Below are 72,089 nucleotides of genomic sequence, written 5' to 3' on the forward strand. Positions count from 1 at the left end.
TTAAATTACAAAATACAATACCAAACAAAATTAAAAGACTTTAGGTATCTTTGCGCGCCAAAATCTGAATGTCCATTACATATTTCTTCATGATGAATTGATAATGGCAGTTGGTTGCTCTTATTTTTAGTTTTCTTTGTTGCCTGGCTTCTTTTATAACTTAAAAAGATGCTTCTGGAGACCAAATATAATGAGGCAAAGCAATTGCTCCTAGGGTAATATTGGTAATAAGTGGGGTTTATTTAAATATCTCTTGGTCTATATAATTTATTTTTATTATTTTATATTTTCATTCAACTAATAAATTAATGGTAAATCAGTTTATATAAGAGTTTATAGTTGTATCATCACTCTTACACAAAAGATGGGGTGGAAATATCGCCATGATAAAAATTAAATATCTTAAGTCAAGTTAAAATATAATTAAATACCTATATGTTTAAACTATTATAAATATCCCATAACTTTAAAAAGGACATAAAACAATATAAAACCGTAAAAATAAATAATTTAAAAAATTAGTTAAATCCAAGGGGATAAAATTGTTATACCACTTGTAAAAAAATAACAAAATAAAAGATTATCATTTCTAGTCAAGACATTTTAAAATCATTCTACGTAAACTATTAAAATTTGTAAAGTAATATTACTCATTTTAACCCAATCCCTTCCACATTTATCTAGTTAAACTATAAATTAAAATTTATTAATTTAAAACAAAATAAATGTTTTATTAAAATTTAAAAAATATTGTTATTCATCTTAAACCAAGCTCTTGCATAATTCTATTCATTTTCTAGTTTTAGAAAAATAAATTCAATTAAATTAATTGTTTCAAGTTAAAAAATCTTATCATGTGATTTATCTATTTTTAGCTCTTTTTTAATAAGAAAAAATATTTTTAAATACAAATTAGTGCAGCTTGATTTAGATTAGAGGCAGAACAAGCCCACTTTAGCTAATAGCAGCCAAGACTTTTTCTTTAAAAGGGCCGAAGAGTATTAAAAAAATCAATACAAACTTCTAATTTAAATAAGCATTCATTAGCATAACCAAAAAAAAAGTTTTTTTGATAATATATTAATATTTCAATAAGATTTCACATTCTCTATCAAAACATATTGTTCAGTAAAGAATGAAAATTATAAAAAAAAATCTCAAATTTGAGCATTACTTCTTTCAAAGTACAAAAATATTCTTGACGATTTAGGGGCATGGCTCTTGGTTAAGGATTGAAAGTTCAACGTTAGTTGAACTCTTACTGAGAGAAATTAGACTTTTTAATACATATTTTTTCTTAAAGAATGTATCTCGCGTCTAAACAATAAAAATATTATTTTTATTTACAAAGGTCAGTAGGCGTTGGGCCCAGTAAGTGGACTATTTGGTTCGCTTTTTTGATCTTATACAGACTTCTTCTTAGTCTAAAAGATTATTCTTCTTTGTTTTATTTGTACAAATATTTTTATGTTGTATATTATTTTTTTTATAATTTTTCTTATAGGGGTAATAGCCCCTGCCTGTCTCTTCTAAATTCCAGCCCTGATTTAGATAATTATTTTATTATTTCAGTAATTTAGCAATATAAAAATTTTTATTTTTAGTCTAAAAAATTTAATTTAAAAAATGTTGAAAGATCTTGAGTTAATAACATGAATAGTTTTTAAAAAAAAAATGTTGAAAGGCTTCTGTAGAAGAAACATAGTATTAAAAATTTACAAGGAAGCACCACCTGATAGGTAAAGTAATTTTATTACAGATGAAAGTGTCAAATGTACAAAACTACAAATGTCACCGATTTAGAACTTGAATCTTTTAATAAATTTTGACTCCTTTATTTTTCACCTTTCAGGAATATGTGAGTTGAAAAATCTTTTTGAGCTGAATTTTGGAGGAAATAAGTTTGAAGGTCATCTTCCTCAGTGTCTCAACAATCTTACCCACCTCAAAGTTCTTGATGTTTCTTCCAATAAGTTAAGTGGAATTTTACCTTCAGTAATTGCAAACCTCACATCCCTTGAATATTTGGCTCTTTACGACAACAGATTTAAAGGGCGCTTGTTTTCATTCTATTCATTAGCTAACCTCTCGAAATTTGAGGCCTTCCAACTATCGATGGAAACCGATTTGTTACAAGTCGAAATAGAAAACTGCCTCCCTACGTTTCAACTGAAAGTCCTCAGTTTACCCAACTGCAACTTAGGTGCCATTCCTAATTTTCTTCTACTCCAATTTAACTTAAAATACCTTGATCTCTCTCACAATAAGTTGGCTGGCAATTTCCCAACTTGGTTGTTGGAAAACAACACAAAATTGGAACTTTTGTACTTGGTTAACAACTCATTCTCAGGGTTTCAACTGACCAGTGCCCAACATGGTTTGCTTAGTCTAGATATTTCTAGTAACAGTTTCACTGGTGAGCTCCCGCAGAATATGGATATTGTCCTTCCGAAATTGGTCTATATGAATGTATCAAAAAATAGTTTTGAAGGCAATATTCCTTCTTCTATTGGCAAGATGCAAGGGCTTCGTTTTCTGGACGTGTCTAATAACAATTTTGCAGGAGAATTATCCTAATCTCCAGTTACCAATTGCTTCTCGCTAGAATGAGTTGCCACTTACATGAACATGACTCAATTGTGGGCGTTATATCTGCACAATGATAATTTCAGTCGGAAGATTAAAGATGGATTGTTAAGGTCCACTGAATTAGAAGACTTAGATATATCCAACAACATCTTGTCTGGTCATATTCCTTCTTGGATGGGCAATTTCTCACATCTTCATACTCTGTCAATGTCCAACAATCATTTGGAAGGTAATATTCCAGTCCAATGCCAGAATCTTGCAGGTCTTTACATTCCAGATATCTCCGAAAATAATTTGTCCGGATCCATGATATCTACCCTGAATCTTTCATCAGTGGCGTGCCTTTATTTGCAAAATAATGCTCTTGGTGACAGATTTGTAAAACTGAACACTTCTTATTGATAAATCAACAACCGTATATAAATACATTATAAGATAATTGAAGATCTTATAAACTAGGGAAGTTACAAACTGAATCCTATATCTATGGGTGACAGCTAGATACATACAAACTGAAATGGAAGTCTAAGTTTATCAGTTTCAATTGATTATCATCTCTATTATGCCCCCTCAAGATGGAGCTCGGGAGAGAAGTCCAATCTTGTGTTTAAGTCGAAGAAAACGTTGTTTTGGAAGTGGCTTGGTAAGAGCGTCAGCAAGCTGATCGTCAGAAGAGACATGAACGACGCGAAGAGTACCATGTTGAACTTGATCCCGGATAAAATGGAAATCTATTGCAACATGCTTCATTCGGGAATGAAAAATTGGATTGGAACATAGCTGAGTTGCTCCAATATTATCATAGTAAATGACAGGGCAATTGGGAAGTGAAATGCCAAGATCAGTCAAGAGATAACAAATGAAATTAAGTTCAACAGCTGTATTTGCGACGGAACGATACTCTGCCTCAGTGGAGGATCTAGCAACAGTTCGTTGCTTTTTAGAACTTCAAGAGATAGGAGTTTTACCAAGATATACAACATAAGCACTGGTTGAGCAAAAAGTATCCTTGTCCCCTGCCCAATCAGCATCAGAAAAGGCATGTAAACTAAGAGAAGTGTCGGAGAAGGCATGCAAACTGAGAGTAGAGTCATTGTAGAGTTGTAGACCATCATCAATGGTGCCAACAAGATAACGTAGTAACCGTTTGACAAATGACCAATGTTCAGTTGTTGGGTAGTGCATATATTGGGAGAGTTTGTTGACAGCAAAAGCGATGTCTGGTCTTGTTATTAGCAAATATTGGAGACTCCCAACCACATGGCGATACTCGGTTGGATTCAACAGATGAGAACCGGAGGTTAACATGAGAGTTAGACTGGTTGGTATGGGAGTAAGAACAAGCTTGGCGTCTTGCATCTTGGTTTGAGTGAGGAGATCCATAATATATCTCCTTTGTGAAAGTAACAAACCATGTTTGTTTGGTACAACCTCTACACCCAGAAAGTAAGTCAGAAAGCCAAGGTCTTTGATGGAAAACCGTTGAGCAAGAATAGCAATGAAGTGATTAACTGTGGTTGTATTGTCTCCTGTGAGAATTAAATCATCAACATAAACAATGAGATACATAGTGTGGCCACCATTATGAAAGACAAAGAGGGATGTATTAGCATGGGAATTTTGAAAGCCAAATTATGGTACCACGCACGGGGGGCTTGTTTAAGGCCATATATTGCTTTGTTGAGTTTGCAGACATATGAGGGGCTATCTTTATCAACAAATCCCGGTGGCTGTGACATGTATACATTTTCTGATAAATGGCCTTGAAGAAAGGCATTGTTTACATCAAGTTGCCTTAAGGACCAACCACGGCTGACTGCGATACTAAGAACAATTCGGACAGTAGTCGGTTTTACAACTGGACTGAAAGTGTCTTGGTAATCTATTCCAGGGCGTTGGTGGAAACCTTTTGCAACCAATCGAGCCTTGAACCTGTCAACAGAGCCATCATATTTGCATTTAGTTCTAAAAATCCACTTACAGCCAACCAGATTTTGATTTCTATCCGGTGGGACTAGAACCCATGTGCCATTCTTTACTAAAGCGTCATACTCTTCAGACATGGCTGGACGCCATTTATGATCTTTGAGAGCTTTGGTTAATGTGGTGGGTTCATTATCATTGCCTATGGTTAATTGGGTGTGAAGATTCATTTTGGTGAGGGGTTTGCGAATATTATTTTTGGCTCTAGTAGTCATGGTGTGGGTGTTTTGTGGCTGAGGCTCGGGTGGGTTTATATGTTGTGATGGTTGTTGGGGATTGTTGGTATTTGAAGGTGCACATGATGGTGGTGGAACAGAAGTGACAGGCAGGGCTGATGATGGTGAAGCTTCTCTGGGGGTTTGCTGTTGAGCGTCCACTGTAGATGACGAATTGAGTGGTGGTACCAATGGCAAGGTGGGAATGCGAAGAGGTGGTGGAATCCAAGTAGCAATGAAGTCTGATTGTGGATAAGAGGATGGAACAGAGCGATGACTGAAGGGAAAAACTGACTCAACTAATTTAACATGCCTAGAGACATATATTTTGGAAGTGGATGGATTAAGGCAGTAGTAAGCACTCTGAGTTAAAGAGTATCCAAGGAAGACACATGGTTTGGATCGAGTGTCTAGTTTGTTAGTTGTATACGGTCTAAGCCAGGGATAGCATAAACAGCCAAAAGTTTTTAGTTTTTAGTAATTAGGGGCTAGTGTAAAAATTTTTTCATAAGGAGAGGAAAGGTTTAATGTGGGTGTGGGCATTCGATTTATTAAATAAACTGCTGTGGCTAAGGCATAAGGCCAATAATGTAAAGGAAGAGAGGCATGAGAGAGTAATGCTAATCCAGTCTCTACAATATGAAGATGTCTACGTTCAGAAAAACTATTGTGTTCAGGTGTGTGAGGTGGTGTAGTGAGATGAGAAATACCATTTGTTGAAAGAAAATGGGCAAGGGTAATATATTCACCACCGTTGTCAGTGTAAAGCATTTTGATGGGTTTATCAAAATGTTTTTCAACAATGGCTTTAAATCGGATAAAAATATCTTTGAGAGGATAGAACCAATTATATCTGGTGAAATGATCTACAAAAATGAAATAATATTTAAATCCATTATTTGATAGAATTGGAGAAGTCCAAACATCAGAAAAGATAGTTTCAAGGGGTTGAGAAGAGACAATTGTAGATTGAGAGAATGATAATTTGTGGCTTTTATTACTTAGACAAGCATTACATGAAAAGTTATTGGATAATGAAGAAGAGATATCGAGATTATTTTGGGAAACAATATGTTTCAGAATGTGAAAAGCTGGGTGTCCTAGTCTTTGATGCCACTCGGATAAGGTTGTTTTGATGCTGGAAAATGCAAGCAAGGGTGGAGATACCGGCCACTCATAAACGCCATCCTTAGTTTGGCCCTTCAGAAGTGTTGCCCCCGTGCGAATGTCCTTTACAAGAAAAGCAGTTGGTAAGAATTCAATAGAGACATTATTTGAGGTACAAAATTGAGAAATTGAAATGAGATTCTTTTTCATAGCAGGAACACAGAGGACATTATTCAATTGAAAATTGTTATAAGTTGTGGAGAGAGAAGTAGAACCGGTATGAGTAATGGAGAGACCCGAGCCATCACCGATCATAATGTCATCTAAGCCATTATATGGAGCATGCATGGAGAGATTGTTTAGATTGGCTGTAACATGGTGAGAGGCTCCACTGTCCAGGAGCCAAGATGTAGTATTAGGTGTATTGGAAGCATAATGAGCCCTTGGTTGCCATGGAGTTGCAGAGTGATTGGACAAAGCAGAAGAAGGACTTCCTGTATTACTGTTGGATGTGTTAACTGGGACTAGCCGAAATGAGGGACACCTTTTTGTTGTATGTCCTTGTATCCTGCAAATTTGGTAATAACCCAAGTATGGCTGAGATGGACGATTACCTTGAGTTGACAGTTGGCTGTTGTTTGGTGGAGTAGGATACTTGTTTTGGTGGTTGTGGGAGGGACGCCATGAATTATTGGTGGTCCTTGAAGGTGCAGGTGAGCGCCAGGGTGCTGGATTTTTGCTCGTGGAATTAGCAGTGGCAGGAAAGTGAAGGGGTTCTGGTTTGGTGGTGAGCATTGAAGCTTCAAAGTTGAGCAACTTTTCATGTAGTTCCTCAAAGGTTATAGGCATGTCTCTGGCTTGGACAGCACGTGTGAGTTCTCTGTATTCATCGCCAAGGCCATCAAGTATCTTTTCGGTGAGATCTTCCGCATCTAGTGGTGCTCCAAGAAGGGCAAGCTCATCAGCCTTTGCCTTGATGGATTGCAAAAACATTGTGACAGTGTCAGAGCCTTTAGTGATCATCTTGAGTTGGCTTTTGGCTTGTTTAATACGGCCACGAGAAGGCTTGGCGTATGTGGTGGCCAGGATAGTCCATGCTTCGTGAGCGGTCATGGCTCGGGCAATGAATGGTATGATGGTGTGGGAGAGGGAGCCAATGATTGCATTCAAGATTAACTGGTCCTGTCGGATCCAGAGAGTGTGAGCAGGGTTGGTTATGGTTGTTGCATTTTGTGTGAGAGTGGCTGGGGGACATGGCTTTGAGCCATCTATATAGCCTAAGAGGTCATAGCCAATGAAGAGGGTGTGAAATTGTAGTTTCCATGAGAGGTAGTTGGTGGAGGTGAGTTTTAGAGGGGTTTGGGCAGCAACATTTATGCTGATGAGGGCGTTTTGGGATTCATTGGTGTTGAGAATGGAGGGGGAAGAAGTAGCCATGGCTGTTCGAGAGTGAAGAAAGGAATGGGATGTGAGAAGAAAAGTAAAATGAATATTTGAGTTTGTCATCTCTGGTTGAGCTCTGATACCATGACAGATTTGTAAAACTGAACACTCCTTATTGATAAATCAACCGTATATAAATACATTAGAGGATAATTGAAGATCCTATAAACTAGGGAAGTTACAAACTGAATCCTATATCTATGGGTGACAGCTAGATACATACAAACTGAAATGGAAGCCTAAGTTTATCAGTTTCAATTGATTATCATCTCTATTACTTGGTGGGTCAATTCCAAATACATTTTTCAGAGACTCTGCATTGGAGATTTTAGATTTGAGGGATAATTATTTTTCTGGTAGAATTCCATATGGGATCAATGAGCATTCAAACCTGCGTGCTCTTCTTTTGAAAGGGAATTATCTACAAGGACCTATTCCTCATCAATTGTGTCAATTGCGAAAATTAAGTATCATGGATCTCTCACACAACAGGCTTAATGGTTCAATACCTTCATGTATTACTAATTTGTTGTTTTGGAAGGTAGGAAATGGAGATTTGTATGGGTTAGTTGAGCGAGGTAGGGATTTTGATCTTGAAGACATCTATAATTACTATAATTCTACTGTTCCACTGTCGCTGGATAGAAGCGATACTAGAACGTTAGATACACAAGTAGTGGTGAATTTTATGACAAAGAACAGATATGAATCTTACAAGGGTGTCATTCTTGAATACATGGCAGGACTAGATTTGTCGAGCAACGAGTTAACAGGTGACATTTCATCAGAAATTGGTGACCTTCGAAATATTCATGGATTGAATTTATCTCATAATTTCTTGTCGGGTTCTATACCTGAGAGCTTTTCCAATCTGAAAATGATAGAGAGCCTAGACCTTTCCCACAACAAATTAAATGGTCAAATTCCTCAGTTGACTGAACTTCACAGTTTATCTAAATTCGATGTGTCATACAACAATTTGTCCTGCCCAATCCCAGACAAAGAGCAATTTTCCACATTTGATGAAAGCAGCTATAGAGGAAATCTCAATCTTTGCTGTCCACCAATTAACAAGAGCTGTACCAATCTCCCAGAGTTGCTAGAAACATCATCCAAAGGACCAGAAGACGAATCTGCGGTTGATATGGTGGCATTATATTGGAGTTTCGTTGCGTCCTGCGTCACAGTGATGTTGGGGTTACTCGCGATCCTCTGGGTAAACCCATATTGGCGCAAACTATGGTTTTATTTCATTGAAGAATGTATTGACTTACGTTACTATTGGCTTTTCAAATATGTAATCTATTGGTGATCGTAGAGCACGATTATAATCGAAAGAATAAGGATGTGCCACTTGTTTTCTAGCACTACGTATTCTATTGGCTTTTCTGCAATCTGGTATATGTTTTTTCAGAAACTAGATTCAAGGTTTCTACTTACCTTTCGTCTGATTTTCTCGTGATTCAAATGAACTACTTCCCATAGCTTTTAAGCCTTGCAAGTTCTTTACAATTTATCAGAATTCGAGTGATCCTTCTAATCAAATTGCAGAAGAATTAAATTACCTATCAAATAAATCAGCTTAGAGCATGAGGAGACTAACAAAAGCACCAATTTTTATCTATACAAAAGCAATTAGGAGAAGAAAGCATTTATTAATTATAACGTTATTCACTTGAAATACAATTATAACTTAGGCTCCGTTTGGTACAGCTTATTAAATAGAGCTTATAACAGTAGAGCTTATAGCAGTAGAGCTTATACCAATAAAGCTTTTGCATAAAAAGTCATTGGGTGTTTGGTTGTCAATAAAAAAAGCACTTTTGAACCATTAAACTATGTGATATTTTTTATATTATCTATTTTTAGAAAAGCTCTATAACCTCTACTCCCAAAAGCTCAAATTTTGGACTTTTACTAATAGAGGTAAATTAGCTTATTTAAGCTAAAAAAACTCTACTAAAAAAATAACCAAACACCATAAAAAATTAAAAAAATTGCTTATACGATTAAATAAGCACTTATGGCTCTTAAATAAGTCATACCAAACAGGCACTTATTTTGTAATTCGCAAGAATCTACACACAAAAAAAATTAACCATGAAAGATGTAAAGACTGATAAGGAAAAAGGAGAAAAGGGATGATTGATGAAAACCACAGAGACATAATTCAAAGAGAGAGATCCGCCAAGTTGAAAGTTCTTTCAACAGCTCTGCACTGGGATTCTGCCTTTTTCTTCCTGAATTCCTCGTTTAAGAGGGGCTTGAAAGTGGTTGAAGTCTTAGTCCTTTCGCTGGAAGCAAAAATCTCTTCTTCTTTGAAAACCCCAATTGCTAATCCAGCTGCAAAGGCAGCTCCGAGAGCCGTTGACTCTATGTCAGCTGGTCTGAGGACTGGGCTTCCCAACAAGTCCGCCTGTAAATCATGATAAGAACAGTTTTATATGGCCTTCCAGGGCAGAAAGACAATAAAATATCAACAATGGATTCCAGAAAATGGAAGAGAGTGTGATGTCCGAATAAAGCTCAGATTCTTCAAAATGACCATTATTTCCATAGAGCTAATTCCAACCCAAAGTAAGACCCTTTGAAAGCATTTGAATCTAAACATTGCTTTAGCTTCTGATCAGCAAGCAGCCAGCTAAAAGTTTATTTGGAAAACATCTCTCAAGAATGTACCACACAAATCTTGCAGAAGTGTCAAATAAACATTTCTAGAGCCCTAGAAAGACCGACTGACCTGCATTCAAAGACAAGAAGCTCAAAAATGGGAAATTATAATATTTTTCAAAAGAAAGCAGAGTAGCTAAATTTGCGTTGATAGCTGCAAAACTATAACCAATAAGAAGAAACAATACCAAAAACAGGATACTTCAGGAAAAAATAAACAGCAGAACGATTGATGAGAAAATTGGAAATTGTTATCAGTCATGCATACAAATGAAGAGCTGTGTAGAACTGCAACAGAGCACTAGAAAAAGTGAGAAGTGCAAACCTGAATCTGCATTAAGAGGTTGTTAACCGTAGCACCTCCATCAACTCTAAGCACGAACTCCGGCTTTGCATCCTTTATGACACCCTTCTCCACTGCATCCTTTTGTTTTGAATCCAACACATCCTTCACTAGAAAACACATGCTTTCAAGCACAGCTCGAGCAAAGTGAGCCTTGCTTGTGAACCTAGTAATCCCAATGCAAACGCTGCGGGCGTCATCACGCCACCATGGAGCAAGCAATCCATTAAAAGCACGTACAAAGTAAATCCCACCAGTTGAGTTGACCCGCAATGCCAATTCCTCTATCTCACTTGCATTGCTGATTATGCCAAGACTGTCTCTGAGCCACTGAACTACAGCTCCAGCGAGGCAATTGAACCCTCCAGAGCGTAGTTTGTCGGTGCTTTAGGACCAAGCTTAAAGGCTAAAGTGCTCAAAAGTCCATGCTTTGACTTAACTACCTCTTCGCCTGTGTTCAGACGTATAAAAGCACCAGTACCGTAGGTGCTTTTAGCCTCACCTTTTTTACAAGCTTGTCCTAACATAGCCGCGTGTTGGTTACCAAGACATCCTGAAATTGGTATTCCAGTAATTGGACACCCTTTGCCAATTTTTCCAATAATCTCAGAATTACTAACAATTTTGGGCCGAATTTCGGCTGGTATCCCTAGTGTTTCTAGTGTAGGCTTATCCCAATCAAGAGTTTTCAGATTCATGAGCATCGTTCGTGATGCATTAGAGACATCAGTGACGTGCAAATCACCATTCACTCCACCAGTTAAACTCCATATTAGCCAAGTGTCTATAGTTCTAAAGAGAAATAGTACAAGCGTACTGGTAACATGGCCAGGTAATAGTTGAATTTTCGTGATGCTGTCTACCTATTTAAGAAATTCGGCATCGTGTAACATTATTTCTTCTCTCGGTGCAGGATTCCCTTAATTGAAACAATTGGAAGCATTGGATTTGAGCTTTAATAATATAAAAGGTTCTTTGGAAGGCGAAGGTAAACTTTAGAAACAATTAGCAGTTATTTTTCCACTAAAAACATGATAATTTTAATTTTAAGATAAGTTAAGTGCATTGTCATGATTTGTAGACAATTTATTACTTATGAAAAGAATTTCTCTGTATACATAATAATTTCCAATAGAATTATATATTAGAGAGAATCAATTTAAAATGAACATGTAACAATAAGAAAACTAAAACGCACATTTTCTTCTTATCATGAATTTTGACACTTTTATTTCCGCAGGAATATATGAATTGAAGAATCTTATTGATTTGGATCTCATTAGTAATAATTTTGAAGGTCAACTTCCTTCGTATATGAGCAACTTGACAATCACTAGAAAATCACTTGAATTATTGCTAACCTTCTGTTAAGTGAGAGCTTACATTAATGCAGTTTGTAAATTATTAATATTATAATTATTATGATTATTACAACAACAATTTTATAACATTAATGATGTAAGAAATAATTTTTTAAAGTTGTAAAAGTGAGAAATACTAAAGAGGTCTTTATTACGTCATTAATGTTCGATCAAGAGTTTCCCCCTCCGAGCTTGCGGTCTGTTGACGAGACCGTGTCAATTCTGGAATTCTCTGGACCGGCACCATTTTGTTGCTTCTCCACTGAACAGTACGATTTTCTACAACAAGGCGAAATCCAGCCCAGTGTTCTGATGGGCCCAACGGGAAAAAGATAAAACCCAAGTTTGTGTTAACTTTGGGACTGTCTAGATTCCATGTCCAACGGCGAGGCATTCATGCCCAAAACCCCAAGATTGTGACAGTATTTAAAATGTGTTGTTGTCGTCGTCTTTTCTTTTTTTCCCTTTTTCTTTTTTAAAATAAACCACTATGATTCTAATTTATAAATTAATTTAACTTAATTCGTCGACCAAGGGGAACTTAATTTCAGTTCAATCATCCACGGATTAATTCATAAATAACCAGCAGAACAGCTTGTAGACAAATATAAATAACAATGCTATGTATCATGAATTCATCTCTGATGGACACAAGCAAAGAAGCTCATACCAGTTAGCATCATTTCATAAAAAACTAGCAGAATTGCTTATAGAAAATCATCGTAGGGATGTGAATAAAATCAGTAGAAAGACATCAGATTCATAAAAGCTTAAACCCGATGATAAGGACATGCTGATCTGCCTCGTAAGTCGTGAGCTTTCTCAAAGGACATGAGAGTATGTATTGCGTAGACTGGGGCAATCCCTGTGGAATTCTACAACAACCATCCCGATTCTTGAATGGCCACGAAAATTCCACAAGCGATGAACCCTCTCCAACACGCCATGCATCCTCTGTGACAAGAATCAAAAGAAAGATGAGGACAAAGACTATTAATTGCTGAGAGTGATTGTTCCAATTTTGTCGGTCAATACTAAGATTCATGGCCAATTAATAAGATCAATTGACACAAAGATTGATTGTCCCCCTTTTTTTTCTGATAATATCAATACTTGAATGCATTATTGGAAATGTAAACCCAATCATACTCTTTAAGTCATTTATATAAATTTTTAATATCGGTCTCTGAACCATAATTTTATGAGTAATTTATTAAAATGTCTAAAGATATATGAAAATTAGTTGATTATTGATTTTCAAAAATTTCAATATATCAAACATCCTATCGAATTATTAGTTCCAAAGCACTTATTGAAGAATCAATAGTGGAAAAAATTATTTGATAATTTGAACTCAAAACTTACGCTTAAATTTGTTAAAGGGAAAAGAACAGTGAGCCTCCTAACGTTTGGGAAAAAGGACATAAAACTCCTTATTGTTTCAAAAAAGACATATAATCCTTTTTTTTAATTAAATTTCATTTGTTTTAATAGTAAAATTATTTTTAATTTACAATTATTATTATATCCCTATAATAAATAATTTAATATATTGACTTAAGACATATCATAGGTATAATGAAATTAATAATTTTTTATTTAAAACTTAAATATTAAGATGTAATTACTTTTTACCTAAATTATTCACTCTAAATTACGAACATACCCTTCCAAATGATAAATTTGATTTTAATTTTACCTATTATTCATCATTTTTTTATCATCCTATCATTGGAAAGGGCATATTAATAATTTATAGTGAATAATTTGGATAAAAGATAATTACAACTCAATTTTAAGTTTTAAATAAAAAGTTGTTGATTTCATTATACACATTATCAATGGCATTTCTTAAGTCAATATATTAAATTATTTATTATAGGGACATAATAATAATTGTAAATTAAAAATAAATTTATTATTAAAAAAATAGAATTTAATAATAAAAATGAGTTATAAATTTTTCTTTTTTTTTAAACGTTAAAGAATATTATGTCATTTTTTCTCAAACGTTAAGGGTTCATTGTCCTTTTCCTTTCTTTAAATTACCTCAATCAACTTTTATTTTATTAGTTGACTATTCCCATCACCTGTTGGAAAAAGTAGAATTAACGACAGTTTGTATGCTAGCTTAATTCGAAAGTCAGTCAACATTTATTTTCCATGGAGTACTAATGAAGCGTGTTTCCTCATTGGTTCAGGTCTTACAAGTCTTTCTTAGTCATTATAGAGGCCAAAACTCATTATCTTAACGTGTACCAATCACTGTAAAGATTGACTATCAATATTAAGATCGATTGTCCAGTAACATCAAGATTGATTGAATCAATCTTTGAAATTCAATCAAATTTCCAATTATGATAATTGTAACATTTTTTTCAAAAATTTTTAGTTTTTGTATAAATTGAGCTTTTATGCCCATGACGTTTATGCCCATGATTGGTGAATTAATAGAGTGAAAAAAAATTGATTTTGGTTAAAGTGTATAATACTTAAACAACCTTCAACTCTATAGTTAACTTTTAAATATGAGTTAGGTACATGTGTTATTCTACTCACCATTCCATTGGGAAATATTAATTCACCACACATAGGATTTTGATGGACTAATCATTCACAAGTTTCGGTGGTCACCGTGATTGATGCTTTAACTTAATGATTGAATGCTGCAATATATATGTATTTATATATAAAATTAGTTCCTATTTAAATTGCAGCTCTACATATGTCATACATCATATAAACTGTCATTTCAATGCAATCCACAAAATTTTATGAGTAAATTACCAAATATATATGGAAAATTACTTGATTAATAATTGATCATCTAATAAATGAACCAATTTACCAAAAATCTAATAAAATAATTTTTGAAACTCATTAAATATTTGAGAATATCAATGCATGCTTGAATAGATTTTTTGATAATTCAGTGCAACCCAATCATACAATTCAATAAAAACCCAATCATATTCTTAAATTACATAAATTCTTAGTCAACTTTTATTTTATTGTATTGACAGTCTCCACTATTTGTTAGAGGAAAAAGAATTGATAGCCACTTGTTTGTTGGCTTAATTTGAAAGTCAGTCAACTTTAATTTTTCTCCCAGTTGTAATAATATATGGAGCTAGGGTCATTTAAATTGAAGCCATACATCTGTCCCAATATCATATGAAATTTCTTTTTTTGTCGTTTCAAGTGATTGTAATAGTGAAGCTGCAGATTGAGAGCAATGGAAACTTTTCCTATTAAAGATTCTCAATATCTTTGATTTTAGCAGCTTTGATACAAATGCATGAACAAAAAGGGTCACAAGAGCTTCAAATAACATTTATTTGTTTTGCCATTTCAGAATACACCACACTTTTATGTATGAAAATTTAAGTTCATTACTTACTGATTTTCTAACAAATTTAAACTTATCAAACATACAATCAAATTCTTTTCAAAACACATTATTTAATAGATTAACTGATAATTCAATGCAAATCCAAACATACAGTTATATTGTTCAAATTCTCTTAGTAAACTTTTATTTTATTAGTTATGACTATCCCCGTCAAACTATTAGAAAAATTTGTAGTTTACAATCACTTTAATTATATAGTATTACCGAATTGGTTTTTCCCGTCGGTCGAATGTAGCAAAACGCGAAGTGCTTACAATTCTTGGAAGAAAGACTTCAAGATGGCGATGTATTGGCCGCTTAAGATATTGAATTGAGTGGTTGAGTAATCCTCAGCCAATCAAATTGCAAGGCCTATGATAAACTTTTAGTATAAATTAATATTGAACTTTCCCTCATTGCACATTTAATTTTAACCACATGAAAAGTTGCTCTGCAATGGAAAGTACTTCTTGTATTAAGTTCTCATTAACATCACTAATTTGGATTATTGTATTGATAAATGAAATGCATGGATACAAAGGATGCTTGGAAACAGAGAGGACTGCTCTGTTGGAAATCAAGAGCTTCTTCATATCAGTCGGTGATATTGGATATGATGACAAAATTCTTCCCTCATGGGTTGGTGAGGATGATGGAATGCCGTCTGATTGTTGTGATGATTGGGAGGGAGTTAAGTGCAACGCCACCACACGACGGGTGATGCAACTCTCACTCACTTATACAGAGAGATTGAATTATTATGATAGAACTTCGGCTTCGCTTCTGAATATGTCATTGTTTCATCCTTTTGAAGAATTGCAAAGCCTTAACTTGTCTGACAATTGGTTTAGAGGCTTCTATGAGAATAAAGGTACGCGCAAATGCATCTATTTCTCGTTCATAATTATGTTGTCAGTGACTAATTAATAATAACACTTCATATGCATTTGCAGCTTACGATAGCTTTGGGAGTTTGAAGCAGCTGAAGATCTTAGATCTTGGTTGTAATTTCTTCAACGACAGCATATTACCATATTTGAATACACTAACTTCACTTACCACTTTGATTCTTTATTCCAATTCCATTGAAGGTTCCGGAACCATGCAAGGTATACCTATACGTTTCAGGCTAGCAGATATACATGTTAGGCAACTTAATTAATTTCTTAATTAAAATATATATTTATATTGTCTTGATCAAAATTAATGTTTTCTGAGCAGGATTAGCAAATTTGAGATACTTGCAAGTGCTGGATCTAAGCTGGAACGAAAACATAACTAGTGGCTCTTTAACAAGGCTAGGTAGGCTACTGAGATAACTACCAAGTTAGCACACTAATCACAACCTTCTACAATAATTTTAAAAGTAATATTTTACTTTTCATTGGTGTAGGATTGGCAAATTTGACAAACCTGAAAGAATTGGATCTTCGTGGTTGTGGAATAACTACAAGTCAAGGTACACGGCAACAAATCACTACCCAAATTCCTTGTGATATTATTATGGCCTTAATTTTTACATATGTATAATGTTAAATTAAAACCAATTTTTGACTGCAAAACTTGACAAACTTGACTACAATTAGCAAGTGTTGGATTTAAGCTATAATGAAATTTTGACAACGCTAGGTAAGCCATGACGTCTGAAATAAGAAGCAAATTAAGAATTACTGTTTATCAAGTGCACGGATCACATACAATGCTTTGAAATGTAATGTTTTCATTTTTTATCGGTGCATGTAGGATTGGCAGATTTGCCAAACTTGAAAACATTGGATCTTCGTGATTGTGGAATAACTACAATTCAAGGTATACAACAATTCACTTCCTATTAATGTCGAATTTAGAAAACGTTTTCCACAGCCCTCACTTTTTAGTGTTTTTAAAATATTATTGATACATGTATATAACAACCCAAAGATTATAACCTTTTTTTAAAATTTACTGACTTAATTCTTCTATTCCTCTATTTTTTTTCCAAAATAAATAAATAAATTCTTCTATGCCTCTATTTTTTCCAAAATAAATCAAGCAGGATTAGCCAATTAGTCAAAATAGTATAAGCTTATCCGTAACATGGCCAAGTAATATTTGAATTTTCGTAAATAGTTTACCTATTTAAAAAATGCTGCATCCTTGACATCGTTTCTTCTTTCTTGGTGCAGGATTGGCTAAATTGAAAAACTTGGAAGCATTGGATTTGAGTTGGAATAATATAAACGGTTCTTTAGAAAGCCAAGGTAAAATTTTTAAATAAATGTCGACGGTTATTTTTCATTGAAACATGATAATTTCGAATGCTTACATTAATGATATATACCCCCAATTTCTAGCGACTTGTTTGTCGGTCAAACTTGCTACTTGAAAGACAAAATTATGAAGACCGTTTTTTTACCTTTGAAAAGCGAGTTCTTTATTTGTATTGGTAATAGTTACGAGAGGTAATATAAATTTTCGAGACAAATTAATGAACACGTACCTAATACGCAGTAGGCAATTATGACGAACAAGAAGTGCTGGACTCTTTTGAGATTATTGGAAATGACTTAGAAGTCAACATCACAATATATGAGAATAATACAAATTAATTTCTAGGTATAATTTAACAGGGATTTGATTTTTTTTTTCTTTTTTGATAGATTATAGGGGTTCTGACTAAATTATCTACTTTTAGAAAATTAGGAGGTCATTCTTTCTACGTTTTTTTTTTTTGATAGATTGTAGGGGCTTTTTAACAAATTTATGTTTTTGTAACAGGATTAGTAAATTTGACAAACCTGCAAATGCTGGATTTAAGCAATAACCAAAATTTAACAAAGTTAGGTAAGCCACTGAATATGAGATAAGAAGCAAATTAAGAATTAATGTTCATCAAACGCGTGGATCACATACAATGCCTTTCAATGTAATATTTTCATTTTTTATCTGCATGTAGGATTGGCAGATTTGCCAAACTTGAAAATATTGGATCTTCGTGATTGTGGGATGACGACAATTCAAGGTAAAATTTTTAAATAAATGTAGGCAGTTATTTTTCGTTGAAACGCAATCATAAGCTTTATTACTACAATTATTTAGAAGCGTTGTATTTGAGTTCTACTTATATACAAGGTTCTTTAGAAGGTAATTTTTTTAGTTAAACAATTTGCACAAATAATTTTCATTCAATATTTACTATATTATTTTAATTAAATAATTTAGACGAGTGTGACATAACTATTATTGACAAAATTTACGTTTTTTTAATACGATTAGCAAATTTGTCATTTGACAAACTTGCAAGTGTTGGATTTATGTGCAGGATTAGCTAAATCAACAAACTTGAAATCGTTGGATCTAAGTGACAATGATTTAAATGGCTCTCTTGAAAGCCAAGGTAATAATTTGCATGGCTATTTTTTCGACGCTTAGAATTGAATATCTATATTTGAAAGACAAGATTTTTTTAGGCTGCGTTTAATTTTTTTTAGGATGCGTTTGATATTATTTTTCAAATGACATACTAAATAAGTTTTCTTTATTTCTTGTCGTAACTCATAAATGAAGAATGACTGGTTGCAATTAATATCAAATACGTCCTTAATCTTTAACTGGTTTTATCAAAATATTAATAGACGTCGCAACAACAATAAATTAAAAATAACTTTTAGAAAAGCACGAGTATATAGAGAAGTCATCAAATGAGCGCATAATGAAGTGAACAAATCCTTCCCCAAACAAAATCATATTTTTCAGCACTTTATTAGTCACAAACAAGGCTTCTATAATCGATAAAGATGATAATGACCAAAACATATAGGCAATTTGATTCCAATTTTCATGGCAGTTTAAATAAGTGTTTGAGGTGCACCCTTAGTGGTTTAAATTTTAAAAAAATGAAACGCCATTCAATTATGATTGTAACAATGGTGGGACTGATTATACCCTAAAAACTATTTTGAACACCCATCTTTAAATAAAATTTTATATTATTAAGTTATCTATAGTTAATTTAATACTAAGTACAACCTTATACAATCGAATAAAAAATATATTATTCTTGACACTAATTTACTACGTCCATACCAAAAACCTGAATTTTAATTGGGGAAAAATCTCTTTTCATCCCTAGGGTTTAATGCAATAGCTCATTTCATTCCTACTTTTCAAACAATACCCAAAATATCCTTCTGTTAACTCACCGTTAGTGTAAAACTGTTAACTAGTAATTCATTAAGGCAAAATAGAATTTTTCATTAAAGTGATACAAACTATATTAAAATATTTTTTACACAATTAAATAACACTACAAAGTATACGAAATTCATAATTAAATGAAATCAACGATGATATAGTTTGATGTGCCCATTGAATAATTTCCATAAGGAACAAACTGTAATTAATACAATATCTTTAAATCATTGGAAAAAAACTCAAAAATACCACCAATTTTTATGTGCTTGCATATACTGAATATCTTCTTTATCTTTAACTCAATTCAAGCAATTTTACAGTGCAATTAGAGAGTATACTTATATGAATAAAAAAAATTGTGATATTTTTGGTACTTAGATCTAGGGTTTATAGGGTGTTTATGCCACTAAAATAGAAATAAGTGAAAAAAGAATTGCTTGAAATAGAGTTTTTCATCTTTTTCAGTATTTTCTATTTAGTGGGATTAGATAAAATCATTTTTAGTTATATGTCAACTTTTATTTATTTTTTTAATTTTCTCTTTGATGGAAAATCCTTTTTTACCCTTAATGAATTACTAACAAATGATATTCAACTAACGGTGAGTAAACGGAAAGATGTTTTGAGCTATTGTTTAAAAAATAATGATAAAATAGGCTATTGTATGAAACCCTAGGGATGAAAAAGATTTTTTCCCTTTTAATTGAGTTGGACTATTGGTACCCTTTCATTAATCTCATAAAACCCCTATTATATTACAATTACATCTAAGGACAAATATCAATAGAATTAAGCTATTTATATTTTCTTTCTCTCTTCAATTTTATTTTCCTTACAAAATATAAATTTTTTTATTATCATTAAGATAATTTGAATTTAAGAAGTAATCCTCTAAGCCAAAACAAAATTCTTGTAATTAAACATAACAACTTAATTAAGATACAACACATTGAAAAAATAAATTAAATAAAATTTTATCCCACTGCAAATGATTTTTTAAATATTCTCAAACTAATTGATGAATCCAAAATTTATAGGTAGGATAGAATTGTATTAGACCCATAAAATATTCATTATTTTCAAAGTAGAATGTTTTTCTTGCTTTTTTCTTTTAGATTTTTTTCTTTAGAAATTAAATATTAAAGAAAGCTTGAAGAGAGAATACAAATATTAAGAATGAAAGAGTGAGAAAATTATTAGAAACTGGAAAATTCATAAATGAAAAAGTGTTCATTTAAAAAAAAAATTTGGCATTAAATGGGATATAATTGAAAAAGGGGTTTCAATAGGATCTTGGAGGGGTGCTAATAGTCCGACTCATTTTAATTTCCTCAATACCGTCAATTTTGGTCTTGAATTTTCATTTTACATTAAATTTCTTGCATACTAGAGTTATATTATAAATTATGAAGAATTAGTGACTAATTAGTGACTATAAATTATGAAGAATTATATTATTGGTTGTATTTGTCTATGATTATCCAACTTTTACATTAGTAAGATCCAATACATTCATGATAATAAATTAGTGAGAATAAAATTTGTTCAATCAAATAATTCTCCAATATTCACATGGAATGAGATGGGATTTCCATTTATTCCTAACAAGTTTAGCTATTATTAAAAAAAGGGAAAAACTTCGTTCATTCCGAAGACAAGTTTAGAGATCATTTGAAATAAGTTCTTTGTTGTAAAAATGATTTTTAAAAGTGTAAAAATCAAAATATGTATAACAAAAGAGATTTAGGTCTTATTTGTGATTGTTTTTAAGAGGCTTAAAAGTGATTTTGAAAAGTTAAAAGCTAATTTTGGTATTTGGTAAATTTTTTTATAAATTATTTTTAGTAAAATTAACCCATTCGACAGTAGATTTTGAAAAGAAAGAAAGGAGTAACTCTTCAAAATCTGATTTTGAGAAACACTTTGATATTTAATATAATTCTATATATTTCCTCATATATATTATAAAAATCCAAAATTATCCTTATTAATTAGGAAATAAAATCATTAACATTAAAGAGATGATTATTATTACTAATTATTTTGAGATAACAAAATATAAAATGAAATTAATAATATAAAATATTTATTATAGTTATCAATTATTTTATTTACAAAATAAAAAAATATTTTATATACATGTTTATAAATGTTTAAATAAATTTGATTCAATATTATGTCCAATTCAACCATTTATATTCTTACAACCATTTAATATTAAGATTTACCAAACACATACAATTGTTTTTAAACTTTATAGTACTTTTAAAAATAAATTTTACTAAAAGTTTAATTGATTCTTTTCACATCTAATTATTTTTACAGGTAAAAGCTTGTTTAGTCCCTATATTATGAGGTTAGTGTCCATTTAGTCCCTATATTTTTAAAAACACCTCAAAACGTCCCTGCTACTAAATATTGACACTTATGCCATTATTTTTTATTATTTTTAACTTGCTTTTACAATATTACATTTTTACAATAATGTTTCTTTTTTGGATATTAATAAAAAATTAAATTATCAAATTAAACTCAAAAATAAAATAAAAACAAAAAAGGTATATATTAATTTTTGTGGAGGCTCACATATGTCTAAAAAATTAATATCGTAAAAAATTACATCAATTTTTTTAGAAAAATTAATATTTTAACTCAAGAGTGTGTTCCACAAAAATTAATATATATTTTTTATTTTATTTTATTTGTTGGTGTTAAACTGGTAATTTATTTTTTTCTTTTTAATAATGTCTAAAAAAATTATTATAATAGGGTTATTTTTTTCTTTTTAATAATGTCTAAAAAATTATTATAATAGGGCAATATTATAAAAATAAGTTAAAAGAAACAAAAGATAATGGCAAAAGTGTCAATAATTTAATGGTAGGGATGGTTTGAAGTATTTTTAAAAATATAGAGACTAAACAGACACTAACTTTAAAATATAGGGACTAAACGAGCTTTTACCCTTATTTTTACAGCACACCTAACACTAATTATTTTGAAGCAATGGCATTACCAAATTAGCCCTTATTTGAGGACAATTATAGATTTTGGTATTAAAATTTAAAAGGGTGTATTAATTAAAGTCTAAATGATAAAAATTATGCAAATTGGTTTCTGAGTAAATAGATCTTCAGAGTACTTGTTTGGGCGCAAATAGCTCCACTCTTATGACAAATACCCCCATAGAGAAAAAGACAAACACCCCTTAGACCTTAACCCAAATTGTGGTTATATATATTTTAAAGTTGGGTAGTGATATTCCCCGCACACCACGCAAACACCCCCACTAACATGAAAAATAAGCTACAAACTGAAGCAAACCATTTAATCAACACGTACTGGAATTTCAGTAATAAAAACCTTAAAAATTAGTACGATGATACCAAATTAAATTACAAAATACAATACCAAACAAAATCAAAAGATTTTAAGTATCTTTGCAAAATCTGAATGTCTATTACATATTTCTCCATCAGGGACGTAGCCAGGAATTAAATTGATCTGGGGCACACTAAAAATGTAGTATAATTTTGAAAATTTATATTACAACACATAAAATCACAATATAATATAAATTGATAATAAATTTTGAAAATTTAGATAACAATACATAGAATTGCAACTATAATATAAATTAATAATAAATTTACTTATTACAATTGTTCTAATCAAGAATTCCCCAACGAGATTTCATGCGTTGAAAATGCTGTAAAATAATTTCATTATCAATACAATCAAATACATCTTTTTCAATGTACACAACCAGATTATCATTCAACCATTCATCTTCCATTCAACTTCGTAGTCGATTCTTCACATAATTCATAACTGAAAAAACTCTTTCAACAGTGGTAGTGGCAACTGGTAAAACTAATGCTAATGTGACTAATAAATAGACCAATGAAAACACCTTGTGCTTATTAGTCTCAACCATTTTTTGTGTAAGATCACAAATCCTGTTTAATCCTGAAAACTCAATACTAGACTGCATATCCATTATGTAAACATCAAGTTAAGTATCTAGTGCCATGAGATCAATTGGAGAAAAATCTTTTAGATAAAATTGAGCAAGGCGCAATAACGTTTCTTTATTGAAAGCTGCAAATAAATCTTTTGGACATAAACAAGCCAAGCACAAAAGTAATTTAGTGTTTACCTCATTAAAATGACTGTTTAACTCTTGAAGTTGCATATCCAAAATAGTACAAAATAGGTCAATGCGATAATGATGCATATTTGTGATCTCTTGTGCTCTATGCCTTGATCTTCCAGGGGTTAGAAACATATTTTCCATGATAGGAACAATAATAAAATGCTTCTCACAAAATGAAGAAACTTGACTAAGCAAAGAATTTCATCCATGTTCCCTCATCCTTTGTAGACCTAGTTTGCAAATACTAACTAATTTCATGGAATTCACAATATCTTGATCTTTCCTTTGTAATGCTTGTGACAAATCATTTGCAAAACCAAGAATATTTTTCATCAAGTATAAAGTAAACACAAAATCAAATGTTTGCATGAACTTCAAATTTAAGCTATATAATAAAATTAGCAATTTTAAAATAGAAAAAATAATGAAATAAAAAATTAGAATTAAAAAACATCATGCGCATGGTGACGATCAGGGAGCACTACAAATCGCCTAATCTGCTATGGAGTCCACCCACCACACTTTATTTCATGGAACTATGGAAGAGACGAGAGAAAGCGGAAAGCTAAGATTTTACTTATTTTAATTAATTTTTTAATGAATTTCATTTGATAAAGGTTCTCTCATTTGTATTTATTGATTTTTATGATATTATAATAGTTAATCAAATTATTTAGAATTAGACATTTAAGTTAGGGGCAACGTGAAATGTTTTTAAAATTATATGGGCACTTTCAAAGTTTTAAAATTTATGTGGGGCATTTTGATAAATAATAAATAAAATATATTTTTTTAAGAAAACCATCAAAAAAAATTTTGAAAGCCAGCTGGGGCATGTGCCCCACCTGGTCCTATGCTGGCTCCACCACTGTTCTCCATGATGAATTGATAATGGTAGTCGGTTGCTATTATTTTTAGTTTTCTTTGGTGCTTGGCTGCTTTTATAATTCAATGTCAAATTAGTTTGTACAAGAGTTTGTTACTATATCATCACTCTTGTACAAAATATAGGGTGGAAATATCGCCACCCAAGGAGTGATAAAATTAGACATCTTAAGTCAAGTTAAAATATACTAAAATAGATTTATGTTTAAACTATTATAAATACCCCCCATGACTTTAAAAAAGACATAAAACAATATGAAACCATAAAACTAAATAATTTAAAAAATTTGTCAAATCCAAGGGGATAAAATTATTATACCACTTTTTTATAAAAAAATATCATTTCTACTCAAGACATTTTAAAATCATTTTACATAAACTATTAAATTTTGGAAAGTAATATTACTCATCTTAACCCAATCCCTTCCACATTTATCTAGTTAAACTAGTAATTAAATTTATTAATTTAAAAGAAAATAAATGTTTTATTAAAATTTTAAAAAATATTGTTATTCATCTTAAACCAAGCTCTTGCATAATTCTATTCGTTTTCTAGTTTAGAAAAATAAATTCAATTAAATAACTTGCTACAAATTAAAAACAAAATCTTATCATGTGATTTATCTATTTTTAGCTCTTTTTTAAATAAGAAATTTTTTTTTATATACAAATTAGTGCAGCTTCATTTAGATTAGAGGTAGAACAAGCCAACTTTAGCTATGGGAACCATGACTTTTTCTTTAAAAGGGCCGAAGAGTATTAAAAAAACAAATATAAACTTCTAATTTAAATAAGCATTCATTAGCATAACCAAAAAAAAATAAACTTTTTGATAAGTTATTTATATTTCAATAAAATTTCACATTCTCTATCAAAACATATAGTTAAGTAAAAACTGAAAATTACAAAAATTTCTCAAATTTGGGCACTACTTCTTTCAAAGTATAAAAATATTCTTGAAGATTTAAGGGCATGGCTCTTGATTAAGGATTGAAAGTTCAACATTAGTCGAACTCTTACTTAAAGAAATTAGACTTTTTTATACATATTTTCTCTTAAAAAATGCATTTCGAGTCTAAACAATAAAATAATTATTTTTATTTACAAAGGTCAGTGGGCCGTGGGCCGCTGAGAGTGGACTATTCGGTTCTTCTTCTTTTTGATCTTACACAGACTTCTTATTCTTCTTAATCTAAAAGATATTTCTTCTTTGTTTTATTTGTACAAATATTTTTATGTCGTATATTATTATTATTATTTTTTTCGTATAGGGGTAATGGCCCCTGCCTGTCTCTTCTAAATCTCGGCCCTGATTTAGATAATTATTTTATTATTTCAATAATTTATCAATATAAAATATTTTATTTTTAGTCTAAAAAAAGTAATTTAAAAAATGTTGAAAGATCTTGAGTTAAAACATGAATAGTTTTAAAAAATGTTGAAAGACTTCTGTTTTTGTGAAATCTTCCTCTTTGTAGCTATCAAATTCTCCCACGTTAGTCAAACTCCGGCACCTCAACATCTTTGTGTCCAAGAATACTTCTTCATGCATTGTCAGAACTAATAATATCAAATCAATCATGTTTTTTAAAGCTTAGTTTTATCGGGTGGGAAGTTTGGTATTAAGTAGATGTATTTTAAATTGGGGTATTATTGTGCAAATAGCATGGTGAAAATATCTCTATCCTTTTTTATTTTTGTTTTTGTCTTACAGTGAATTTTTTACATCCTGATAATGTACAAACTTCAGTGGACATTACTATTTAGAATTAGGGGCACTCGTGTGTTTTTTAAAATTTAAGGGCTATCTTTAACATTTAAAACTTGTATGATTAAAGGGTATTTTAGTATAACTTTAGGGCGTCTAATATAAATAAGGTAAAAGTTAAGATCAATGGTGGGAGCAGGGGTTTGGTTTGATGGGGCCATAAAGCAGAAATCATAAATTTGGTTGGACTATAATATAAAATCATTATAATTTAGAGGGCCAACGACAAATACCGTAATTGAGAGGCCATAAACTTGAATAGTTGTAATATAAAAGCTTCAAAATAGGATTAAACATAAAATATGCATAGAAAAATGTGAAATTTCAATTGAACCCCTTATTTTCCTCTTTTTTTTTTAACACAAATGGGAGGCCAGAGTCCAACCCGAACTTAATATTGTATGTATGTTTTTTGCCAACCCTAAAAGGGTAATGTCTTTACTCCTAGGTTCTATTACTATGCATATCTCAGGGTATAAGATTTGTTACGTCCCTCTAACTAAATGTTCTATGACAGAAGTGGCATCCTCTGCAGCACTTAATTCATTAATCACTTAAGAAGACTAGGTTCCTCGGATGGGAATGTTCTTTCTAATTAGTAAACTTTCCTCATACTATCGAAGTTTAAAACAATAACAAAAAGAGGCTAACTGAAGGAGAAATGTGACCTTTTAATATAAATTGATTATCCAACATGTATGTGCAAACTAAACCTAAACAATTTTTATACTAAAATGCAATTTTACCTTTCGACAATATGTTTTTTTCATAACGGCTTAAAACTATAGAAGAAACATGGTATTAAAAATTTACAAGAAACCTCCACCTAAAAGGTAAAGCAATTTCATGACAGATGAAAGTGTTGAATGGACAAAACTACAAATGTCACTAATTTAGAACTTGAATCTTTTTATAAATTTTGACCTTTTTATTTTCCACTTCTCAGGAATATGTAAGTTGAAGAATCTTTTTGAGCTGAATCTTAGAGGAAATAAGTTTGAAGGTCATCTTCCTCAGTGTTTCAACAACCTCACCCACCTCAAAGTTCTTGATATGTCTTCCAATCAGTTAAGTGGAATCTTACCTTCAGTAATTGCAAACCTCACATCCCTCGAGTATTTGGCTCTTTATGACAACAAATTTAAAGGGCGCTTGTTTTCATTTTGTTCATTAGCCAACCTTTCGAAACTTGAGGTCTTCCAACTATCGATGGAAGCCGATTTATTACAAGTCAAAATAGAAAACTGCCTCCCTACATTTCAACTGAAAGTCCTCAGTTTACCCAACTGCAACTTAGGTGTCATTCCTAATTTTCTTCTACACCAATTTAACTTAAAATACCTTGATCTCTCTCACAATAAGTTGGCTGGCAATTTCCCAACTTGGTTGTTGGAAAACAACACAAAATTGGAAGTTTTGTACTTGACTAACAACTCATTCTCAGGTTTTCAACTGACTAGTGCCCAACATGGTTTGATTAGTTTAGATATTTCTAGTAACAATTTCACCGGTAAGCTCCCGCAGAATATGGGTATTGTCCTTCCGAAATTGGACTGTATGAATATATCAAAAAATAGTTTTGAAGGCAATATTCCTTCTTCTATTGGCAAGATGCAAGGGCTTCGTTTACTGGACGTGTCTAGTAACAAGTTTGCAGGAGAATTATCCCAATCTCCAGTTACTAATTGCTTCTCGCTAGAATGGTTGCAATTGTCAAATAATAATTTTGACGGGCAGATTTTTCCCAATTACGTGAACTTGACTCGATTGTTGTTCTTATACTTGGACAACAATCATTTCAGTGGGAAGATTAAAGATGGATTGTTAAGGTCCAGTGAATTAATGGTCTTAGATATATCCAACAACCACTTGTCTGGTCATATTCCTTCTTGGATGGGCAATTTCTCAAATCTTTATATTTTGTCAATGTCCAAAAATCTTTTGGAAGGTAATATTCCAGTCCAATTCAACAATCTTGCAATTCTTCAAATTCTAGATATCTCCGAAAATAATTTGTCCGGATCCATGATATCTACCCTGAATCTTTCATCAGTGGAGCACCTTTATTTGCAAAGTAATGCTCTTGGTGGGTCAATTCCAAATACAATTTTCAGAGGCTCTGCATTGGAGACTTTAGATTTGAGGGATAATTATTTTTTTGGTAGAATTCCACATCAGATCAATGAGCATTCAAATCTGCGTGCTCTTCTTTTGAGAGGGAATTATCTACAAGGACCTATTCCCCATCAATTGTGTCAATTGCGAAAATTAAGTATCATGGATCTCTCACACAACAGGCTTAATGGTTCAATACCTGCATGTATTACTAATTTATTGTTTTGGAAGGTAGGAAGTAGATATTTGTCTGGGTTTGTTATGGTAGTTATGGATTTAGGCGTTGCAGACATCCGTAATTACTATAATTCTACTGTTCAACTGTCGCTGGATGGAATCGATGGTAGAAGTTTAGGTACACAAGTAGAGGTGAATTTTATGACAAAGAACAGATATGAATCTTACAAGGGTGTCATTCTTGATTACATGGCAGGACTAGATTTGTCGAGTAACAAGTTAACTGGTGACATTCCATCAGAAATTTGTGACCTTCAAAATATTCATGGATTGAATTTATCTCATAATTTCTTGTCGGGCTCTATACCTGAGAGCTTTTCCAATCTGAAAATGATAGAGAGCCTAGACCTTTCCCACAACAAATTAAATGGTCAAATTCCTCCTCAGTTGACAGAACTTCACAGTTTATCTAAATTCGATGTGTCATACAACGATTTGTCCGGCCCAATCCCAGACAAAGAGCAATTTTCCACATTTGATGAAAGCAGCTATAGAGGAAATCTCCATCTTTGCGGTCCACCAATTAACAAGAGCTGCACCAATCTCCTAGAGTTGCTAGAAACATCATCCAAAGGAGCAGAAGACGAATCTGCGGTTGATATGGTGGCATTCTATTGGAGTTTCGTTGCGTCCTGCGTCACAGTGATGTTGGGGTTACTCGCGATCCTCTGGGTAAACCCATATTGGCGCAGACTATGGTTTTATTTCATTGAAGAATGTATTGATTTATGTTACTATTGGCTTTTCAAATATGTATTCTATTGGTGATCGTAGAGCACGATTATAATCGAAAGAATAAGGATGTGCCACTTGTTTTCTAGCACTACGTATTCTATTGGCTTTTCTGCAATCTGGTATATGTTTTTTCAGAAACTAGATTCAAGGTTTCTACTTACCTTTCGTCTGATTTTCTCGTGATTCAAATGAACTACTTCCCATAGCTTTTAAGTCTTGCAAGTTCTTTACAATTTATCAGAATTCGAGAGACCTTTCTAATCAAATTGCAGAAGAATTGAATTACCTATCAAATAAATCAGCAGAGAGCATGAGGAGACTAATAAAAACACCAATTTTTATCTATACAAAAGCAATTAGGAGAAGAAAGCATTTATTAATTATAACGTTATTCACCTGAAATACAATTAAAATTTATGCCTGTAATTCACAAGAATCTATTAAAAAAAAAAATTTACCACGAAAGACGTAAAGACTGATAGGGAAAAGGAGAAAAGGGAAAACAACGGATGGTGGATGAAAACCACGGAGACGTCATTCAAAGAGAGAGATCGGCCAAGTTGAAAATTCTTTCAACAGCTCTGCACCACGATTCTGCCTTCTTCTTCCTGAATTCCTCGTTTAAGACGGGCTTGAAAGTGGTTGAAGTCTTAGTCCTTTCTCCAGAAGCAAAAATCTCTTCTTCTTTGAAAACCCCAATTGCTAACCCAGCTGCAAAGGCAGCTCCGAGAGCTGTTGTCTCTATGTCAGCTGGTCTGATGACTGGGCTTCCCAACAAGTCCGCCTTAAATCATGATAAGAGCAGTTTTATATGGCCTTCCAGAGCAGAAAGATAATAAAGTATCAACACTAGATTCCAGAAAATGGAAAAGAGTGTGATGTCTGAATAAAGCTCAGATTCTTCAAAATGACCATTATTTCCATGTGAGCTAATAGCTAATTAAGTGATTGCTAATTAAGACACCCACAGTACAGCAAAGAAATTGTAGAAAAAAGAACATGTCAGGCTATCTTACAAATCAACATAAAATGTCGGGAAAACAGTTGTGAAATTTTAATGCAGAAACAGTATGATTGCTTTAGCTTCAAAATGACCATTTTTCTTTCTTTTTTCCACCCACATAGTAAGACCCTTTGAAAGCATTTGAATCTAAACATTGCTTTAGCTTCTGATTAGCATGGCAGCCTGCTAAAAGTTTATTTGGAAAACATCTCTTACGAATGTACCACACAAATCGTGGAGAAGTGTCAAATAAACATTTCTAGAGCCCTAGAAAGACCAACTAACTGACCTGCATTCAAAATACGAGAAGCTCAAAAATGGGAAATAATAATATTTTTCAAAAGAAAGCAGAAGAGCTAAATTTGCATCGATAGCTGCAAAACTATCAATAATAAGAAGAAACAATACCAAAAACAAGATACTTCAGAAAAAAAGAAACAGCAGAAAGATTGATGAGAAAATTGGAAATTGTTCAGTCATGCATATGAATGAAAAGCTGTGTAGAACTGCATCAGAGCACTAAAAAAAGTGAGAAGTGTAAACCTGAATCTGCATTAAGAGGTTGTTAACCGTAGCACCTCCATCCACTCTAAGCAAGAACTTTGCATCCTTTATGACACCCTTCTCCACTGCATCCTTTTGCAATGAATCCAAGACATCCTTCACTTGAAAACACATGCTCTCAAGCACAGCTCGAGCAATGTGAAGTTGTGAACCTTGCTTGTGAACCTAGTAATCCCAATGCAAACACTGCGGACGTCATCACGCCACCATGGAGCAAACAATCCATTAAAAGCAGGTACAAAGTAAACCCACCAGTTGAGTTGACCTGCAATGCCAATTCCTCGATCTCACTCGCACTGCTGATTACGCCAAGACTGTCTCTGAGCCACTGAACTGCAGCTCCAGCGATGGCAACTGAACCCTCGAGAGCGTAGTTTGTCGGTGCTTTTGGACCAAGCTTAAAGGCTAAAGTGCTCAAAAGTTCATGCTTTGACTTAACTACCTCTTCACCTGTGTTCAGAAGTATAAAAGCACCGGTACCATAGGTGCTTTTAACCTCACCCTTTTTACAAGCTTGTCCTAACATAGCCGCATGGTGGTCCCCAAGACATCCTGAAATCGGTATTCCAGTAATTGGCCACCCTTTGCCAAGTTTTCCAATAATCTCAGAATTACTGAAAGTTTTGGGAAGAATTTCAGCCGGTATCCCTAGTGTTTCTAGAGTGGGCTTATCCCAATCAAGAGTTTTGAGATTCATAAGCATCGTTCGTGATGCATTAGAGACATCAGTGACATGCAAACCACCGTTCACTCCACCAGTTAAATTCCATATTAGCCAAGTGTCTATAGTTCCAAACAGGGCATCCCCTTTCTTAATAGCCTCTTTAACAACATCCACATTTTCCATCATCCATAGCAGTTTCACCGCAGTGAAACAAGTGCTGATAGGCAAACCAACGGCCTCCAGAAAATGGGTTTTCCCCCAGATAATTCCTTCTCCAATTTCCTAAAAATGAAACCACTTCCAAACATCAAAAGGTCGAAATTCCAAAAGTCAAAAAATGGCCAGAATTGCAAAATCTGAATCATGGTCATTAGATAACACCCTAAGCCAACTCATGAGCAAAACCAACAATCAAAAAGCCCCAGATCTTCAATCGTTGAAACAATGACAAGAAACAAACAAAGAAAAACCACAGGAAAAGGACAGGCCGGTCAGCTGCAAACGGAACTGTTACGAGCATCCATCCAAACAATAGCATTATAGAGCGGACAACCAGTAGATTTGCTCCAAAGAACAGTTGTCTCCCTCTGATTGGTCAAACCAATCGCCTTCAATCCAGTGTCTACATTGTGGCCATCAGCTGTAGCCTTGTCCAAAGCCTTAGCCATACACACCCTCGACCTAAACAAATTTTTCAAAAAGGAGAAGTTCAGTTTAACAAACCCATCATTGGATTTAACATCATTAAATTAAAAAATATATTAGTCACGCAATTCTTTACACGTGCTTATAAAGCCAATTATTTAGTGTAGTTTAAAAATTAAGCTAAATTAATTTTTCACCTTTATAATAAAAAAATTATTATATATTTAATAATTTTATCAAAATTATTATTTAAAAATTATATTTAATATGTATTATGAAATATAAAAAAAAATTATTTTATAGTTATAATTTTTTTTATAGCAATTGTATTTAAAATATATAGTATCTCAATCCTAAACAACGCTTAAGTTTCAAATCCAGTTCAATGTATCTATGTTGAGCATATCAATTTCTAGATTGGTATTTAAACAAATTGTTGGTTTTAGATGCATTAGTTTTGTTTTGACCTTTATCGTATTTTACATTTTTTTTTTGTCAACAATTGCACGTTCATTGTTCTTAATGGTGAATAAGTAAAACATTATTTGAACTTTCAATCACACATTTGATAAAAAAATCGATGATAGTTACACACTTTTATAAGATTATCATCGTAATCCTCTTTTCCATCATCATTCCTCTTTTCTTGTTTTCTAATTTAATTATTTTATAAATATTAATCTTAGGAACGCAACTAAATTATTTTTCAATGTGTACAATGCCCGTCAATGAATTCACTGCCGCATGGCTGGTCCGAAATTATCGTGATTCTTAGGATCGAAATCGAGCCAGTGGTCAGTTGAGCAAAGTTTAAAAATTTGTGCCAATAAAGAGGATTAGAAGTTTTTAAAAGAGAACAAATAATAGGTTCAGCTTAGCTGCGTAGGCTCAAATACATCCTCTCTAATGGGCTGGAGGCCCAAGCCCAATTGCATTAACCACCAACCGAGTAATGAAGTGGGTTCTTTTCAACACTGAACCTGCCAGCGTAGTCACCTGAAATAGAGCAACGTTAGTCATACACGTCTAAGTCATAATCATTTATTAGATGGCAGTTTAATTATACAATCTATAAAATTTATTATTTAATAAATGAATAACATAAAATATTGGGACTTACTTTTAGAACCCAAATGTTTGGTCTCTAACATTTATTTTTAAATAATAATACGATCAAATTAAATTTATGGCAGAATTAACGTAAATAATTGCAAATGAAAAATTTCACAGGGATTTCCTTGTTAGGGGAACTAAGGTTACTAAGACATATAAATAGTTCATTCAATGAATTGTTGGCATTTGATTGAGACAAAACTTATTTTAGATATCATATATAAATAAAATCAGCAGCGAAATCAAAACTTGGTTTGAATTGCCTGGATGAGCCTTCCCTGGTAGGTATGCTTTTAAAATATTATAATATATACTAGAATGAAATCATACATTAAATGAATATTATTGTTTGCGGATGATTTTGGGTCAATGAATAAAAAACCACAAAACCAAGTTAAGAACAATAAATTTGCTTTTTTGTTGAGGAGCGGGGTGCCTCGCTTATTTGGCGCGTGCGGGCTATTTAGGCCTTTTTTGGAGTGAAGGAGGATTGAGATGGCGGTGGATATGGAGACGGTCTGACTTTAGGTGCGGAGGGCTGGCAAAAATCGTCTTAAACCTGCGAAACAACTAAAAAAGATATCAGAGTTGGAGCCGGGGGAGGCCGGCGACCACACTCCGATGCTCAAGTCAGAGTTAGGTTATCTCAGGTTAGAGAGCTTGCAAGCTCTTGGTAATGGAGGTTTCAAGGTTAAAGAAAGCTCAGTTTTTTGTGGTGTGTGTATGAACTTACTTGATAAAAATTAAACCTGAGTATTTATATGGTGTACCCCGGGTCGCCGTGCCACCTGACGTTATATTATTGGCGTTCTCTACTGCATGTCAGGAATATTCTTATCTTTATGTGTATGGCGGCTTAGGCGTTTCAAAAATATGCATGGAGAGCAAGTTTGAGGCGTATTCACGTGCTGAGTGTAGTGGAGTGGTCTCGCGTACCTTTGTAATTCCGTTGTAATTTTACAGGCGTGGCAGAAAAAGCTGGTGGTCCCAACTATCGTATATCAAACTTTTGGCTGATTCGATGGCGTGATAGGCGGCTGTCTCCTCTTTTGTAGCACGAGATTTCCTCATCGATTCCTCATTTTTTGACACGTATTCAACCAATCTTTTTGAGATTCAAGGCCCACATATCCCTTGACATTTTTACAAAAACTTTTTATACCCCTACATGGTGTACCCGAGGTACCCCGACTACCTTAGGTACTCTGGGGTACCTTGGGTACATAGAGTACCTAAGGTATCCGAGGTACCCCAGAGTACCTAAGGTAGCCGAGGTACATAGAGTACTCCAGGTACCCAAGGTACTATCAACACATGGCGCTTCATCATTGGCCTCATGTTTCCTTCCCAAACAACATCCTCCTAGTTTCTTTGTGGTGAATGTAATTGAGGCACAAAAAACTCTTGGAGTAACTGCAAATGACACGTGGCGATATTTACTCTTTTTTTTTTAACAAACACTGAATTGATGCATATCTTCACGTCTCTTTAACTTTTTTTGGGAAGTGGTAATCGCCTGACATATAATTTGAATTTGAAAACACTCTTCTATAAAATTAATTTGACCTCTCTTTTTATGAAGTTCGATTTGTCAGGTTTAATTTAAACCTGTTCCACTCCTTTTATATTACCACTTTATTTTGAAAATCCCATTAAATTTAATTGCTTCCAGTGGCTTCTTATTGTTCCCTGGCTTTTCATCTTTTCCTTAGCTTTATTTCTTATTCTTTTTTGGCTTCGTCTTTTTCTTTAGCTTCTCATCTTCTCCTCGGCTCCATTAACATTCCATAAACAGGTAAAAAATCTTCCTTTACTTCTCTTTTTCCTTTTCTTTTTCTTTTTTTTTTTGGTTCATTTTCATGTCCTATTTCCCCTAGTTTCTTTCTTCTTTTACTTTTCTTTCTCTTTTCTTCTTTCTTCTTTCGATCAACTCTCATTTTCCTCTCTTTTTTTTCTCTTTTTTTTTTCTTTCTTTCTTTTTCTTTTCTCTTTCTCATTTTCCTTCCCTCTTGGCTGCACTTCTTTTTGTGCATTTCCGACGGGCTCTTGGCTGTTGCTACGGTGGTCTTTGGTGCCCGATCTGTCCAGCGGGCAGCCGCATCCCGCGGCTTCAGCCGAGATCTCCTTCCGGCGGGTTTGGCGCGGTGCTTCTTTTTCCCACATTGTCTTCTTAACTTCTTTTTCTTCTTCTCTCTTTTCTTCTTCTTCTTCTTCCTCCACTGCGTTTTCTTTGGTTTTTTTTACTACTTTTTTTTATGATCCAGGCTCCTTTATATATATATATATATCATCCAGACCTTTTTTTTTTTTTATCATCATCCAGACTCTTTTGTTTTTTCAAATCTCTAACGGGTTTTATTGTGCCCATGACAGCCTCTGCACAACTTAATCTTTTAAGCAATTTCTGGCGATCTGCGACTTTTCTTGGCGATATACAGTCTATTCGTCTCCAAACTTATTTTTTTTTGCGACTAAAATTTGTTGCTCTCGGTGAAATCTAGGTATGAATTTTTATATCTATTTATGGCTTCTTTATTTTGAAAAATATTGTTGTGGTTTTGTTTATGGATTTCATGCAAAGTGTTGGTACTTTTCTTTTTGTTTATGCTTTTATTAGTGGATGTTGGTGTTTGACTTGTGATGAAAGAGGCCTTGAGTTGTAGGGGCATGTTTTGATGTAGAGATTTTATTTTCAACTTGTGTCTTGTGTTTTTAGGGGAACAAGATGGGGAGAAAAAGAGTTGGGATCAAGGGTCGAAATATTGTTGATGATTCGGCTGGTGAGGAGGCCTCATGTTCTGAGTCAGCCCCTTTTATACCCATTAGTGATGATGACGGGTCTCCTTCGAGTAGCCCCAAATTGTCATGAACTAATCCTTGTAGTAAATCTAAAACTAGGGGGAAGCAACTGGTTAGGGCAGTCCGTAAGAAAACCCATGCAAAAAATTCCAGACCCAAATCTCATACCCCTGTCAACATCCTTGAACCTCCCCGAGTCTACTCTTTGTCTTGTAGTTCGTAGGCTCTATTCAATAGGGGGTAGGCCAGCTACTCCAAGAGATTTAGAAAGGGTTAGAGATAAATATAACATACCTCATTCTGTCCGCCTTAGGGTACCTCGCAAGGGCGAGTGCCCTGAGCACCCCCATTCTGATGGTATAGCCTTTTACATTGACCTTTTTGACTTAGGTCTCCGTTTGCCTCTTCAACTATTTTTTAGAAAAATGTTCACTGAGATGAAAATTGCTCCCAGATAGTTATCTTTACCCGGTTGGAGATTACTCGTGGGTTTGGAGGTATGGTGGCTGGACGTATTTGGGGCGGATATTTCTTATGGAGATCTGAGGGGGCTTTATCAGTTGAAGAAGCCGACTGGTTTATCCGTAGCTTATTTTGCTACTTCGGGGGGTTCATGGTAGTTTGGTGAGATCGGATCCATTGCTGAAAAAGGGCTATAGATATGGGTGGTTTGTGGCTGAAGGCGAGTGAGGGAGAAGTATACCAGCGGGGAATGAAGTTGTGCAAGTTCGGAACTTCTTCAATGAAGATACTATGTGTTTTTTTCCTCCTCTCTCCCTTTTTATGTATATATATATATTTCTCGTATGAATTTTCTTCTTATTCGTTGTTTCTTGGAAATTTTACAGACATCACTTGGTCCAAGGGAACATGCCCAGTTCATGAAGTGGGGAGGAAAGTGAGTGATGTTATAGAGAAGTTCTAGTTTTTGCAGAGTGAGGGTGATGTTCTGAACACTACCCGCCTGGCAAGAGCTGGTTTGATTGAGAAGAGTCTTCAATCTTCTTCGAATGGCGATTCACGTATGGCTATGTGGTGTTGCTAGGGTACCTTGCCTTCACCGGTTCTGTGGGGTGCCCCCGTCATTTGCACAAACTTTTCTTTTCTTTTTTTTTGTTTTTTTGTTTTGGCGACCATACCTCATTTTTCTTAACGTATCTTTTTGCTTGTGATGATTCTGATGTTCATTTTTCTGATCCATCTCTCTATCTCACTTTTTTTTTGTTTGCTTTATGTTGGATAGGTATGGACCATTTTTTTGAAGATTTCGACGCCTTCTTCAGTCGCATCATTTGCACAAACTTTTCTTTTCTCATTTTTTTTGTTTTTTTTTTGTTTTGGCGACTATACCTCATTTTTCTTAATGTGTCTTTTTGCCTGTGATGATTCTGATGTTCATTTTTCTGATCCATCTCTTTGTCTCACTTTTTTTTGTTTGCTTTATGTTGGATAAATATGGACCTTTTCGCCGAAGATTTCAACGCCTTCTTCAGTCGCATGAGCGGCAGCTCCTCCGGTACCCTGGTGATAACTCTATGAAATAAGAGTTATCATGACACTTTTAGACTTAAATCAATAATACTTAGAGAGTAAATAATATGTTTTCATTGCATTTTGTATAAATATTCATCTTACTTTATTCGTAATAAATTTTGTTTGATTTAGAATAATTTGTGTGCTAAATTTATGCATAATTATAGATGTCCGGAAGCCCAAATTTCAAGGAAGGAATGCTGATACAATAGGCTTGCAAAAGATAAAAAAGAACTTAGCTACAAAAGAATTGAAATAAATCTAGAACAGTTCAGTTGTTGTAATCATTGCTGTAGCAACCGTTACTGTAGCAATCTTGGAATAACGATAGAGAAAATTCCTCGCGGGATACTTGCAGAATTGCGATTTATAGTTTTCTAATCTGACTTATTGGCGCCCTAGGCTTTCGTTTACCATAATTTTCAGCTATAAAGAAGTACACATCATAAGGAATAAGAGGAGTCGTCGCCCAAATCGCCCAAAGAGAAAAACCACAAAGAAACAAAAGAAAACATGATTCAAGAGAGATATTGAGGGATGCACAAGAGGAGAATTTGCAGAAATCAGTCAGAAACTCAGTCCTTCTTGTTCGTCTCTTGTTTTTTTGTTTTCTATTTATTCATGAGAATGTGTTTCATGGCTGAAACTTTGTTCTTTATTTTTCTTTTGCAAACCATTAAATAAATTTATTTTTAGTTGAGTAATAAACAATCTTGATGGTTTATTGACTAAAAATACGAGTTGCTGCATGTTTGCTGTAGCATTTTGTTTTGATAGAATTTATTTTTATTCATTATTTCGGATGATCACCTATTTAATGATACTAGCTAAGGAAGAGTCACAAAAGAGCCTATCTTAGTGGAATATATCAAAGCAATACTTGATCTTAAATTGGGTTTCCTAGATTGAGTTTTACTTGAGTCCTAAAAGGACCATGCTTGATTTACGATTAGTGATGAATTAGACACAGGGATTCACCTTATAGGGTAAATAAAACCTAAACGTGTAATGTTATATCTTATGTTGGTATAAGAACTGATCACTATTAAGTTACATATAGATATAAGATATCCAATATGCAACGGCTGAGGATGCATAAGGATTCTGCCCAGTGCTGTAGTAGATCCTGCAGCAACGGAGCCAACCATTAGAAAATAGTCAAGACCATTAGGAGAGTTTATTCACTCAACTACTCTATATTCCTATTGGTTTTATCCTTGAGTTTGACGTGATAATTTACTTTGTTGCATTTTATTTATTGCGTTTTTATTTTAATTAGTATATTAGTTTCATTAATAATTTATTTTAATTTAGAACAAAATCTGCATTGTTAAAATTGTTGTAGCAAGTCTGATAACATCAATCCATATGGAGACGATCTTGAATACTTATCATTATATTACTTATTGTGTACACTTGCACATTGACACTAATAGCATTTGAATTTATACCCAATAAATTTTTGACGTCGTTGCCGGAGATTGATTGTTCATTGTGATTTGTGAAATTAATTTTAACGATGCTAATTTTTAATTTTATTTTGATTTGTTTATTTTGTTGACATAGGTGATCCGACAACCTTTGCATGCGCAAATATAAATCTGTTGAATTCCAATTTGATCCAGAAATTGAAAAAACTATAAGGAGATTGAGAAGAGAGCATCGGGAATTACAAACTGCTATAGCAATGGATGATTTGCAAGATTTGAGAAACTTGAATCGTAGAGAGGAGATACAACCAGTCAATGTACATGAAGATCTGAATGGACAATGTGTTCAAAGGCATCGGGAATTACAAACTACTGTAGCAATTGATGATTTGCAAGATTTGAGAAACTTGAACCGTATAGAGGAGATACAACCAGTCAATGTACATGAAGATCTGAATGGACAATGTGTTCAAAGGCAATCAGGGAACACCAACATTTTCATATGGCGAACGATAGAGATAGGGCCATTCGAGACTACGCAGTGTTGACTCCTCAAGCCATACATCCGGAAATAGTTAAACCCGACGTTCAAACTGACAATTTTGAACTCAAACCCATGATGTTTCAGATGCTTCAAACAATGGGGCAATTTAATGGTTTGTCATCTGAAGATCTTCATTTACACCTTAAGTTATTTTTGGAAGTAAGTGATACTTTCAAGGTTGTTGGAGCATCACACGAAGCATTGAGACTCAGACTTTTCCCGTTTTCTTTGAGAGATCGAGCAAGAACATGGTTGAATTCTCTACCACCAGATTCTATCACTATGTGAAATGATTTGGCTGACAAATTTTTTATGAAATACTTCCTGCCAACCAAGAATGCAAAGTTGAGGAACGAGATCACATCTTTCCATCAACTTGAAGATGAGAGATTGTGTGATGCATGAGAGATATTTAAGGAGTTACTCAAAAGATGTCCTCATCATGGTATTCCTTGTTGTTTATAGTTGGAAACTTTCTATAATAGTCTCAACCCAAGTACTAGATTGATGGTTGATGCTTCAACAAATGGAGCCTTGTTATCTAAGTCTTACAATAACTATCAGTGGCCATCAACCAGAAAAGCTGCAGCAAGAGGAACAGAAGGAGTCCATAACGTAGATGCTTTGACAGCATTGTTAGCCCAAGTAACTTCATTAACAAAGATGGTAAAGGCTATGACTACTGCTCCAGCAACTGTTAACCAAATTTATGACGTGTCTTGCGTTTATTGTGGAGAAGGACATTTATTTGACAATTGTCCTAGTAATCCAGCTTCGGTTAACTATATGGGCAGCTTCAACAGACAGAATCAGAGCAATCCATATTTAAACACTTACAACCCTGGATGGAAAGAGCATCTGAACTTTTCATGCAGTTATCAGAACCAGACTGCTGCAGCACCCAATGGATTTTATCAGCAAAATCAAAAGCAAAGAAGCATCAACAATGATCAACTTAACTCCCTTAAAGGTTTGATTAAGGATTATATTGTGAAGAATGAAGCAGTTGTCCAAAGTCATACTGTATATTTGAGAAACTTGGAAAATCAAATTGGACAGCTTGCTACAACATTAAGCAACAGACCTCAGGACAGTTTACCTAGCAACACAGAGGACCCAAAAAGAGAAGGGAAAGAGCAATGCAAAGTGATTAACTTGAGATCTGAAAATGATGTTCATAGTCTTGTTGGTGTACTAAAAAGAAGAGCTGAGTCCACTTCAATCCAGAAAGAAACTCAAATTGAAAAAGATCCACAATCCTCCACTTCACAGCACACTAGTGAGAGCAGTCAAGCCGTAGCATTTGCCGAAAATGATGATCCAACACATGTGGATAACGAGGTTGTAGCACCAACCCAGAACATGGCAAAAGAGAAGCAATGTGCACAGCCTGTTGCAACACAACAGTTTAGGTACTCACCACCATTTCGTCAAAGGTTCCAGAGACAGCAACAAGACAAGCAATTCAGCAAAATCTTAGGATTGCTGAAACATTTACATATCAATATCCCTTTTGTGGAAGCTCTAGAGCAAATGCCGAATTATGCGAACTTTTTGAAGGATATTTTGACAAAGAAAATAAGACTTGGAGAATTTGAAACAGTTGCTCTAACACAAGAGTGCAGCCGAATGCTTTAGAGTAAGATACCACAGAAGATGAAGGATCCAGGAAGCTTCACAATCCCATGCTCCATAGGCACTAAATACAGTGGCAAAGCACTCTGTAATTTGGGGGCTAGCATCAATCTCATGCCTCTATCAGTGTTTAAGCAATTGGGAGTTGGTGAATGTAGACCAACAACAGTGACTCTACAACTTACTGACAGATTTCATGCCTATCCAGAAAGGAAGATTGAAGATGTGTTGGTGAAGGTGGATAAATTTATTTTTCCGGTGGATTTCATTGTGCTAAACTTTGAGGCAGACAAAGAAGTGCCAATCATTCTACAGAGACCTTTCTTAGCCATGGGAAAGACTTTAATTGATGTTACTTCTTTATTTAAAAAAAAAATTCAATGCCTTGTCTTTCCAAAAATTACTCTATTAAAATTATTAACCTTATATTTTAGAACTAACTCTTAGTATTCTATCAAAATCTATTTAAAAACCCAAAACAAATAGATAGTGAATCAATGATATGCTCAACTAAACAATTTGTTACTCTCCTCTCTACAAAGAAAATTCTTTTGTACAAAATTTATTGTCATCATCTAATCATTATATTTGTCTTAACTAGTCAACTTGCTAAGTGGTATCAACAATTCTATTTTTAATTGTTACTATTCTTATCTTTTTTAAATTTAATTTATTTATATTTTTGGTTTTGATATATGGCTCAAATAATCTAGAAAAGAAAATGTGTATTTGTGTATTTGTCTATTTGTTTGTTATGTAGATTTGAAAAGCATGTCAACTAGAAAATAAGCATTAGAATATGAAAAGCTACAAAAAAAAAAAAAAAAAAAAGAGAACAAAAAAATTAGTCAAATCTCAAAAACGAGCTCTTGATAAATTTTTCACTGCTGGTAAGAAAAGATATGTATTTAAGTGAAGAATTTGTTATTGAACAATTAACTTCAAATGAATTAAACAATAATGAAATAGTGAATGAAATAATCAACTTTGAAGATGATCACAATAAATATATATATATTTTAGGTTCATGTTGATAATTGTTGAAATTCAATATATTATTAAAGATAGTTGAATTATAACTCTTTAATATTCCTTTGGGAATTGATGTTGTTTAACGTAAGAATGTCTTTAAAAGAAAAAAAAAATTCACCAAGGGCCTCGAATCAGTTAGACCCCGCCTTTCCTAAGCAATCAGCAACCGAATTACCCTTCAAAATTAATATGACTACGAAACTACATATGACTGATCTATTATAGACAGTTCAACCACAAAGTACGAGTTGCCCCGGCAGATGAAAAAGAGAGTTCTGCAAATAAGCAAGAGTTAGCAGATTTGAATCCCTCTTCAGCCAAACAAATTGCCATCCCATGGAAAGAGCAATATTAACAGCTTGAATGGCATTAATCTCAGCATAACAAGGCCCAGAGCCACAGTAAGGCGGCTTCGTAAAAGCACCATTGAAGCCTTGAAAAAAGCCCACAAACAGAGATTCTGGGATTACCCGTAGCCAAACCATCCGTATTTATCTCAAGCCAAGGAACCCCTGGAGAACGCCAAAACACAGTCTTGATAGAAGAAGAGTTGCGATTAGTATTTTGATTAAGAAGAGGGCTAATAGGCATGAATATGATAGAACACCTGGACAACGAGTTAATCCTTAATAATATATTGTAAATCAATCAAATAAATTAAGCATCAAGGATTAACTCGTTAAAAAATCATAATCAGTATAATTGTAACATTTCTTTTCCTGGTAATTGTAACATTTCCGTTTTAATATTTTCGTTCATGTTATAATTAAGTTAAGCCTTGATGCTTACAAAAATCAATTGTTATCCTTATCTATACTGCTCTTTATTTTCAACAATTAGTAAAAGAAAAAAAATTGAAACATATTAAAATCTTTTTAATTTGGGGGATTATAATGTGATCATATCAAATCTTATGGGCCTAAGTTATACTAAAAAGTTACAACAAGAGTTAAGGATTGCTTGAAGCTCATATCATCATACCAGAAACTATTTTCTAAGTGAAGCTATTGGTACCCCTTTATTATCCTTATAAAACCCCACTTTAAATAAAATTATAGTTAAAACAAATAAGAATCAAACACACAGTGATATTTTTCCAACAAATTCTTGAATTCATAATCAATCCTTCTTTTTTATTTTCCATCTTTCACTTCCTATCTAATTAAAATAGACTTAAAATAATTTATTTTTTTCCTATTTCTTACTGGTTATATATTTTTGTGTTTAATTTCCTTCCAAGTTATAATTTAAAATAGTTTAATTTAAACCAATGATTGACATTTAAAAATTCATTACCTAGAAAATTTTTTAATTTGTGTGTAGACAAACAATAAGATTGCCAAAAAAAAAAAGACAAAATACCACTTTGAGTTTTAACATTAAAAAAATTAAATTAAAAGCTAAAAGAATGTATTAAAAAAAGGACATTTTCAGAAATAAAATAAATACAACTAAAAATGGGGTTGCATGAGGAGATTGGGTGGGTGCCAATAGTCCAACTCCTATTTTATAGCTTAAAATCAGTTTGCAAGGGAGATAATATACCCAGATATTTGGTTTTTGAAGCAAAGGAAAAAGGACCACATTGACATGTTAAATATCATTTTCAGTCAACAATAAATTTGTGGGTTCCATCGTACTATAGAAGCCCATAAGCCTATATGCTTAATTTATGCCCAAAAACTAACTCAAGAGTTGATGGTTGCCTTAAACTTATATTATTACCCCCATACAGGGGATGGCAAAATAAATGGGCTCCACCCTAGCCTAGGTAGCCCGCCCTGGGCATGTTTTCTAAACACACTTATGTTTGGCTTAGATTTCACCTTAAAAAACCTGAACCCAGCTTAAAGCAAGATAAATGCTTAAAAACAAAAGGTTAAAATATTTATTTTTGTATCTGTTTAGCCCATTCATAACAACATTTAAATCCTTCTAAAGCGTAATATGATAAAAATAAAACGTTATAAACTTTAAAATATATTAAAAGGTGTTTTATAAATAAAATTTAATTTGTAAAACAGCTTGGTAGTTTATAAAATTTTGTTTTTATTAGATTAGGATTTAAAAGTTGGGTTAAAGGATTTACAACTTTAAATATATATTATTAGTGGGGTATATAAATATTAAAATGTGTACTCTAATTATAAAAAATATGTATTTTTATTGTAAAGCATTTTTCTAGCTTTCGGGTTGGAATCAAGCTTTTAAGGTGAGGCCTGAGCATGAATATTGCCGAGTATTTGAAAAATATGCCCAGGAGAGTTTATTAGGGATAAAATCAAGTTGAATTTTTTTTTTTTTTGCCATCCCTATTACTGGACTAATAATATAAAACTTTCAAATCTTAAGCTAACTTTTGAACATGAGTAGATTCATAGAAAAATTCTAATAAAATAAGCGAGAAAGAAGTTACTGGTCTAACATATATAAAACTATACTAACTAGAAAAAAAAAACTCAAATACAAATAAAAAACAAGGCAAATTCAAATAAAATATTTAAGAATGATCTGACTTAAATACTATATATTCTAATATATTTACCCCTATGAATCCTAGTTAAGAATTGGAGATACCCTGTACGTTGCATTCACTAACAAGCGGTCCAAAATGTTAGCAAGATATTACTCATAATTATTTGCATCAAGACAATTGATATCTGTTTCACAGTTTGGTTCAAGACAATTGAAATGTTTTAACTACATGGTTTTGTTCATTGTCTTAAAGCATGTTAGTTGGGATAAGATCCACGACTGTGGGGTACAGATATTTGAATAAGCTGATTGTCACAACTTTTTTTTAATTGTAATGCTTAAGCCTATCACTTGAATAAATATTAATTTTTCAACTTAGTCACATGAATATGCCTATGAATATTGTCATGGTTGATTGAACATTGAAGTATTTCATTTTTTTTTTCAAAATGAAAGAGCAAGGATACATTAATATACAATTTTGTAAAGTCAGTTAAAAAAAAAAAATCAATACAAGATAAGTGAGATGGTTTTGTCGTATTTTGTCATTATTTGTCTCTTCAAACTTTGTGTTCCGTTATCATTATTACTTAGGGTAAATATTTATTTATTGCTTATATTTTGAGTTAAATATTTATTTGATCTCTATATTTAAAAAAAAATCCCAAGACACCTTTATTGTTAAATAAGCCACAATTCCATCCTTACTTTCTTTTTACAATAATATTTTTGGGATATCAATAAATAAATTATAATATATCAAATTAAGTTATTTCATTAAAAGAAAAGAAAAAAAAAAGGATAAGAATGTAATGTAACATTTTCATTATAAGTTTTTGAGGTATTTTTTAAAATATAAGAATTAAATAGGTACTTAAATCAAGAAATATTGGTATTTTTACCCTATTACTCACCTTGATCTCTTCCAATTCTCTCAAACTTAAACCAGTTTTTCAAAGTTTGAGCTCCAGGGTTTCCTTCAACACCACCAGTTGATATAAACCATTTTCCTCTCGATGCATCATAGCTGTCGACTCTCCATACTGTGGGTTCGTTGCAGCGAGTCTCTGTCGAGAATCTCACGTTCAGATCCACTTCTTCATTGATAATACTAGTGTTGTCATACGTTGCGAATCTTAAACGGGTTCCTTTTTGTAAGTCGGAACTTAGTTGGACAACATCAAGTGGGCAGAGTTCGTTTCTGCCCCTGAAGAGGGTGAGGCCGCCGCCGCCTGCTCCTCGAATTGCTGAGACCAAATAGTAGTCTCGGGATGCTTCGACCTTGTTGCCATTGACATCAACCAAAGGATCAGCGAATCCCACAAGCGGTTTTGTGGCAAAGGCAACGAGAAGAAAGGAGACTGCAGTCACGAAAGGACTATTCATTTTGTTATCTTTCAGAGAGCTGTTTGAGTAAGTTACTGCAGTCAACGTGAGGAATAGAACTAATTAGAAATGTATGCCAAATTTTGTCATTTATTGCATCAAAAATCTATTAGAAGTCTTTTTTAAATATTCAAATAAGTTTTTGAGGCACAAACAAGGAAAAAGAACACTTACACTTTAAGTTTGGGAAAATAGTTATGTACCCTCAAGAATTCAATAAGGGACACCAAAATCCTCTTTTGACTATAATATCCTTTGTGAATGGTAACTAAAAAAATTGGTTTTTAGATTTTTCTAATAAAGACAAATATAATTTAAATAATCTAATTTATCTAATAGAATATTAGAATATTTTATAATATATAAAAATAACTTTAGAATACAAATTATTATATTTATTTTAATAATTTATCTGTATTTATTACAAAAATTTTAAATAAATCTTTAGGTGTTGTTTGGTTGGGAGCAGAGAATGGAGGAGAGGAAAGTAATTTAAGTTTTATTTTTATTTTCATTGTTTAGTTAGACAAAATATATAAGAATTAATGTATAATTTGATTTCCACACTAAAGAGTGAAGAATTTAAATTCCTCTTATATTAGAAACCAAAACTTCCAAAATTACCTTCAACTTTTTAGCTTATTTAATACCCTTAGTAATTATTATTTATAATTTTCTGTAATCAATTTAATGTTATAAATAATTTTATATTAATTAAATTTAATGAATGATTTAAGAAACTTAACAGAATAAATAAACTTATTTATTTATTTATTTAATATGAAAATATAGAAATATAAATTAACCGCCGCCGGAACTCCGACAAACCGTCACCGAACATCTGCAAGACTTTCACCGGAACTCTGTCGAACCACTACTGGAATGCCGTCGACCGCCACTGATTTCCGTCGAAACGTCGTCGATTGCCGCTGGACCTCCGTTATATATATATAATTCTAATAAATCATGAATTATTTTAGGACTTTTTGACATTAAAAAAGTTTGGTATTGAAATTAAATTATATTTCATTGCTAATATAGATCGTATTTAAGGCAAAGAATAAATTTGTCCAGAGAAAAAAATTGTAATTCTTTTTCCTATCAAATTTTATGTCAAACCAAACAATGAAATTTAATTTCACTATTCTCCTTCACTCATTTCTTCTCCATTTCCTTCCATTCTACTCTTTTCCTCTCTTCCCCTTTCTTTAAACCAAACATCCCTTGGTTAAATAGATTTTACAATTAATGAAATAAATCTCATAAATTAATAATATTAAAATTATTTTATATAATCTTGAAAACAATTGAAATATTTAAATATTTATTTTAACTTTATGTTTCTATTTATTATAATTTTTTTAATGTAATACAAGATAGTAAAATATTAAAATATTTTCTAAATATAGAAATTATATTAAAAAGTATATATTGTTACATTTATTTTAATATTATATTTGTATTTACTCTAAAAATTGGAGTCATTTTTTTTGAGTAAATAAAGCTAAAGTGTATTATAGTCAACAAGGGATCTTGGCATCCTTTATTGAAAACCCGAGGGTCTTGGAGATACAGGTGTCATTTTCCCCACAAACAATAGAACGTGGTAAAATATTTACTTAGATTTTTGTTCGTCTCATTGAGAGCTTTATATATATATTTGTTATACATCCGAATTTGACTTCATTTCCTAAAAATATTCTACTTCAAAATATTAAATTACATTTCAAGGATAAAAACATCTTTTCAAGCAAATTCACTAACGGATTCCTTGTTAACATCAAAGTGTAAAAATAGTATTTTACAAATTTAAGTGGCGTTTGTTTTTTTGTCTGAAATCTGAATAGATCTGAATTAGTCTGAATTCTGAATAGATCTGAATATCTGAATCTAAATAATATGTTTGTTTTTTCGTCTGAATCTCGGAAAATAAGTATTAAGTTGTTTGTTTTTTTCAACTTAAAAAACTGAAAATATGTACTTTTACATTTGTATCCTTATTAAATTTGAATGTCAAATAAATAATATATTAAATACCACAATATTTTAACATTTATAAGTAAACTAATGATGAGATTATTATGTTGGGTAATTGTCTATGGGTAAGTTTTGGAATAGACATGAAAAATAAATTATAAAGCAAAGATATTTTTGACATTAGCAAGTAATTGACTTAATTAAGGTTTCTCCATTAAGTAAAAAGCCAAACAAATTGGCTTATTTTATTAAGTTAAAATTATCTAAAAAGTCTCATTAAGTTATAAAATCAAACACCTCTAATTAACTTAATTAATTAAGTTAAGTCACTTTAAGTCATTAAGTTAAAAAACAAACGCCACCTTAGTTTATAAAAATGGTAGATTTCAAAGTATTGTACTATTTTTGTCTTTTTACTGTTGAGTGTTAGAAAATGCATATTTATAAAGGAGAAAACCGTCATTTTACATTTTAAATCTTACTAACAACCCTTACTTTTATATATTTAACCTTCTTGTGATTTAATTACATGTGTTTTATTTTAATTAAGTATTTTATGTATTTTAGGGGCATTATAGTCATTTCACAATAAAGGAGAGATCAGACGGCAAAACGGACATCACTTTTGAACTCAGGACGGTCGAAAACCTTAGGAGGAGCATAAAAGGAAAAATGGCACTATTCACATGTACGGTACTATTCACGTGTACGGTACTGTATACGTTACTGTTCACGACACTGTTCACATAAACGGATGATGACGTGGCATTGACCGATGATGTGGCATTGACTGATGAGGTGTCACGATCCTGTTGGACTAAAATTCTTATGTACTGTTGATGGTGACGTGGCAGCATATCAGTGGACGAAAAATCTCGCGTACGGTGCATGCATCACACAGGATTATTTTCAACCAAACCGCGTTACTGTTCATCCGGGTCAAACCGCGTTACTGTTCAAAGTCGGGTCAAACCGTGTTACTGTTCATCCGCGTGGTCAAACCGTGGACTGTTGACTGATGACGTGGCGCAATCCTGAGCGTCCAAACTGTTTTTAATCCGATGGCCATGATTTACTCCATGTATCTATAAAAAGGGGGCCTCCCCCCCTAATTTGATATCTCTGAATCCATTTTTGGGATCCATTTTCTGTAATTCCCTCTCCATCTTGTATTTTCTTCGTATTTTAATAAATTCCTATTTTGCCCCTAGTTCAACTATGAGTGGCTAATTTTCTTTCAAGCTTGGGTTGAAGGTGAAGTCTCAACATGTGTCATGGGCTTAATTTGGTAAATTTATTTTCTCTTCCCCTCTAATTTTTGTGGATGTTTTGACTTCTCGTCGACAAATAATAATAGTCTTGTCTAGATACCGCCTTGGTTACACCGGCTCTCTAGTATAAGGTTATTATTATTTGGCACGATAAGCCCTTAGCACCATATTGATTAGAGCGTGGTTCATGCGGTGTGGATTCCCCCCTCATGATTTAATTGGTATTAATAAGGAATATTTAGCCCATGATGCATGTTGATACGGATCCAGATACCCAAGTACGTCATTTCAATAGAATTATCTTCAATTTATTCTCGCCATTGCAATTCCAATTTTAGAATTTATTCTCGCCATTTTAATTTAAGTTTTAGCATATACCAAATCATTTCCACCATAAATCCAACAACCCATTTACAAAATTAATTCTACACAATTAAAATCCACCTCCTCGTGGGATCGACACTCGTCACCATAGATCTATACTACAATAGATTCGTGCGCTTGCGAGTACATTAAAATTTGCACAACAAGTTTTTGGCGCCGTTGCCGGGGAGGTAAGTAATTTTAATTAATAGAATTAAATTTTTTTTTGAATAATTTCTTTTATTTGTTTTCTTGTATTTTTTTTATTAAATTAAAAAAAAAGAAAAAAAAGTGAATCTACATTTAAAGGTTAGTATTTCTTTTCTTTTTCTCTTCTTTAAAATTCTGTAATTTAATTTTCTATTTATTTTTCTTTGTAATTTTTTTTTGTTTATCTTATTAATTTAATTTTTAGTTAATTTCTTTCATGTATTTATTTTTGTGTATTTTTATAGAAAGGTTGTAATAGCGCAATAAGGTTAGTATCGTAATTTCTCCCTCTTCTTTATTTTTATTTGTTTTGTTCCCATCTTTATTTTTTGTTTTGTTTGCATCTTTATTTTTATTTTATTTATTTTGCATGCATGGTCGTAGGTCATTATTACCTAATCTTGAACCTATAGACCTTGAATTAGAAAAAACACTTCGCACACAAAAGCACATTAAAAATAAATTTGAAATGGATTTGCAACCACAAGAGAGGCCATTTAAGGACTATTTCAGTCCCTTAGCTAATTTGAGCACATCATGCATAAGATACCCAAATGTAGCTGCTAGGAGTTTCGAATTAAAACCTAGTGTGCTAAATTGTCTCCCCACATTTTATGGCCTAGAAAATGAGGATCCATATAATCATCTGAATGATTTTCATGCCATTTGTCAAACTTTTAAATATGAAAATTTTTCAGACGATGATGTTAAACTTAGACTATTCCCATTTTCTTTAAAGGATAGGGCTCGTTCATGGCTTAATACATTGCCTGCTAATAGCATTGCATCATGGGAACAAATGGTTACAAAGTTTTTGAATAAATATTTCCCAGTGCATAAAACCAATGCTATTCGCAGGGAAATCTCGGAGTTTACCCAGAAAGATGACGAGCAATTTTTCGAAACATGGGAGCGATTCAATGGGCTACTCTTGAAGTGTCCACATCATGGGTACGAGAAATGGCACCAATGCCAATACTTTTTGGAGGGATTACTACCAAATGTGCAAGAATGGCTAATGGCGACAAGTGGAGGAGAGCTAATGTCAAAAAGTGCATCCGAGATTTGGGAATTCTTTCAGCGACAAGCGGATAATTCCCAACAACGGAGTCGATCACTCAGGAATACTAGAAGAAGTAAAGGAGTAAATGAGGTTCAAATTGGCGAGTCAACTTCGGGAATCAAAGAAGTCAAGGAGATGGTTGAAGGTCTTGCTCGACAAATAGCATCGTTATCGACTGCTAAATCAACAGAACCACATGACCATGACTCATACTTAGATCAAGCCAATGCCATAGGTGTAATGAGAAAGCCATCAAATTACAACCCATACTCCAACACATATAACCCTGGATGGAGAGACCACCCCAATTTTTCATGGTCTCAAGGATTCCAACAGAATGGACCAACAGCTCCAGCTCCACCAATTCCACAAAATCCTCAAGCCTCTCAGCCACCATTTAGACCATACAATCAGAACCAGAACCACTCTCAACCTAGACCATGGGAGGATGCATTCCAGAATTTTAGGAATGTTACTCACTCCACGATTGAGCAACAGAACCGCACCATTGATGGACTACGAAATGAGTTGAGAGCGGGCTTCAACTCACAAGCTCAATCAGTTTCAAGCCTCGAGAAGATGGTGGGACAACTCGCTTCTTCAGTTCAGACCTTGGCAATGACTGTTGAGAAAGGAAAATTTCCAAGTCAACCAGTGCCTAATCCTAAAGGAGTACATGAAGCAAGTACCAGTTCACCACAACAGCATGGAGAGGTCAAAGCAGTAATGACCTTGCGAAAAGGAAAAGAAGTCGACAACAAGGTGGAGATGCCAGTGACAAAAGAAAATCAAATTGTACCTGTGAATGTTGAGGACTCATCACCGGAGGAAAAAGAAGAAACCAACCCACGAGAATATGTTCCGAAAGCTCCATTTCCTCAGAGGTTAGCGAAAGGAAAGAAGGGAAAATCCACAGGTGAGATTCTTGAAATCTTCAAACAGGTAAGTGTTAACATCCCTTTGCTTGATGCTATTAAACAAGTTCCATCTTATGCCAAGTTTCTTAAAGACCTTTGTACTAAAAAGAGAAATATGCATGTCCAAAAGAAGGCATTTTTAACAGAAAACGTTAGTTCTATACTCCAACATAAAATTCCTTTAAAATGCAAAGACCCAGGCTCCCCCACTATCTCATGTAGTATAGGGAACCACACAATTGAGAATGCTTTGTTGGATTTAGGAGCTAGTGTAAATCTGTTACCTTATTCAGTGTTTGTGAAACTTGGACTGGGAGAATTACACCCAACTCCAGTGGTGTTACAACTTGCAGATCGGTCCACGAAAATACCTCGTGGTATTGTGGAGGACGTGCTTATCCAGGTAGACAAGTTTTATTTTCCTGTTGATTTCATTGTAATTGACACTCAACCAATACAGGATTCAAGGAAGCACATCCCCATTATTCTAGGCCGACCTTTCTTGGCAACTGCAGATGCTCACATTCAATGCAGGACTGGAAATATGCAGTTGTCTTTCGGCAACATGACTATGGAGCTGAACATCTTCAACATTGCCAAACAACCTCACAGTGCAGATGATGGAATTGTTGATGTGGATTTAATTGAAGCATTAGTTGATGACACTTTTGTTTCAAACCTTAGTGATGATCCTTTACAGACATGCTTAACTCACTTTGGTTTTGATTTTGATATTGACAGATCGGTCGAAGAGGTCAATGCCCTGCTTGACTCAGCACCATCTATGGACACTAATAAATGGAAGTCAAGAGTTGAGCAACTAGCACCATCAGAGAAGCAACTCATTCCATCATCAGAATCACCACCGAAACTCGAGCTCAAACCATTGCCCAACACTTTGGAATATGCGTTTTTGGGAGAAGAAAGTACTCTGCCGGTAATCATCTCATCATCCCTAAATGACGAACAAAAATGTAAGTTGTTGGATGTTTTAAAAGAGCACAAAGAAGCATTAGGATGGACCATAGCAGATATTAAAGGTATAAACCCAGTAGATTGCATGCATTACATTCACCTTGATGAAAATGCTAAAACTACTAGGGAGATGCAACGTCGGTTAAATCCTAACATGAAAGAAGTTGTTAGAACTGAGGTCCTTAAGCTATTAGATGCAGGTATCATTTACCCAATTTCTGATAGTTCATGGGTCAGTCCTGTACAAGTTGTCCCTAAAAAGTCAGGAGTCACAGTAGTTACCAATGCTGATAATGAATTGATACCCACTAGAGTGACTACAGGATGGCGTGTATGCATTGATTATAGAAAATTGAATTCTGTCACACGTAAAGACCATTTTCCTTTACCATTTATTGATCAAATGCTTGATAGATTAGCAGGCCATGAATTTTATTGCTTTCTAGATGGTTACTCAGGATATAATCAGATTCCCATAGCACCAAAAGATCAAGAGAAAACTACTTTCACTTGCCCTTTTGGCACATTTGCATATAGGAGAATGCCATTTGGATTATGTAATGCACCTGCTACATTTCAACGATGCATGTTGAGCATTTTTTCTGATATGGTTGAACGATTCCTTGAAGTCTTTATGGATGATTTTTCTGTCTTTGGTGACTCGTTTGATCAATGTTTACATCATCTAACACTAGTCCTGCAGAGATGTGTCGAGAAGAACTTGGTCTTAAATTGGGAGAAATGTCATTTTATGGTAAAACAAGGTATTGTTCTCGGTCACATCATTTCGAGTAAAGGTATTGAGGTTGACAAAGCCAAGGTGGATCTCATTTCTAATCTTCCTCCACCCAAAACAGTCAGAGAAGTAAGATCTTTCCTTGGGCATGCTGGTTTCTATAGACGTTTCATTAAAGATTTTAGCAAAGTTTCTAGACCCTTATGCAATTTACTTGCTAAGGATGTACCTTTTATCTTTAATAATTCATGTCTTATGGCGTTTGAAAAATTAAAACAGTTGTTGACATCATCACCCATCATTCAGGCCCCGAACTGGAAATTACCATTTGAGCTCATGTGTGATGCATCTGATTATGCAGTAGGAGCAGTATTAGGACAAAGAGTTGATCGAATTCCCCATGTTATTTACTATGCTAGTATGACATTAAATGATGCACAGTTGAACTATTCAACTACTGAAAAAGAAATGCTAGCAGTAGTGTTTGCATTAGAAAAATTTCGATCTTATCTCATTGGTTGTAAAATAATTGTGTTCACAGATCATGCTGCTCTTAAATATCTTCTCACAAAGAAAGATGCAAAAGCTAGACTAATTCGTTGGGTGTTACTTTTGCAGGAATTTGACTTGGAATTCAAAGATAAGAAAGGGTCAGAAAATGTTGTGGCGGACCATCTCTCTCGTCTCCATTTTGACACAATAATAGAACAATTACCATTAAATGAGTCATTTCCAGATGAACAATTAATGAGTGTGGAAGTATTACCTTGGTATGCTGATATAGTTAATTATCTTGTTACAGGTAAACTTCCAGAGCATTGGACCAAGCAAGACAAGATCAAATTCTTTGCGGAAATAAAGAATTTCTTTTGGGATGACCCGTATTTGTTCAAGTATTGTGCAGACCAAATTGTTAGACGATGTGTCCCAGAAAATGAAATTCAGAATATCCTTTCATTCTGCCATGAACAAGCTTGTGGAGGCCATTTCAGTGTTAAGAAAACAGCGACTAAAGTTTTACAATGTGGTTTCTATTGGCCAACACTATTTCGAGACGCTTACACTTTTTGTTCTTCATGTGATAGGTGTCAACGAATGGGGAGCATTACGCGAAGGAACATGATGCCACTAAATCCAATTTTAGTGGTTGAGATTTTTGACGTATGGGGTATCGACTTCATGGGACCCTTTCCCCCTTCTTTTGGCCATCAATACATATTGGTTGCTGTTGACTACGTATCAAAATGGGTAGAAGCAATTCCATGTAGGACCAATGATCACAAGGTGGTAATAGCATTTTTAAAAAGCAACATTCTTTCACGCTTTGGATTCCCTCGAGCAATAATCAGTGATGGTGGTGCCCACTTTTGTAACAAAGCATTCAAAGCTCTTTTGACAAAGTATTCAATCACACACAAAGTGGCGACCCCGTATCATCCGCAAACCAGTGGCCAAGTTGAGATATCCAATCGAGAAATAAAGCACATATTAGAAAAAACGGTGAGGCCAGACAGGAAAGATTGGTCATTAAGACTTGATGATGCATTATGGGCATATAGAACGGCTTTCAAGACCCCGATTGGGATGTCACCCTACAGGCTAGTGTATGGAAAAGCTTGCCACCTACCTGTGGAACTCGAGCATCGTGCATATTGGGCAATCAAGAAATTCAACTTTGACATGCGGCAAGCCAGCTCAGAAAGAAGATTACAACTGGCATAACTTGAAGAAATTCGCAATGACGCATACGAAAATGCCAAGATTTACAAGCAACGAATGAAAGTCTTTCATGACAAGCACATTATGAGAAAATCTTTCACTCCAGGTCAGAAAGTGCTTTTATTCAATTCTCGCTTGCACCTATTCCCAGGTAAGTTACGCTCTCGTTGGTCTGGTCCATTTATTGTTCATACTGTTTTTCCACATGGGGCAATTGAAATTAAAGACCCAAAGAATGGTGTCATGTTTAAAGTTAATGGTCAAAGATTAAAGCCATATCTAGAGTACCAACCACATGAAGAAGACACCGAAATAAATTTGAGTGACCCACCAAATTTGAATTGATTTTTTTTTTCTTTTCGTTGATTTGATTTTTCTTTCTTTCTTTTTATTATTATTCTTTTGCTAATTGAAATTGTTTTTGCATAAGTGTGTTTATTTTACCATTAAGTTTTCTCTTATCATTTTTAATCATGAGTCTCATACTTAGACCGTTCCTCCTGAACATTCTTAAACCACTTCAACGTGTCAAAACTCATCTCAAAAGGCAGATTCAATTTTGTAAAACACAACGCATTTGGGCTCTACAACCACCAGAGTTAGTAGCCTATGTTGAGGGTTTAGAAAGCCAACTCAGAGACATTGAGAGAAGTGTTTACGACATCCAGTTGGAGCTTGAGGTAAATTCAATAAGAGGACGATTTTAATTTTCTTTGTGTGTTTTCATTTGTTTTTCTGTTTGTGTGCTTTAGTTTGTTACCCCGATGAAGTGGCGGATAACGGTACTCCGTGACAATCAAGTCGGTTACTTCAGTTTCCCATAATAACTGATATTCTGAGGCGAAGGTATGGACAGAAACGAGATTCTAGCGAAGCTTCACAAGCGATTCCCTTCACTCCCTCAGAATGCCCTCCTTACGATCTATAAAGCCCGATCTGAACGCATGCGATTGCTCATGAGGAATAACATACCTGCAGACATCCGTTGGATAATCGAGGCTAAAGTACGATTAGCAGGTGAGTTACCTCCTAAATTTATTGCATACATGCCTGGTTGTGGTAAAGGAAATTATGCAAGAAAACGACGAGCTCGAAGAATTTCTGTTGCTTGTCACAAGTGTGCCAGAATGATTTGCGATAGAAACCCATGTTCTTTAGGAATGATGTCTGATAACAGAGAAGATAAGATTCAATTCATTAGGGATGGCTTGAATAAGGAGTCATTGGATGATATCCTTTTATCTCTTGAAACGCATCCCAGTGGATATGTGCAAGGAGCGATTCTCCAGTTATGGCCATTATTCCAGAAAGAGCATGCACGATATAGTCTCGGGAATCTGACTATAAACGACCCTGTTTGCCTGTTTATAAGAAAACTGGATGGGAAGCCTATCCTCGACCCATAGAGGGCGTTCAAGCCGTTTCTGGACGTAAAACCAGAGGAAGATGTGAGCCACAGTCGCAACTACCTGTAAATATCCTTTTACTTTATTGTTATTTTATTTCACTATTGTCTTATTGTTTGCATTATTGTCTTTAATAATTTTATTACTGTTTGCTTTTTCCTTTTTACTGTTTTCTTTTTCCTTTTTACTGTTTTCTTTTTGACTCGCGAGCCATGTGCTTCATGCGTTATTTGACACTAACATGTTACCTCATTCACAGCTGTGACCCACTATCACCAAGACTCTTAAATGTGATTTCTTTTCTCAAACACTCACAAATTGTTTTTGAGAAATATTCCAATGGCAGCTACTCCCAATAGACAATTCAAGAACATTTGTGTGCTTTCTGGATTTACCTATGGCAAACATAAAGAGTTCGTTGAGGCAGCCATAGATCTTGGTCGAAGCATAGCAGCGAGAAATTTACATTTGGTGTATGGAGGAGGTAACCGAGGGTTATCAAAAATGGTCTCCGAAGCAGCTTTTATCAGAGGAAGTCAAGTGTTAGGCATCATCCCAAGAGTCCTAAAACCATTGGGCAGTTCGTCTGACTCATCAACTGGAGAAGAGTTAGTCGTCTCAGGTATGCAAGAAAGAATAACTGAAATGCTTAATCATGCTGATGCTTTTATTTTCCTTCCAGGAGATCTTGCAACACTAGAGGCACTTATCACGTTAGCATCTTGGGCCCATCTGCACATCCACCAAAAACCCATCGGTTTGTTAAATGTCAATAACTTTTATGATGGCTTTATCGCATTTCTTAACCATGCAATAAAAAACTATTTCATTCCCGCTAATGTGAAAAAACTCTTTATTTGTGCTCACACTGCTAATGAGCTACTTGATCTGTTACAAGCGTATAAACCGGAGTCAGACCCCTGGACCTTTGTGTTGGAGCGCCCAAATAATGATGGTAACAGTAGCAGCAGTAAGAAGTACAAATTAGATTTAACTCTCCGCCTGTAAATATTTTCTTCTGTATTGCACCACCCAGGTGATGTCTTCTAAACTCTACTTCTTTCATTTCAAACATTGAGGACAATGTTTCGTTCTGGTTGGGGGGAGGGAATAGTCGACAATTATGAAATTTTGGTTAAGTTTTTACTAATTTTTTGTTGTAGAAACTAACTGTTGCTAACGTTTTGTGTTGAAGATGGCTGAATATGGAGTGTAGTTACTCTAGAAACGCATCTTCATCGTTTTAAAAAAAAAAAAATTGTTTTCTTCCTCTTTCTCCTTTATAAATATATATTTTCCAATTTTTGAGTCGAAGATGGCTGAATATGGAGTGTCGTGCCTCTAGAAACGCATCTTCTTAGTTAAAAAAAAAAAAAATTTTTCTTTTTCTAATAAATTTTTCTACATCATTTTCACATTTCTGCATGCATATTTTTCTTTCATGTTTAGAATAGGTTGGGGGGTAGAATGTTGTTAAAAAAAAAAAAAAAATTGTGTTATTTGTTTTAACATTGGATGACATGATTAATTTCAAATTTTATTATTTGTATTATCTTTGGTCTTAAGTGATGTTACGCTATGTTTGCTACTTTACATGTTGATGTCGGAGACAAATATGAGTTGCTTGAAGGAATGAACATGTCATAATAAGTACCAAGTGAGTTTTTGAGCATATCATTTTTCTTGGAGAGTAACCCTTTTGCCCATTCTTTATACAGCTTAACAGTTTATTATTGTATACACGATCTCTAGATTTCTTTTGAGTTAACCCTTAATAAAAAAAAAAAAAAAGTGTGTTGCTACATTTGGAGGCCCATCTAACTAGTAGATATGGAAGGTTATTCAGAGCCCTAAAAGACGATGGAAAGGCCATCTTTGATCCGTTTGAGCCTTTCTAGCCATCCCTTTTATTTAATATCCATAGTTAACCCTTTTGAGCCTTTAAAAAAAAAAAAAAAACCTTTTCTTTGTCAACTTATCATCTTAACCCACTCCGATTTGGAGTATTACCCGATGTCTTATAAGTTCCATCACCTATTTATGTTTGAGAAAATGTAAATAATTATGTTGTTCAGTGAAGTTATGACAAATAAAAGCTAAAAAAAAAAAAAAGTTGTTGTTTCAAAAGAATAAAAATAAAAATAGGTGAAATCCACCTTGCAACTTCCAAAAAAAAAAAAAAAAAAATTCTCTGCATTTTTCTCAAACATACACTTTGTTTTCCTTATTTCCCTTCTTTGTTAACCATGTCCCTAGCCTACGTTACGTCCTAATAAAAGTCCTTCTTGATTTTAGGGAACTATAGTCCGAAGTAGAAGCTAGTTATATGGGCTAAAAAGATGTAGTGATGCATAATTAAAAAAAAAAAAAGATAAATAAAGTGGGTTGACTAACATTTTATTTGACTTGAGATCGTATTATTTCTAAGCTGAGGGCATATTTATTTCATCTTGGTGAGAGCATGTGATATCACTTCTTTATTATTTTCTCTCTCAATTACCATTCATTGGAGTGACTATTTTTATTGGGATTAATTTATTTGTGAGAGTGTCACTACTTCCAGTGAGATTTTGGGGTTTGACATGTCATTCTTGAGAGTAGCTAAAACAAAGTCTACTGGGCTAATTCATGTGGATGGTTGATGTGGGTGTGATGTTGCTTTAGACTGGAGATAATGCTTATACTTTTATTTGATTGCTATCATTAATCTGATGGAATAAATACGAGTGTTTCTATTAAAAAAAAAAAATATTTTGAATTTGAATTTTATTTTCGCTTTATTTGCTAGGGACTAGCAATAAGCTGGTTGGGGGGTGTGTTGAGTGTTAGAAAATGCATATTTATAAAGGAGAAAACCGTCATTTTACATTTTAAATCTTACTAACAACCCTTACTTTTATATATTTAACCTTCTTGTGATTTAATTACATGTGTTTTATTTTAATTAAGTATTTTATGTATTTTAGGGGCATTATAGTCATTTCACAATAAAGGAGAGATCAGACGGCAAAACGGACATCACTTTTGAACTCAGGACGGTCGAAAACCTTAGGAGGAGCATAAAAGGAAAAATGGCACTATTCACATGTACGGTACTATTCACGTGTACGGTACTGTATACGTTACTGTTCACGACACTGTTCACATAAACGGATGATGACGTGGCATTGACCGATGATGTGGCATTGACTGATGAGGTGTCACGATCCTGTTGGACTAAAATTCTTATGTACTGTTGATGGTGACGTGGCAGCATATCAGTGGACGAAAAATCTCGCGTACGGTGCATGCATCACACAGGATTATTTTCAACCAAACCGCATTACTGTTCATCCGGGTCAAACCGCGTTACTGTTCAAAGTCGGGTCAAACCGTGTTACTGTTCATCCGCGTGGTCAAACCGTGGACTGTTGACTGATGACGTGGCGCAATCCTGAGCGTCCAAACTGTTTTTAATCCGATGGCCATGATTTACTCCATGTATCTATAAAAAGGGGGCCTCCCCCCCTAATTTGATATCTCTGAATCCATTTTTGGGATCCATTTTCTGTAATTCCCTCTCCATCTTGTATTTTCTTCGTATTTTAATAAATTCCTATTTTGCCCCTAGTTCAACTATGAGTGGCTAATTTTCTTTCAAGCTTGGGTTGAAGGTGAAGTCTCAACATGTGTCATGGGCTTAATTTGGTAAATTTATTTTCTCTTCCCCTCTAATTTTTGTGGATGTTTTGACTTCTCGTCGACAAATAATAATAGTCTTGTCTAGATACCGCCTTGGTTACACCGGCTCTCTAGTATAAGGTTATTATTATTTGGCACGATAAGCCCTTAGCACCATATTGATTAGAGCGTGGTTCATGCGGTGTGGATTCCCCCCTCATGATTTAATTGGTATTAATAAGGAATATTTAGCCCATGATGCATGTTGATACGGATCCAGATACCCAAGTACGTCATTTCAATAGAATTATCTTCAATTTATTCTCGCCATTGCAATTCCAATTTTAGAATTTATTCTCGCCATTTTAATTTAAGTTTTAGCATATACCAAATCATTTCCACCATAAATCCAACAACCCATTTACAAAATTAATTCTACACAATTAAAATCCACCTCCTCGTGGGATCGACACTCGTCACCATAGATCTATACTACAATAGATTCGTGCGCTTGCGAGTACATTAAAATTTGCACAACATTTACCACAGAGATGATATGCACCCTTCATCAACACCCCCAAGTTTCTAAAAAAGAACACCAAGAGCTTCTTTTGATCATTATGTCCTTTACCTCTATTATCCCAAAAAAATGACTTTAATTTTTTTTTTATAAATGCTAATATTATATAAATAGTGTAATCTATGCAAAAGACTAACAATATTAGAATATTTTAATATTTTAATAAATTTTAATATGTAAATTATTATATTTATTTTAATAATATATTTTTATTTGTTATAGATTTTAAATAAATATTTGCATTAAATACATTTTACAAGTAAAAAAAACTCACATACTAATAACATTGAAATTATCATTTTACATAATATTCAAGATAATTTAAATTTTAATACATTTATTTTAATATTATGATTCTATTTATTATAAAATTTACATTAATATAACAAAATATATCTAGTAGATTGTAAAATATTAAATATTTTTAGACATTAATTTTTTTAAAATGTACATATTATTACCTTTATTTTAATGTTATATTCCTATTTATTATAAAACATTAGAGTTAATTTTTTGAAGATAATGGAGATAAAGGGCATTATGGTTAAAATGGGGTCTTGGTATTCCTTTTTGAAAACTTGGAGTGTTGATAACTATTTTTCCAAACTTTAGTGGTGTAGCTGTCTTTTTCCCTTTACCATCTGCAGGAGGGAAAATGGTAATTTTCCTTTAACCTTTTGTAAAGCATAAATTGAAGGTAGATTTCACTTGTTATAAAAGTAGATATCTAATATCTTCTTAGTATTTGATAAATAAAATTTTGATCAAGTGTTGATGTGATTTTCTTGGTAATAAGAATCTTAACTATGTAATGATATAAATACACATGTTTAAAAGATAAGCTAAAGAAATCTATCTATATTCACATAGCTTTCTTTCCTTTAACAAGATGTATATTTCAATTTTACTTTATAAAAAAGAAATTGATATTTGTAATTTATTTTTATCTTTCGGGTAAATTTTTATTTAGGCACTAGCGCATTGGTCAATAATTCAGATAAAACTCTAAATTTAACAATTACTCAAAACATAATTGTTGGATCCAACTTCTCAAGGCTAAAAAATAATTTTAAACTAAGATATGTAACTTAACATTTAAATCAAATCCAACATGCAGCAAGCAGGGACGTAGCCAGGAATTAAATTGATCTGGGGCACACTAAAAATGTAGTATAATTTTGAAAATTTATATTACAACACATAAAATCACAATATAATATAAATTGATAATAAATTTTGAAAATTTAGATAACAATACATAGAATTGCAACTATAATATAAATTAATAATAAATTTACTTATTACAATTGTTCTAATCAAGAATTCCCCAACGAGATTTCATGCGTTGAAAATGCTGTAAAATAATTTCATTATCAATACAATCAAATACATCTTTTTCAATGTACACAACCAGATTATCATTCAACCATTCATCTTCCATTCAACTTCGTAGTCGATTCTTCACATAATTCATAGCTGAAAAAACTCTTTCAACAGTGGTAGTGGCAACTGGTAAAATTAATGCTAATGTGACTAATAAATAGACCAATGAAAACACCTTGTGCTTATTAGTCTCAACCATTTTTTGTGTAAGATCACAAATCCTGTTTAATCCTGAAAACTCAATACTAGATTGCATATCCATTATGTAAACATCAAGTTAAGTATCTAGTGCCATGAGATCAATTGGAGAAAAATCTTTTAGATAAAATTGAGCAAGGCGCAATAACGTTTCTTTATTGAAAGCTGCAAATAAATCTTTTGGACATAAACAAGCCAAGCACAGAAGTAATTTAGTATTTACCTCATTAAAATGACTATTTAACTCTTGAAGTTGCATATCCAAAATAGTACAAAATAGGTCAATGCGATAATGATGCATATTTGTGATCTCTTGTGCTCTATGCCTTGATCTTCCAGGGGTTAGAAACATATTTTCCATGATAGGAACAATAATAAAATGCTTCTCACAAAATGAAGAAACTTGACTAAGCAAAGAATTTCATCCATGTTCCCTCATCCTTTGTAGACCTAGTTTGCAAATACTAACTAATTTCATGGAATTTACAATATCTTGATCTTTCCTTTGTAATGCTTGTGACAAATCATTTGCAAAACCAAGAATATTTTTCATCAAGTATAAAGTAAACACAAAATCAAATGTTTGCATGAACTTCAAATTTAAGCTATATAATAAAATTAGCAATTTTAAAATAGAAAAAATAATGAAATAAAAAATTAGAATTAAAAAACATCATGCGCATGGTGACGATCAGGGAGCACTGCAAATCGCCTAATCTGCTATGGAGTCCACCCACCACACTTTATTTCATGGAACTATGGAAGAGACGAGAGAAAGCGGAAAGCTAAGATTTTACTTATTTTAATTAATTTTTTAATGAATTTCATTTGATAAAGGTTCTCTCATTTGTATTTATTGATTTTTATGATATTATAATAGTTAATCAAATTATTTAGAATTAGACATTTAAGTTAGGGGCAACGTGAAATGTTTTTAAAATTATATGGGCACTTTCAAAGTTTTAAAATTTATGTGGGGCATTTTAATAAATAATAAATAAAATATATTTTTTTAAGAAAACCATCAAAAAAAATTTTGAAAGCCAGCTGGGGCATGTGCCCCACCTGGTCCTATGCTGGCTCCGCCACTGGCAGCAAGTAAAGTAAAGAGTTAGTAAGTAGCTTTTAAATGAAATAGATATGTAATAAAGATGATTTTAACCACAAGGGCCAACTAATGGTGCGTTTGGATTTAAGTGAAAATATAAGTGGTCGAGTGTTGTGCCGCTGCCGTGAATGCACCCTAAGTAATTGGCTCAAATTTCCAAAAAGTTAAAGAAACATTTAGTTTTAGCTTTTTAACTTACACCATAAACCGAGCATTATATTATAAAGGATATTTAGGATTTTACTTAATTATATACATTATAATTAAGCAGGCGTTTGATATTTTATTTGAAATCGGAATAAATATATATGACTTTGAACAGTTTGTAATGTAGTATTGAAACCATTTATTTTTCAAAGTTTGTTTGAACTTTTATTATATAGAAGATAAATACCCCCAAATACTAGCTTGCCCATTGAGTAAAATACATACCTTCGGGCTGTACAAGGCCCTAGGCATTGGGCATAATTTGGATTTCTAAAGAAAGTTGAACTATTGGCACCCCCTAATATCCTCATAAAACCCCCATTTTTTTCAGTTATATTTATTTTATTTTAAAAAATTCTTCTTTTTTAATACACTTCTAATTTTTTATTTTGTTAAAACTTAAGGTCTTATTATGCTATTTTCCTTTTATTTTGTAATCTTATTGTTACCGGACACACAAATTAAAATTTTTTTGGTGATAAAATTTTTCAATGTTTATCATTGGCTTAAATTACACATATTCTAAATTTTAATTTGAAAAGCAATTTTAAGCATAAAATATATTAAATAAATAAGAAATATGAAAAGAGTAATGGATTGTTCTAAATTTTTACAATTTATCTTAGTTAAATAGGAAGAAACAAGTAGAAAATTAAAAAAAAGAAAAGGATTGATTATGTTTTTTTTTTGTTGTTTTGGGGGGGGGGGGGGGGGGGGGGGAGGACTTATGTATGCTTTATTCTTATTTGTCCTTCACTATAATTTTTTTTGAGGTAGGATTTTATAAAGACTACAAAGTACTGCCAACAGCTTCACTCTTTTTTAAGAGAATAGTGATATTTGACCTCCACAACTTATCTCACTAACCCCTATTTTTCTCATTTTAACTTAAAATATCTAAAATAATTATTAAAATATACTTAGTAAAATAATGTTTATTTTCAAAAAGTGCCCAATTTTTCCTCTCTCCCTTCTCTCATTCTCCACCACTTTCCTTCATTTCCTCCCCTGCCAAACGCCCACGACAGCAATTGATTTTCTAAAGTAAAGATTGAAAATTGGCGCGTTTGCTTGCCAAGACAATACCGATACTAACAATCCAACGTCTCAGCAATCTTTCTCCAAGGTTTCTAATATTTTCGGCGGTTTTATTTCCCCTGCGTTTTGTTTGCAATTTGCATTGATTTATTTATTTTAGTGAGTTAATATTTGCCCTACGTGTCTACATTATATTATGAAAAGTCATATTCTCAGTTCCGAGACCATTTTTGGCCAACACTAGACTTGAAATTAAGTTTGGAGCTGCAGAATTAAACTTATATGAACAAGGGTACTTTTGGAAATTAGTAGAGATAATTAATTGGTGAGCGGTTGAAATATATTTAGGGGTCACATATCATTATTCTTTTCAGTCACATCAAACATTTACTTTATTTTTTCGGCCCCCAAAAGATTGATCCGATTAATTACTTGACTTTTATCTTACTTGTTCAAAGTATTATTCTGGTTGTTTAATAATTCTATAAAGTCGCCCCCAAAAACTAATAATTCTATAAAGTTGCTCTCATCCAAGTCAATTCTCGTAATTGTGATAAGAGGCGCATGATGACCATAGCCCGTGAAATCTCTAGCAAATCGGACGTTGCCTTGTCATTAAGTCATATTACGCGGCGAAAACACAATCGCAATTATCGATCTGATAAGATCAAGCATTTTTATCACCGTACGAATTGTCATCTTGCCAAAACCTATACATATATGGGAGCGCCTAAGTTACATTTAATGTATCTTACGGTTTTTGTCTTATTCTTCTCGGCTAATTTCATATAGATCCTTTTAATTTTTTTTATTTCCAATTTTTATAATTACGGATGCATTTACCTTATTCCATCTCTTATACATCTATTTTTTATTCTTTCTAGAGTTTTCTTTAGTTCCTTAAGTAACAATAAATGGTTATCAAATTCGTATAAGTCCATAAATTCAGAATAGATATTTGGTCCTAAATTTATTAGTCCTATCCTTTCTTCTTCTAGCAAATCTATTTTCTAGTTTATCAAATTTATATATGCATTTACTGTGTTTTCCCATCCTAAAAGTAGATGATCTATATAACTTACTAATCCTTTTATTGTATTAACAGCCTGCTGATTCATAATGTCTCTGTTTTATACCAATATATTAAAAAGCTTATAAATTTGTCTATAAATTTTATTTTATTTTATTTTCTATTAAGATTTCACCACCTGTTGTGTCTATAAATCTTTCTCTAAGTTCCTCAGTTAATTCAAGCTCTATATTTCTTATATTATTTTTATTAGTTTTTAATGCTTTTATTAAATTTTTTATCTCTTCTTTATTATATACTTTTAATGTATATAAACTATCAACTATTGCCTGTATAGGATCCATGGCTTTGATACCATTTTGGTGCTGGTGATATATAAACATAATTACAGAAATTATAAAATTATGGATTTAGAGAATAACACATAATTGACAAATGTATTAAAATTAATCACAACAAGATTCAAAACGTGATACCAAAATAAAGGTATAGTTAGAATTATATTGTTAAAAATGAGATAGTTGTAAACAAATTCTATTATTAACAAACATGTATAATTAATAGGTTTATTAAATTTTTATTAGAGATAGAAAAGTACGTGGCGTTGTTACACCTCTAGGTACAGCTATTAGAATAGCACTTTAGACCAGTAGCCCGCAACCCAAAGAGGTTTCCAGCCTATATACTTTTTATCAATTTATGTTTCAAATTCTTCATTATCTGAATTATAAATATATGAAGGTCCTTCTTCATAATCTTTTTGTTCTAAGTATGCTTTTGCTATATCAAGCCCTTCTTCTAATGTTAACATAATTATATTGTGTTTTAGATTATCTATTTCAATGTTCTTTATAATCTTTTGTTTTATTTCTTGGGGTAAATCAAGAGAATATACGGCTAATAGATCTTCTGTTCTAACAAGTTCTTGTTTACTGAACAGATATGAACTTTGTTTAAACAATCCTAAATTAAAATCTATTATCATCATGTATTCATTGTATATTATTTTAGTAGTCGGATTTATCATATATTCTTTAGATTCTCCTAAATAAAACTTGTGATTCATCTTATAAATTTTGCTCTCCCTCCATATATCATCATATCAGCAACCATCAACAACTTCCACCAAGAGATAAAAGTCGAGTATTATTACCTAAATCTTTCTCCTTTCTTTCTTGTCTCACGATCTCCTTCCAGTGACCTGCAGCCTGGTTGTCCTGTTCCCTTACGGCCTCCTGCCTCAGCGGGATTTGCGGACTCAGATGGCTTTACTGTGTGGATTTTGATCGTTTTGATAAAAAGTGTAGGATAAGCTTAGGTTTCTCTTCTTCTTCTTTGGTCTTTTTTGTTTTGGGTTCATAATATTATGATTTAGGAGTTTGAGCAATAGGTGTTTAGTGATTCATCATTAAAAGATGTCTCTCAAACAATTGTCTGGAAAGAAAATGTCTGAGGAGCTTTGCTGCCTCTTTCTCTTTTATTTATCAAAAGATTCTAGTACATTATTGGTCTATGACCTCATTGCTTACGTTATTCACTACATTATTACAAAATGTTTATCACAGGATTTCTTTTTCTTTCTTATCTGCCACGCGTATTTCCTCTTTATCTTGTTTGCCACGAGCTTCTTTGGTCTGTCGGGTAACTTCTTTTTATCTTGTCTGCCACGAGCTTCTCTGGTCTGTCGGGCATCTTTTTATCTTGTCTGCCACGATTTCTTTTTATCTTGTCTGCCATGAGCTTCTTTTATCTGTCTGGCATCTTTACTTCTATAAGCTGACAAGCTTGCTGTAGGGTTTCACTACTACTTGGGAATCTCATGGTGCTGATTTCGTTGATGAATTCTAAAAGAATATTTGAAGGTGTATGAGTGTCCTCTGAAGTTACAAGGATGTAATTTTGAAAACGGATAATTGTTCTATAATTTCTTTTATAAAGGTCTTTGGCAATGCTCCATATTGCCTTTATTCCCCGAGCCCTGCGGGTCCTGATCCATGCTTTTGTTATTTGAGGAACATTTGTGTATTCAGTTCCTACTTCTATTTGGAATTTTTTTGAAAGATGTCCCACCGAGATCATATAAAATGCTTGGTATTCAACATTCTGGTGGATTTCTGGACTAATGGTGTAGAATTTTAGGTATATAGGCCTTTTTTGGACAAATTTTTAAACTTCTTTGACTAATAGCTCATCTAAACTGGCTATTTCTCTTAGATCTGTGTCTGGATATATTAAATCTAGATATCCATATTTTGCTATTTTTCCAATAAGGAGAGGATCTGCTCCTTTTACGACTATCATTCTGGGGTACATAGTTTTTCCTGGGGCTTTAAAAATTGTATTGTTGTGGGAACATGTAGAATATACCCATGTAGAAAATTGTTTATATTCTTCTTCTTTTGGATTTAGAGGTGAAGGTTTTGCTTCTTCTTCTGAGGGAGTATTGTTTATTTTGATAAACTTTTTTGAAGAAGTAATTGCTTTTGGTGATTCAAATTCTATGGATATGGTTCGGCTGAAAGATGGGTCAGAGACTGGTTCTTGTTGCTGTGGGAGTGGTCCACTACTGCTTCATATTTTTATTGGGCTAGTGTCTATTGAAAGCCCTTTTATTAGGTCGTTTATGTATGACTCTAACAAATGTATTCCCTTCTCATGAGCCTCCGTGGCCTCTTTCATGTATTTTATGGCATCGAGCATGTCTGATGCCTCAGCTTTGAGCCTTTGTATTTCTGTGTTTATCACAGATATGGTTTTATTTATTTCTGCGTTCATTCTCCGAATTCTATATTCCTGCTTAGGAAATCTGCAAGAAAATTGTTAGTTCCTTTTATATGTATGGTTTTAAAATTATAATAGGATAAATAAGCTTGCCATCTATGTAGCCTTCTGTATTGGGGTTCATTTGGCAAGATTTTGCTAATAAGCGAGCCTACCTGTGAATTGTCTGTTTCTACGATAAATTGTTTCTAGAGTAAAAATAATGAGAACTTTTTTATTCCTTTTTATATTGCAAGGAGTTCTTTTTCATGAACTGGGTAATTGATTTGTGCTTGGTTAAATGTTCCACTTGTGTATCGACAGATTTCATTAATATCAGTTTTGAGTATTGCTCCCCAATATAAGTCAGAGGCATCATTTTGTATTATTAATACATCATTTTCTTCTAGTAATCTTAATGCTGGAAGGTATTTACATTCTTCCTTTAGGTCTTTTACAGTTTCCGTATGTTCTTCACTCCATCCTATAGTATTAATTTTTCTGAGCAATTTTTGAAGTATATTTCTCTTTTTTGCTAAGTCTTTTATAAATCCTTCTGCATAATTTAAACAACCTAAAAAATTTTGTATTTGTTGTTTATTTTCCAATTTATCTGGAAATTCTATAATCTTTTTTCCTATATGACTTTGAAGTCTTATTCCCTTTTTGTCAAGAATCATTCCTAAAAATTTTATTTTCTTATGTTCGATAACTGCTTTTCTTTCAGATAGCACTATACCTTCTCTAATACATACATTAACAAATTCTCTTAAATGGTTTCTATGATCTTCTAATGTCTCTGATGCTATTAATATGTCATCAACATAGACTATGGTATATTTGTAATCCCTAAACATTTTATCCATTTGACTTTGAAAAATTTGGGGGGCATTTTTTAGTCCAAAGGGCATTACTAGCCATTCGTAATGTCCCTGTGGAGTGCTAAAAGTTGTATAAGGAATAATGTGTTCTTCCATTTTTATTTGCCAAAATCCTGATTTACAATCAAATTTTGAACAGTATGTTTTGTTTTTTACAAGGTTTATTAATACTTTTTTATTTGGGAGAAAATATCCGTCAAATTTTGTATATTTATTTAACTCTTTATAATTTATTACCATTCTGGTCTTTCCTCTTACTTGTTCCGATCTTTTCCTAACCATAAAGGCTGGGCTATTATGTGGGCTATTGCTAGTTCTAATTAGTTTTAAGTTTAACAATTCTTTTATTTGGATTTTGAATTCTTCCCTATCTTCTTCTGTGTACATCATAGGTTTTACTCTTATTATCCTATTTTCGATTAATTCTATTTTTGCTCTGGGATGATCTGGTTTCCATAATGCTAAGGGGTTTTCCTTATAGACTTGTTCAAGCTGTGACTTTATTGTTTCTAGTTGTATATTGTAACTCTGTCCTTTTTGGATTAGATAATGTTTTTCATAAATAAATGTATCACCACACTGGGCTGGCTGAACTCTGTAAGGCTTAAATTCACGAGGAATGCGAAGGATATGATTACAAGGAGTTTTGAGGGTGATCATATAGGAAGTTTGTTGATAATATTGGAATTGTTGTAGAAAGTCATTTCCTAGTAGTATATCGCAATCCATATTGTCACACTAAAATATTTGATTAATTCGTACTATTTTACTTCCTAAAAGTATTTCAAAATTTATTAAGGATTGATTGACTTGTTGTTTATCTCCTGTTATTCCAATAATCTTTAATTTTCCATTTAGTTTCCATTGGCTTGATAAAAAGGATTTCATAATTTTTATTTCACTACCAGTGTCTATTAAGGCACACGTATCTATATCTTTTTCTGTTATGTTTATTTGTATATAGACGGACATAGGGTATTTTATATAAGCTTGCTTTAACATGTTTCACATACTATCTTTTGACCTTCTATTTGTAAGGTTATTTTATGTTTTTCAATTTTATAATATTCTAAATCATTTAAAAAACTATTTCCTAGCACTATATGTTTTTCTGGGTCTGTCGTCATAAATGAGTTTATATAGCAAGATACTATTATTCTAAATCCTTCTATGATTATAGGGACTTTAACTTCTTGCTTACAAATATGCTTATTACCATTGAAATCAGTGTATTCATACGAAATTTCTTTTTCTTTTATTACGAATCCTTTATTTTTAGTATGATTCATATAGTTATGACTTGTACCAGTGTCTACTAATATAGATATTTTTTTCGTATAATCTATTCCATTAAAATATTGTCGAAGTATTTTTATTACGTTATTAGTTGTCATAGATCTAGTTATTTGTTTATCAATACTTAACTTTCTAGATGAACTTTCTCTTATCAAAGTTCTCCCTGCAAAGCTTATAGGGATGATGGAGTTTTCGTTGTCATTATTTAAAATTTGTTTTTTGTCATCTATGTTTATTTCATAATTTATAGGAATTTTGTAATCTTAGATTGTAGGTTCTATAAACGTTGCTATGTCTTCGCATTCTTTATTTATTTCTATATAAGGTTTATTTCCATATATTTCTCCATAATTTGAGTTACAAAAACTATATAATGCGGAATAATATATTGTCATTAATCTATTTCCTTCTTTCATTAAATTCTTTTTTAGTAGTTTAAAGTGTAAGCTCAATGTTTCATCTATATTTTTATCTTTTATGTGTACGCAATATCTAAGATGACATGTAAATAATAGTTTAGTGTAACATAAGTTGCCTTCTATTGTTCCTAAATGTCCTATACTAGGGTCATTAAATCTTTGATAATGTAGTGATAAGATTATGGGACTGTCTATTCCTTCTTTAAAAAGGGATTTTATTAAGATTTGGATTTCTGCTAAATATACATATTGAATCTTTTCTTTTGTTGATTCATTTTTTATTTTCCTTAATGCTAAATCTATGGATCTTTTATTTATTAAACTAAATCTAATATTTCCTTCAGCTTGTGTAATTGTTACGGCATTTTCTTGTTCATAATGTTCATGCAATACTATTAGTTTTCTTTTGAATATATCTCTAAGCCAATGTATTATTTCATATTCAGGTTTTTCCATATTTATTTTCAAAAGTTTATTATATTTTTCTTTGTTAAAAGTGGCAACAAGACTATATCCACTTTTATTTTCTTTTTTTTCTATTTCTTCAATTTCTTCTTTATCTTCTTTTTCTATAACTTCTTCTTTATTCTGACTCATCTTCTGATTCTATTGCCATATAAACTTCTTTTCCTTCATAATATGATAAATCGCTTATTTCTTCTATGTCATTCTTTATATTTTCAAAATCTTCTTTTAGAAGTCTAACTTTTCTTTTTGTACAATCTGTGCTAATATGTCACATTTCTCCACAATTTCAACATTTACATTTGGACTTATCTAAATTTTTTCTTTGGTTTTTATATTTTCTTTTATAATACTTCCTTTCTGGTTTTCTGTATTTTCTTTTAAAGTTATTGTATTTTTTATATTTTTTGTGTTTTTTATATAACTTTCTTTT

General features: G+C 32.9%; 4 protein-coding genes, 2 non-coding genes and 2 pseudogenes across 8 annotated transcripts in view; 3 read left to right on the forward strand and 5 right to left on the reverse strand.

Moving 5' to 3' along the window:
* The window catches only part of LOC127900575 (receptor-like protein 56), a 5,937-nt gene extending 3,360 nt beyond the window's left edge, over nt 1–2,577 (forward strand). The window contains exon 2 of the mRNA XM_052435729.1: nt 1,853–2,577. Within this exon, the coding sequence (XP_052291689.1) occupies nt 1,853–2,577 (725 nt within the window). The remainder of the gene's footprint in view (nt 1–1,852) is intronic.
* A 5,232-nt stretch (nt 2,578–7,809) lies between these two features.
* Nucleotides 7,810–8,821, forward strand: LOC127900576 (receptor-like protein 45). The gene has a single exon (XM_052435730.1). The coding sequence runs from the start codon at nt 7,810–7,812 to the stop codon at nt 8,647–8,649; it is 840 nt and encodes a 279-aa protein (XP_052291690.1). The 3' UTR covers nt 8,650–8,821.
* A 547-nt stretch (nt 8,822–9,368) lies between these two features.
* Nucleotides 9,369–12,105, reverse strand: LOC107178899 (glycerol kinase-like; annotated as a pseudogene).
* Nucleotides 12,106–15,032: 2,927 nt separating this feature from the next.
* LOC102610130 (receptor-like protein 14) lies at nt 15,033–29,256 on the forward strand. Of its 3 annotated transcripts, XM_052438873.1 has the most exons (10): nt 15,035–15,973; nt 16,056–16,211; nt 16,324–16,404; nt 16,496–16,561; nt 16,846–16,911; nt 17,268–17,342; nt 17,860–17,925; nt 18,038–18,103; nt 18,404–18,478; nt 27,031–29,256. In XM_052438873.1, the coding sequence occupies exons 1-10, from the start codon at nt 15,541–15,543 to the stop codon at nt 29,202–29,204; spliced, it is 3,258 nt and encodes a 1,085-aa protein (XP_052294833.1). In that variant the 5' UTR covers nt 15,035–15,540; the 3' UTR covers nt 29,205–29,256. The 3 variants fall into 3 exon arrangements, with proteins under 3 accessions (XP_052294835.1, XP_052294833.1, XP_052294834.1); XM_052438874.1 differs by lacking the exon at nt 17,860–17,925; XM_052438875.1 differs by lacking the exons at nt 16,846–16,911; nt 17,268–17,342; nt 17,860–17,925 and having other exon boundaries at nt 15,033–15,973.
* Nucleotides 29,257–29,533: 277 nt separating this feature from the next.
* LOC102611550 (glycerol kinase-like) lies at nt 29,534–32,124 on the reverse strand (annotated as a pseudogene).
* A 7,684-nt stretch (nt 32,125–39,808) lies between these two features.
* On the reverse strand, nt 39,809–39,915 carry LOC127901706 (small nucleolar RNA R71). Its single transcript, XR_008053950.1, has one exon. It is a non-coding gene; the product is annotated as a small nucleolar RNA R71 (small nucleolar RNA).
* Nucleotides 39,916–42,363: 2,448 nt separating this feature from the next.
* LOC127900577 (21 kDa seed protein-like) lies at nt 42,364–45,994 on the reverse strand. Its single transcript, XM_052435731.1, has 2 exons — nt 45,523–45,994; nt 42,364–42,566 (listed from the first exon to the last, which is right to left on the reverse strand). The coding sequence occupies exons 1-2, from the start codon at nt 45,992–45,994 to the stop codon at nt 42,364–42,366; spliced, it is 675 nt and encodes a 224-aa protein (XP_052291691.1).
* Nucleotides 45,995–50,665: 4,671 nt separating this feature from the next.
* Nucleotides 50,666–50,769, reverse strand: LOC127901551 (small nucleolar RNA R71). Its single transcript, XR_008053791.1, has one exon. It is a non-coding gene; the product is annotated as a small nucleolar RNA R71 (small nucleolar RNA).
* Between the last annotated feature and the right edge of the window lie 21,320 nt (nt 50,770–72,089).

The sequence above is a fragment of the Citrus sinensis genome, chromosome 3 (assembly GCF_022201045.2).
Source record: "Citrus sinensis cultivar Valencia sweet orange chromosome 3, DVS_A1.0, whole genome shotgun sequence".
Taxonomy (NCBI): domain Eukaryota; kingdom Viridiplantae; phylum Streptophyta; class Magnoliopsida; order Sapindales; family Rutaceae; genus Citrus; species Citrus sinensis.

Coding starts and splice junctions, on each gene's coding strand:
- LOC127900576 (XM_052435730.1), top strand. CDS start 7,810: ATGGATCTCTCACACAACAGGCTTAATGGTTCAATACCTTCATGTATT.
- LOC102610130 (XM_052438873.1), top strand. CDS start 15,541: ATGAAAAGTTGCTCTGCAATGGAAAGTACTTCTTGTATTAAGTTCTCA. Junction 15,974..16,055: donor AGGCTTCTATGAGAATAAAG/GTACGCGCAAAT, acceptor ATGCATTTGCAG/CTTACGATAGCTTTGGGAGT. Junction 16,212..16,323: donor AGGTTCCGGAACCATGCAAG/GTATACCTATAC, acceptor TTTTCTGAGCAG/GATTAGCAAATTTGAGATAC.
- LOC127900577 (XM_052435731.1), bottom strand. CDS start 45,994: ATGAATAGTCCTTTCGTGACTGCAGTCTCCTTTCTTCTCGTTGCCTTT. Junction 42,567..45,522: donor GAGAATTGGAAGAGATCAAG/GTGAGTAATAGG, acceptor GCTTTTTTCAAG/GCTTCAATGGTGCTTTTACG.